General features: G+C 47.8%; 1 protein-coding gene across 4 annotated transcripts; it reads right to left on the bottom strand.

Moving 5' to 3' along the window:
- Positions 1-28,693: 28,693 nt before the first annotated feature.
- Positions 28,694-70,558, bottom strand: ZXDC (ZXD family zinc finger C). 4 transcript variants are annotated; one of them, XM_089664203.1, is made up of 10 exons: positions 69,658-70,558; positions 58,983-59,135; positions 55,405-55,483; positions 55,043-55,173; positions 51,626-51,790; positions 46,870-47,543; positions 38,731-38,812; positions 33,994-34,145; positions 30,503-30,604; positions 28,694-30,412 (listed from the first exon to the last, which is right to left on the bottom strand). In XM_089664203.1, exons 1-10 carry the CDS (start codon positions 70,520-70,522, stop codon positions 30,326-30,328), a joined length of 2,490 nt encoding a protein of 829 aa, XP_089520329.1. In that variant the 5' UTR covers positions 70,523-70,558; the 3' UTR covers positions 28,694-30,325. The 4 variants fall into 4 exon arrangements, with proteins under 4 accessions (XP_089520329.1, XP_089520326.1, XP_089520327.1 ...); XM_089664200.1 differs by having other exon boundaries at positions 38,731-38,815; positions 69,658-70,522; XM_089664201.1 differs by lacking the exon at positions 33,994-34,145 and having other exon boundaries at positions 69,658-70,522.
- Positions 70,559-72,089: the final 1,531 nt, after the last annotated feature.

Genomic DNA, 72,089 nt, shown 5'->3' with positions numbered 1-72,089 from the left:
ATAGGGTGCTGGCAGATTACGGGCCTCCCATAGCTGCTGCCAGGCCCCTAATCTGCCATAGGCCCCTATATACCGCCTCCTCATGCTGCTGCCAGGTCCAGAGTCTGTCATGGGTCCCTGTACGGCCTCCCATTGCTGCTGTCTCCATCGCCACACTCTGCCATGTGCCACTTTCAGGTCTCCTCACACACTGCTGGTGTGTAGAATTTTTTGACATAGGGTGTTGGCAGATTACGGGCCTCCCATTGCTGCTGCCAGGCCCCTAATCTGCCATGGGCCCCTATATACCGCCTCCTCATGCTGCTGCCAGGTCCAGAGTCTCTCATGGGTCCCTGTACGGCCTCCCATTGCTGCTGTCTCCATCGCCACACTCTGCCATGTGCCACTTTCAGGTCTCCTCACACACTGCTGGTGTGTTGAATTTTTTGACATAGGGTGCTGGCAGATTACGGGCCTCCCATAGCTGCTGCCAGGCCCCTAATCTGCCATGGGCCCCTATATACCGCCTCCTCATGCTGCTGCCAGGTCCAGAGTCTGTCATGGGTCCCTGTACGGCCTCCCATTGCTGCTGTCTCCATCGCCACACTCTGCCATGTGCCACTTTCATGTCTCCTCACACACTGCTGGTGTGTAGAATTTTTTGACATAGGGTGCTGGCAGATTACGGGCCTCCCATAGCTGCTGCCAGGCCCCTAATCTGCCATGGGCCCCTATATACCGCCTCCTCATGCTGCTGCCAGGTCCAGAGTCTCTCATGGGTCCCTGTACGGCCTCCCATTGCTGCTGTCTCCATCGCCACACTCTGCCATGTGCCACTTTCAGGTCTCCTCACACACTGCTGGTGTGTAGAATTTTTTGACATAGGGTGCTGGCAGATTACGGGCCTCCCATAGCTGCTGCCAGGCCCCTAATCTGCCATAGGCCCCTATATACCGCCTCCTCATGCTGCTGCCAGGTCCAGAGTCTGTCATGGGTCCCTGTACGGCCTCCCATTGCTGCTGTCTCCATCGCCACACTCTGCCATGTGCCACTTTCATGTCTCCTCACACACTGCTGGTGTGTAGAATTTTTTGACATAGGGTGCTGGCAGATTACGGGCCTCCCATAGCTGCTGCCAGGCCCCTAATCTGCCATGGGCCCCTATATACCGCCTCCTCATGCTGCTGCCAGGTCCAGAGTCTCTCATGGGTCCCTGTACGGCCTCCCATTGCTGCTGTCTCCATCGCCACACTCTGCCATGTGCCACTTTCAGGTCTCCTCACACACTGCTGGTGTGTAGAATTTTTTGACATAGGGTGCTGGCAGATTACGGGCCTCCCATAGCTGCTGCCAGGCCCCTAATCTGCCATAGGCCCCTATATACCGCCTCCTCATGCTGCTGCCAGGTCCAGAGTCTGTCATGGGTCCCTGTACGGCCTCCCATTGCTGCTGTCTCCATCGCCACACTCTGCCATGTGCCACTTTCATGTCTCCTCACACACTGCTGGTGTGTAGAATTTTTTGACATAGGGTGCTGGCAGATTACGGGCCTCCCATAGCTGCTGCCAGGCCCCTAATCTGCCATGGGCCCCTATATACCGCCTCCTCATGCTGCTGCCAGGTCCAGAGTCTCTCATGGGTCCCTGTACGGCCTCCCATTGCTGCTGTCTCCATCGCCACACTCTGCCATGTGCCACTTTCAGGTCTCCTCACACACTGCTGGTGTGTAGAATTTTTTGACATAGGGTGCTGGCAGATTACGGGCCTCCCATAGCTGCTGCCAGGCCCCTAATCTGCCATAGGCCCCTATATACCGCCTCCTCATGCTGCTGCCAGGTCCAGAGTCTCTCATGGGTCCCTGTACGGCCTCCCATTGCTGCTGTCTCCATCGCCACACTCTGCCATGTGCCACTTTCAGGTCTCCTCACACACTGCTGGTGTGTAGAATTTTTGACATAGGGTGCTGGCAGATTACGGGCCTCCCATAGCTGCTGCCAGGCCCCTAATCTGCCATAGGCCCCTATATACCGCCTCCTCATGCTGCTGCCAGGTCCAGAGTCTCTCATGGGTCCCTGTAAGGCCTCCCATTGCTGCTGTCTCCATCGCCACACTCTGCCATGTGCCACTTTCAGGTCTCCTCACACACTGCTGGTGTGTAGAATTTTTTGACATAGGGTGCTGGCAGATTACGGGCCTCCCATAGCTGCTGCTAGGCCCCTAATCTGCCATGGGCCCCTATATACCGCCTCCTCATGCTGCTGCCAGGTCCACAGTGTCTCATGCCATGTGCCACTTTCAGGTCTCCTCACACTGCTGGTGTGTTGAATTTTTTGACATAGGGTGCTGGCAGATTATGGGCCTCCTATAGCTGCTGCCAGGCCCCTAATCTGCCATAGGCCCCTATATACCGCCTCCTCATGCTGCTGCCAGGTCCAGAGTCTCTCATGGGTCCCTGTACGGCCTCCCATTGCTGCTGTCTCCATCGCCACACTCTGCCATGTGCCACTTTCAGGTCTCCTCACACACTGCTGGTGTGTTCAGTTTTTTGACATAGGGTGCTGGCAGATTACGGGCCTCCCATAGCTGCTGCCAGGCCCCTAATCTGCCATAGGCCCCTATATACCGCCTCCTCATGCTGCTGCCAGGTCCAGAGTCTCTCATGGGTTCCTGTACGGCCTCCCATTGCTGCTGTCTCCATCGCCACACTCTGCCATGTGCCACTTTCAGGTCTCCTCACACACTGCTGGTGTGTAGAATTTTTTGACATAGGGTGCTGGCAGATTACGGGCCTCCCATAGCTGCTGCCAGGCCCCTAATCTGCCATAGGCCCCTATATACCGCCTCCTCATGCTGCTGCCAGGTCCAGAGTCTCTCATGGGTCCCTGTACGGCCTCCCATTGCTGCTGTCTCCATCGCCACACTCTGCCATGTGCCACTTTCAGGTCTCCTCACACACTGCTGGTGTGTTCAGTTTTTTGACATAGGGTGCTGGCAGATTACGGGCCTCCCATAGCTGCTGCCAGGCCCCTAATCTGCCATAGGCCCCTATATACCGCCTCCTCATGCTGCTGCCAGGTCCAGAGTCTGTCATGGGTTCCTGTACGGCCTCCCATTGCTGCTGTCTCCATCGCCACACTCTGCCATGTGCCACTTTCAGGTCTCCTCACACACTGCTGGTGTGTAGAATTTTTTGACATAGGGTGCTGGCAGATTACGGGCCTCCCATAGCTGCTGCCAGGCCCCTAATCTGCCATAGGCCCCTATATACCGCCTCCTCATGCTGCTGCCAGGTCCAGAGTCTCTCATGGGTCCCTGTACGGCCTCCCATTGCTGCTGTCTCCATTGCCACACTCTGCCATGTGCCACTTTCAGGTCTCCTCACACACTGCTGGTGTGTTCAGTTTTTTGACATAGGGTGCTGGCAGATTACGGGCCTCCCATAGCTGCTGCCAGGCCCCTAATCTGCCATAGGCCCCTATATACCGCCTCCTCATGCTGCTGCCAAGTCCAGAGTCTGTCATGGGTCCCTGTACGGCCTCCCATTGCTGCTGTCTCCATCGCCACACTCTGCCATGTGCCACTTTCAGGTCTCCTCACACACTGCTGGTGTGTAGAATTTTTTGACATAGGGTGTTGGCAGATTACGGGCCTCCCATTGCTGCTGCCAGGCCCCTAATCTGCCATGGGCCCCTATATACCGCCTCCTCATGCTGCTGCCAGGTCCAGAGTCTCTCATGGGTCCCTGTACGGCCTCCCATTGCTGCTGTCTCCATCGCCACACTCTGCCATGTGCCACTTTCAGGTCTCCTCACACACTGCTGGTGTGTTGAATTTTTTGACATAGGGTGCTGGCAGATTACGGGCCTCCCATAGCTGCTGCCAGGCCCCTAATCTGCCATGGGCCCCTATATACCGCCTCCTCATGCTGCTGCCAGGTCCAGAGTCTCTCATGGGTCCCTGTACGGCCTCCCATTGCTGCTGTCTCCATCGCCACACTCTGCCATGTGCCACTTTCAGGTCTCCTCACACTGCTGGTGTGTTGAATTTTTTGACATAGGGTGCTGGCAGATTACGGGCCTCCCATAGCTGCTGCCAGGCCCCTAATCTGCCATGGGCCCCTATATACCGCCTCCTCATGCTGCTGCCAGGTCCAGAGTCTCTCATGGGTCCCTGTACGGCCTCCCATTGCTGCTGTCTCCATCGCCACACTCTGCCATGTGCCACTTTCAGGTCTCCTCACACACTGCTGGTGTGTAGAATTTTTTGACATAGGGTGCTGGCAGATTACGGGCCTCCCATAGCTGCTGCCAGGCCCCTAATCTGCCATAGGCCCCTATATACCGCCTCCTCATGCTGCTGCCAGGTCCAGAGTCTCTCATGGGTCCCTGTACGGCCTCCCATTGCTGCTGTCTCCATCGCCACACTCTGCCATGTGCCACTTTCAGGTCTCCTCACACACTGCTGGTGTGTAGAATTTTTTGACATAGGGTGCTGGCAGATTACGGGCCTCCCATAGCTGCTGCCAGGCCCCTAATCTGCCATAGGCCCCTATATACCGCCTCCTCATGCTGCTGCCAGGTCCAGAGTCTCTCATGGGTCCCTGTACGGCCTCCCATTGCTGCTGTCTCCATCGCCACACTCTGCCATGTGCCACTTTCAGGTCTCCTCACACACTGCTGGTGTGTAGAATTTTTTGACATAGGGTGCTGGCAGATTACGGGCCTCCCATAGCTGCTGCCAGGCCCCTAATCTGCCATGGGCCCCTATATACCGCCTCCTCATGCTGCTGCCAGGTCCACAGTGTCTCTTGCCATGTGCCACTTTCAGGTCTCCTCACACTGCTGGTGTGTTGAATTTTTTGACATAGGGTGCTGGCAGATTATGGGCCTCCTATAGCTGCTGCCAGGCCCCTAATCTGCCATAGGCCCCTATATACCGCCTCCTCATGCTGCTGCCAGGTCCAGAGTCTGTCATGGGTCCCTGTACGGCCTCCCATTGCTGCTGTCTCCATCGCCACACTCTGCCATGTGCCACTTTCAGGTCTCCTCACACACTGCTGGTGTGTTCAGTTTTTTGACATAGGGTGCTGGCAGATTACGGGCCTCCCATAGCTGCTGCCAGGCCCCTAATCTGCCATAGGCCCCTATATACCGCCTCCTCATGCTGCTGCCAGGTCCAGAGTCTCTCATGGGTCCCTGTACGGCCTCCCATTGCTGCTGTCTCCATCGCCACACTCTGCCATGTGCCACTTTCAGGTCTCCTCACACACTGCTGGTGTGTAGAATTTTTTGACATAGGGTGCTGGCAGATTACGGGCCTCCCATAGCTGCTGCCAGGCCCCTAATGTGCCATAGGCCCCTATATACCGCCTCCTCATGCTGCTGCCAGGTCCAGAGTCTCTCATGGGTCCCTGTACGGCCTCCCATTGCTGCTGTCTCCATCGCCACACTCTGCCATGTGCCACTTTCAGGTCTCCTCACACACTGCTGGTGTGTTCAGTTTTTTGACATAGGGTGCTGGCAGATTACGGGCCTCCCATAGCTGCTGCCAGGCCCCTAATCTGCCATAGGCCCCTATATACCGCCTCCTCATGCTGCTGCCAGGTCCAGAGTCTGTCATGGGTTCCTGTACGGCCTCCCATTGCTGCTGTCTCCATCGCCACACTCTGCCATGTGCCACTTTCAGGTCTCCTCACACACTGCTGGTGTGTTCAGTTTTTTGACATAGGGTGCTGGCAGATTACGGGCCTCCCATAGCTGCTGCCAGGCCCCTAATCTGCCATAGGCCCCTATATACCGCCTCCTCATGCTGCTGCCAAGTCCAGAGTCTGTCATGGGTCCCTGTACGGCCTCCCATTGCTGCTGTCTCCATCGCCACACTCTGCCATGTGCCACTTTCAGGTCTCCTCACACACTGCTGGTGTGTAGAATTTTTTGACATAGGGTGCTGGCAGATTACGGGCCTCCCATAGCTGCTGCCAGGCCCCTAATCTGCCATGGGCCCCTATATACCGCCTCCTCATGCTGCTGCCAGGTCCAGAGTCTCTCATGGGTCCCTGTACGGCCTCCCATTGCTGCTGTCTCCATCGCCACACTCTGCCATGTGCCACTTTCAGGTCTCCTCACACACTGCTGGTGTGTAGAATTTTTTGACATAGGGTGCTGGCAGATTACGGGCCTCCCATAGCTGCTGCCAGGCCCCTAATCTGCCATGGGCCCCTATATACCGCCTCCTCATGCTGCTGCCAGGTCCAGAGTCTCTCATGGGTCCCTGTACGGCCTCCCATTGCTGCTGTCTCCATCGCCACACTCTGCCATGTGCCACTTTCAGGTCTCCTCACACACTGCTGGTGTGTAGAATTTTTTGACATAGGGTGCTGGCAGATTACGGGCCTCCCATAGCTGCTGCCAGGCCCCTAATCTGCCATAGGCCCCTATATACCGCCTCCTCATGCTGCTGCCAGGTCCAGAGTCTCTCATGGGTCCCTGTACGGCCTCCCATTGCTGCTGTCTCCATCGCCACACTCTGCCATGTGCCACTTTCAGGTCTCCTCACACACTGCTGGTGTGTAGAATTTTTTGACATAGGGTGCTGGCAGATTACGGGCCTCCCATAGCTGCTGCCAGGCCCCTAATCTGCCATAGGCCCCTATAAACCGCCTCCTCATGCTGCTGCCAGGTCCAGAGTCTCTCATGGGTCCCTGTACGGCCTCCCATTGCTGCTGTCTCCATCGCCACACTCTGCCATGTGCCACTTTCAGGTCTCCTCACACACTGCTGGTGTGTTCAGTTTTTTGACATAGGGTGCTGGCAGATTACGGGCCTCCCATAGCTGCTGCCAGGCCCCTAATCTGCCATAGGCCCCTATATACCGCCTCCTCATGCTGCTGCCAAGTCCAGAGTCTGTCATGGGTCCCTGTACGGCCTCCCATTGCTGCTGTCTCCATCGCCACACTCTGCCATGTGCCACTTTCAGGTCTCCTCACACACTGCTGGTGTGTAGAATTTTTTGACATAGGGTGCTGGCAGATTACGGGCCTCCCATAGCTGCTGCCAGGCCCCTAATCTGCCATAGGCCCCTATATACCGCCTCCTCATGCTGCTGCCAGGTCCAGAGTCTCTCATGGGTCCCTGTATGGCCTCCCATTGCTGCTGTCTCCATCGCCACACTCTGCCATGTGCCACTTTCAGGTCTCCTCACACACTGCTGGTGTGTTCAGTTTTTTGACATAGGGTGCTGGCAGATTACGGGCCTCCCATAGCTGCTGCCAGGCCCCTAATCTGCCATGGGCCCCTATATACCGCCTCCTCATGCTGCTGCCAGGTCCAGAGTCTCTCATGGGTCCCTGTACGGCCTCCCATTGCTGCTGTCTCCATCGCCACACTCTGCCATGTGCCACTTTCAGGTCTCCTCACACACTGCTGGTGTGTAGAATTTTTTGACATAGGGTGCTGGCAGATTACGGGCCTCCCATAGCTGCTGCCAGGCCCCTAATCTGCCATAGGCCCCTATATACCGCCTCCTCATGCTGCTGCCAGGTCCAGAGTCTCTCATGGGTCCCTGTACGGCCTCCCATTGCTGCTGTCTCCATCGCCACACTCTGCCATGTGCCACTTTCAGGTCTCCTCACACACTGCTGGTGTGTAGAATTTTTTGACATAGGGTGCTGGCAGATTACGGGCCTCCCATAGCTGCTGCCAGGCCCCTAATCTGCCATAGGCCCCTATATACCGCCTCCTCATGCTGCTGCCAGGTCCAGAGTCTCTCATGGGTCCCTGTACGGCCTCCCATTGCTGCTGTCTCCATCGCCACACTCTGCCATGTGCCACTTTCAGGTCTCCTCACACACTGCTGGTGTGTTCAGTTTTTTGACATAGGGTGCTGGCAGATTACGGGCCTCCCATAGCTGCTGCCAGGCCCCTAATCTGCCATAGGCCCTTATATACCGCCTCCTCATGCTGCTGCCAAGTCCAGAGTCTGTCATGTGTCCCTGTACGGCCTCCCATTGCTGCTGTCTCCATCGCCACACTCTGCCATGTGCCACTTTCAGGTCTCCTCACACACTGCTGGTGTGTAGAATTTTTTGACATAGGGTGTTGGCAGATTACGGGCCTCCCATTGCTGCTGCCAGGCCCCTAATCTGCCATGGGCCCCTATATACCGCCTCCTCATGCTGCTGCCAGGTCCAGAGTCTCTCATGGGTCCCTGTACGGCCTCCCATTGCTGCTGTCTCCATCGCCACACTCTGCCATGTGCCACTTTCAGGTCTCCTCACACACTGCTGGTGTGTAGAATTTTTTGACATAGGGTGCTGGCAGATTACGGGCCTCCCATAGCTGCTGCCAGGCCCCTAATCTGCCATAGGCCCCTATATACCGCCTCCTCATGCTGCTGCCAGGTCCAGAGTCTGTCATGGGTCCCTGTACGGCCTCCCATTGCTGCTGTCTCCATCGCCACACTCTGCCATGTGCCACTTTCAGGTCTCCTCACACTGCTGGTGTGTAGAATTTTTTGACATAGGGTGCTGGCAGATTACGGGCCTCCCATTGCTGCTGCCAGGCCCCTAATCTGCCATGGGCCCCTATACCGCCTCCTCATGCTGCTGCCAAGTCCAGAGTGTGTCATGGGTCCCTGTACGGCCTCCCATTGCTGCTGTCTCCATAGCCACACTCTGCCATGTGCCACTTTCAGGTCTCCTCACACTACTGGTGTGTTGAATTTTTTGACATAGGGTGCTGGCAGATTACGGGCCTCCCATTGCTGCTGCCAGGCACGTAATCTGCCATGGGCCCCCGTACCGACTCCTCATGCTGTGACGTTGCAACAAGGTGGAATTCAACCCTACATATGTTAGACCGCCTTTACGAACAGCGAAAGGCCATCACCGATTTCCTGATGTTAAAAGCGGATAAAGGTACTCCCTGTGTAACTTAGATGTCAGCCATTGGCAGCTCATGCGTGACACCTGCGCTTGCTCAGGCCCTTTGAGGAGGCCACGCTATTCGTGAGTCGCCCGGACTATGGGATGAACGACGTCATTCCTCTGTTGCACGTCCTGGAACAAATGCTGTTAACAATGGCTGGTCAGGGTGCGGTAGACGTGGCGCACAGATCTCAACGCCACATGACCCCTGTGGGGGCAGGACAGGAAGAAGAGGAGGAGGTAGAGGAGGACATTGGTGCTCAGGAATTATTGAGTGAAATGGGTGGTTTTTCCACTCAGCGGACAGGAGTGGAGGAGCAGGAGCATCTGGTAGAGGAGGAGGAGGAGGAGACAGAGGACCCAGACGCACCGTGGCAGTATGCTGTGGAGATGGAGGCAGGGAGTCCCTCGCATTCCTTGGCACAAATGGCCCATAGCATGCTCGCTTGCTTGCGTAGCGACAGCCGAATAATAACCATCAGACAGAGGGATGACTTTTGGCTGTCCACCTTGTTGGACCCTCGCTACCGTTCAAAAATGGTGGCCTTTTTCACACCTGCTGAGAGGGAGGCCAAAATAACGTACTATAAAAACCACCTATGTAGTCAGCTGGTCTCTGCCTGTCTGCGCCAACGTCCATCCTCAGACACTGTGGGCCCTGTGCGCTCGCGTTCCGCTGCCATGGCAGCAGGGGAGGGGTGGGGTGGTAGGAGCAGTGGCAGCTCCACCAGCAGCGGCTGCCTCAGTCTGCAGTCGATGATGAGTAGCTTTCTTCACCAGCGCAGTGAGGAAACTACTAACCAGCCGCAGCAGCAGCAGCAGCAGCAGCAGCAGCATCAGGTGGACCTGGAGCAGGACCTCAAACAACAGGCTTAGGCCTACTTGGACAGCACCCTGCCAACCGAGGTAGACAATCCCCTTGACTACTGGGCAACGAAACTTGACCTTTGGCCCCAACTAGCTGAATTTGCCCTTGAAAGGCTGTCATGCCCGGCCAGTAGCGTGGCATCGGAGCGCGTGTTTAGTGCGGCAGGAGGTATTGCAACTCCGCGGAGGACACGACTGTCCACCCAAAGTGTGGAGAGACTGACGTTTGTGAAAATGAATCAGGCGTGGATTAGTCTGGATTTCAAACCACCAGTTCCTGACACAACTGACTAAATCCGCCATGAATCATGCCCCAAACATGTGCCACTTTCAGGTCTCCTCACACTGCTGGTGTGTTCCATTTTTTGTCATAGGGTGCTGGCAGATTACGGGCCTCCCATAGCTGCTGCCAGGCCCCTAATCTGCCATGGGCCCCTATACCGCCTCCTCATGCTGCTGCCAAGTCCAGAGTCTCTCATGGGTCCCTGTACGGCCTCCCATTGCTGCTGTCTCCATCGCCACACTCTGCCATGTGCCACTTTCAGGTCTCCTCACACTGCTGGTGTATTCCATTTTTTGTCATAGGGTGCTGGCAGATTACGGGCCTCCCATAGCTGCTGCCAGGCCCCTAATCTGCCATGGGCCCCTATACCGCCTCCTCATGCTGCTGCCAGGTCCAGAGTCTGTCATGGGTCCCTGTACGGCCTCCCATTGCTGCTGTCTCCATCGCCACACTCTGCCATGTGCCACTTTCAGGTCTCCTCACACTGCTGGTGGGTTCCATTTTTTGTCATAGGGTGCTGGCAGATTACGGGCCTCCCATAGCTGCTGCCAGGCCCCTAATCTGCCATGGGCCCCCGTACCGACTCCTCATGCTGCTGCCAGGCCCGTAATCTGTCATGGGCCCCTGTTGTCGCTTGTTGGCATATTCCGCTCGTTCAGATGCTCCTTCTCCTGCTACTCCTCTTCACGGATTCCGTCAGCAGTCTTTCTTGGAATCCGTTTCCAAGAGACAACAGTTTGCGAGCACGCACCAGACGGTGCAGAAACTGAACGTCCTCCTGTCCAAGTTGCTGCTGCCAGGCTCGTAATCTGTCATGCGCCCCTGTACCGCCTCCTCATGCTGCTGCCAGGTCCAGAGTGTGTCATGGGCCCCCGTACCGACTCCAAATGCTGCTGCCAGGCCCGTAATCTGTCATGGGCCCCTGTACCGCCTCCCCATGCTGCTGCCAGGTCCAGATTGTGTCATGGGTCCCTGTACGGCCTCCCATTGCTGCTGTCAGGCCTGTAATCTGCCATGGGCCCCCGTACCGACTCCTCATGCTGCTGCCAGGCCCGTAATCTGCCATGGGCCCCTGTACCGCCTCCTCATGCTGCTGCCAGGTCCAGAGTGTGTCATGGGTCCCTGTACGGCCTCCCATTGCTGCTGTCTCTATCGCCACACTCTGCCATGTGCCACTTTCAGGTCTCCTCACACTGCTGGTGGTTTCCATTTTTGTCATAGGGTGCTGTATGGCCTCCCATTGCTGCTGCCTCCACCGCCACACTGTGGCTCCACACTCTGGTTTTGGCCCCGTGACTGGCCAAATGAGTGAAGTGTGCGGTGATTCTAAGATCAACGGCACTCATCTGCATGTCATACTGACTGACAGTATTATTTCTCTTCCCCAGCAGACTCCAAGGGCATTTAAATTAAAGGTACAGTGTTCAGCACTAATATTAAGTCTCTCTGAAGCCTAGAAACACCCTTTTTTAAGTTAAATTCACAGCGAATATATTCGACTCGAATCGAAATTTTTCCACGAATTCGCCGAATCAGTCGAATCGAATTTTTGAATACTTCGCTCATCTCTAATAACAATGATACAGCATAAGTCCTCAGATTGATACCAACAATGGGGCACTATTCCTCCCACTGACACCAACAATGGGGCACTATTCCTCCCACTGACACCAATGATGGGGCACTATTCCTCCCACTGACACCAATGATGGGGCACTATTCCTCCCACTGACACCAATGATGGGGCACTATTCCTCCCACTGACACCAATGATGGGGCACTATTCCTCCCACTGACACCAATGATGGGACACTATTCCTCCCACTGACACCAATGATGGGGCACTATTCCTCCCACTGACACCAATGATGGGGCACTATTCCTCCCACTGACACCAATGATGGGACACTATTCCTCCCACTGACACCAATGATGGGGCACTATTCCCCCCACTGATACCAATGATGGGGCACTATTCCTCCCACTGACATCAATGATGGGGCACTATTCCTCCCACTGACACCAAAGATGGGGCACTATTCCTCCCACTGACACCAATGATGGGACACTATTCCTCCCACTGACACCAATGATGGGGCACTACTCCTAGATTGTAAGCTCGAAAGAGCAGGGCCCTCAATCCCCTCATGTTTTGCATTGTATTGGTATTGTTTTGTCACATGTTCTGTCCCCCTCTGTAATGTACAGCGCTGAGCGAACTATTGGCGCTTTATAAATACTGTATAATAATAATAATAATATTCCTCCCACTGATACCAATGATGGGACACTGTTCCTCCCACTGATACCAATGATGGGGCACTATTCCTCCCACTGACACCAATGATGGGGCACTATTCCTCCCACTGATACCAATGATGGGGCACTATTCCTCCCACTGACACCAATGATGGGGCACTATTCCTCCCACTGATACCAATGATGGGGCACTATTCCTCCCACTGACACCAATAATGGGGCACTATTCCTCCCACTGATACAATGATGGGGCACTATTGTTCCCTCTAATACCAATCATGGGGCATTGTTTACTGACACCAGGATATTTTCTACTCCCATTGGCCAAAGTCTGGCCCCCCAAAAGTTTGGAGGAGGGTAATCTGCCCCTTTGTTTAGAAAGTTTGGAGACTCCTGCTACAGTTCTATAGGAAGAGTGTGTCTCCATCTAGTGGACAAATAGAAGAATGCAGGCAGAAAGCTGCCACAGCGGGCTTCTCCATGATTATTTCTTTTCTTTAACTCTCCAGATTTTTTTTTCTCCAATATCTTAAAGTCTGAAACAGAAATCTGCAATGTCACGGTGAAGGGATATCACACTTTGCAATGTTTGCAGCAGCACGGGTTGCCTGCAGCTTCAGCACAACAGAGAATCTTACAGTTTCATGACCACTTCTCCTGCCAAAAGTGCCCCAATTTCTATATGCGCAATTATTCAGAATTTTATCTACCAAATAAATCGATGTGCCACATGAAAATGTGTTCATTGGTGCATGATAATGTACAGGGCCAGGAAAATGAGGGACAGACAGGAGGGGCAGCTCCAACCTTGGCAACCTAAGACCCATCTCCTTACTCCCTCTTGCCTCCAAACTCCTTGAACGTCTTGTCTACAACCAGCTGAGATGCCTCCTACCTTCAGTCTGGATTTCGCCCTCAACACTCCACAGAAACTACTCTCCTCAAACTCACAAACGACTTACTAACTGCTAAAACCATCGGTCACTATTCCATACTCTTGCTCTTGGACCTCTCCGCTGCCTTTGACACAGTTGACCACCCGCTCCTCCTCAAAAAACTCTATTTCCTTGGTCTCCATAACTGGACTCACCATTGGTTCGAATCTTACCCATCTCACCGCACCTTCAGTGTCACTTACAACTCTACTTCCTCCTCTCCTACTCCTCTTACCGTTGGGGTCCCCCAAGGTTCTGTCCTTGGACCTCTCCTATTCGCCATCTACACTAGTATCACCCCCCTCAGCACAGCCCCCCGCCAGTACGACACCCCCCCCCCAGCACAGCTCCCCCCCACACAGTACTGCTCTCCATTGCTAGTAGGGTGTACCCACCTAGTACCGCTCTATTCCCCCAGTACAGCTCTGCTATCTATCCATCCATCTATCTATCTATTATCTATCTATTATCTATCTATCTATCTATCTATCTATCTATCTATCTATCTATCTATCTATCTATTATCTATCTATTATCTATCTATCTATCTATCTATCATCTATCTATCTATCTATCTATCTATCTATCTATTATCTATCTATCTATCTATCTATCTATCTATCTATCTATCTATCTATCTATCTATTATCTATCTATCTATCTATCTATCTATCTATTATCTATCTATCTATCTATCTATCTATCTATCTATCTATCTATCTATCTATCTATCTATCTATCCTCTATACACAAATTTGTAGTCTGTTCTTACATAATACAGTCCCACAGAACTCTCCAGTCTTTATAATATAATAATAATAATAATAATAATAATAACTGTTACATTGATACCATTTTTTTAGTTCATAGTTTTTGTTGATTTAAAATTCTAACCCAACGCTGTGACCATTTCCTATCTTTGTGCTGAGCTGATAACAGACTAGAACGAACAAATCCAGCCAAGATTGACTTGAATGCCTTTGTATTTGCCTTTGTATGAGGTGATCTCAGGCTGTTTTCTTAGCTGAAACCACAAGCATGCCTGCAGGGGGTATCATCAGGTCACCCATCTAGACACAATTCCTGATTGTCCTCATGTCCCCCAAGGCAGAACCCTAAGTGTTTCCCTATCTAGACAGATGGCATTGTTGTCTGTAAACATCACCCTGCCTGCTCATTTTCTGCCTAAATCACCCTTATGCTTTTTTTTTTTTTTGAAATTCCCAGACCAGGGGCGGACTGACCATTTTGAAACTCGGGCACTGCCCGAGGGCCCAGGGTCAGTAGGGGGCCCCATGAGATGCCCCTGGTACCTTTTTTATAGGCTTTTTTGAATTTGGGCAAGGACACAGGGGCCCCATGATCCCCTATTGCCCAGGGGCCCCATGAGTTGTCAGTCCGCCCCTGTCCCAGACACAGCTTTCCCAAGGAATCCAGTGATATGGATAGAAGGAACCAGAGTCCTACCTGCAAGTGAACAGCTTGCATGGAATGTGACTGAATCACGGGGTCAAACCACAAGGGTCGTTCAGGTCAGGCTTCACTTAACTGCCTGTGGCAAAGGGCCCTTTGTCCCCTCAGCCAGGTGGCATGTTAATTGGCCCAACATTCCTCCCAAAATTGTTATTTGATCTTTTGTTAATGTCATGGTTGCAGCTCACTTTTACTTGTTCCCAGGGGCGGACTGACAACTCATGGGGCCCCCGGGCAATAGGGGATCACGGGGCCCCTGTGTCCTTGCCCAAACTCAAAAAAGCCTATGAAAAAGGTACCAGGGGCATCTCATGGGACCCCCTACTGACCCCGGGCCCTCGGCAGTGCCCGATTTTCCAAATGGTCAGTCCACCCCTGCTTGTTCCTCCAAGTCCTCCTCGTTGGCCAGCTGCGGGAGGTCTGTGACGCCATTATGACTAATTCCTTTTCAAAAGGGTTTTGTGTTATCTGTTGTAAAATATATAATTTGTGAACTTTTTCTATTGCAGTAAAAGTGCCTGCAAAGACCTGCTTGCTTTATTGCAGGCAGGACTTTAGTAATGGCCTTGGGGCAGTGCAAAGCTGACCTAGATATTGATCTGAAGGCTCTTGAAGGATGTTGTAATGCTTGCCTCAATGCCTAGGTCAGCGACTAAATCTGGTGAGTGTTTCTTCTGATTATAGTAACCCCCATTCCGTTCAGGTAAGCAGGCCTACCGGTACTTGGTTGCCCCCAGTTTTTAGCAAAGCATGCCATAGTTCGTGGCCTGATGGCACTAAGAGTTAGCAAATGTAACAGAAGAAGATACCTGTAGTCTTGAAGCAGATCAGGCTTGTGTTGGGTAGAAGCAACGTGGTGTGGCAGGCAGTAAACACAGAGTCCTGTTTTGCAAGAAAATATGTATTAAAAAAGTAGTTAAGCAGTATAAATAGACCCAGGGGTGAGGCTCACCCGTCTACCAACATTTACAACAGTACAGTAGAGACAGCGGTTTGAAGACTCAAGGATGCCAACAGTGTCTACCACGAGGAGCGCAGTGCAGCCTGTCCAGTCCAAACCCAAAGGGGAAGCTTCCTGAGAAGGTAGACATAGTCCCTGTTCTCTCTCTCCTCAGCTGGAACTTTTCCCTATTGCTAGCACTGTACCAGACAGACTAGGAACCTGTACCTACACTAGCCGCTCGCATAATGTGAGCACAAATCCTGGGGTCAGAGTCCTAAATAGACTTTGCCTGACCCAAGATGGCCACCACGGTCACATGGGACCAGGGCATCCAATCCCTGTCCCATGTGACCGAGGAAACCATAAAGAAACATAGTTTCTCTCAACTTCCTCCCCCCTCTGCACTGGAACTAAAGTCAAGCGCCACCTGCAGAGGAGACTACAGACTGCACCTGCCTACACATGAGCTATAGGGTTGCAAGAGAGCATCCGTATGAACATCCAGAAGCTGGTAGTAGTCTGAAACCCAAAGGGGAAGCTTCCTGAAAAGGTAGACGTAGTCCTTGTTCTCTCCCTCCTCAACTGGAACCTTTCCCTGTCACTAGCACTGTCCGACATACTGGGAACCTGTACATACACTAGCCGCTCACATAACGTGAGGAAAAATCCTGGGGTCAGAGTCTCTAACTGACTCAGGCTCTGCCTGACCTAAGATGGCCACCAGGGCCATATGGGACCAGAGCACCTGGAACGCACTGGAACTGCAAGCACTGATGTGAACTATGACATTGTCAACCATGTAACCTACTTTCTGTGCGTTTTGGATGCAGGAAAACAGCAACTGAAACGCATGTAGTGTGGACTGGCCCTTACCCTAGCTAAACGTTTTCTGCAGCGTTTTGAAGAAACGCAGTACAGTCCATTTAACATGATTTCCTATGGGACACATTCACATCTCAGCGTTTTCACCCTTTGCATTTTTTGAAAAGGGTCCAGGACTTTTTTGAACGCAAAACGTTGCGTTTTTGGTTCTATAGACTTCAATGGTAAAGCTGTAGAAAAGCATGTATTGTGTTTTTGCTTCGTTTGTGATGCGGTTTGTGTTTAGAATTTGCCTAGCAACAAGAACATTTTTTAAAAATAAAAAAAAAAAACCCTCAAAACACGGCAAAAATGCGAGTGCAAAAACGCAGAATGCACCAGAAAAAGCACTGCAGAAACGGATCAAATCCATCCTGCATAGGTGTGAACCGAGCCTCAGTCTAAACCACCAAAACTCCCAACCGAGTATATATATATATCTCTCATTGAATAAATTTTGGCATACATTGTATTTTGTAAAGATGAGTTAAATTGTGTAAATAAAAAAATTGACCATTACAGATTTGATTTTGTATTCTGATGAATGAGAGAGAACAGATTTCATCCCCAAGTGACTGTCCGTATAACAAAGAGCGGAAGTATTGCGCCACCAAGTGGACAGTTTATGGCGCACACTGTCAGAGAGTCTCTTGACTATTTAAAGCAGACCTTGCACTAAGATGCTCATAAGATCAAGTCCCCTCCCCCCACCTAAATCACTGAAGAATAATAATGCGATAATTAACCTGTAGAGGAAAAAAGTTATATATACACTTACCTTACCACCGGCTTCCATCATTTTGCAAGTTTTGGGGAAGGATAGGGTCTTCACCCCCCAAAAGCGAGGAAGGTAGTGGCTAGGTAAGCATTCATTCTGACTCTTTTATCTACAGGTATGTTTTTGTACTATATACACTATATTGCCCCCAGTATTGGTCGGCCGGCCTTTCCACGCACATGAACTTTAATGGCCCCCCAGTCTTAGTCCGTAGGGTTCAATATTGGATTGGCCCCGCCCTTTGCAGCTATAACAGCTTCAACTCTTCTGGGAAGGTTTAGGAGGGTGTCTATGGGAAGGTTGGACCATTCTCCCAGAAGCACATTTGTCAGGTCAGGCACTGATGTCGGGGGGGGGGGGGTAGGTCTGGCTCGCAGTCTCCGCTCTAATTCATCCCAAAGGTGTTCTATGGGGTTGAGGTCAGGACTCTGTGCAGGACAGTCAAGTTCCTCCACCCCAAACTGGCTCCTCCATGTCTTTATGGACCTTGCTTTGTGCACTGGTGCGCAGTCATGTTGGAACAGGAAGGGGCCATCCCCAAACTCTTCCGATAAAGTTGGGAGCATGAAATTGTTCAAAATGTCTTGGTATGCTGACGCCTTAAGAGTTCCCTTCACTAGAACTAGGGGGCCAAGGTCAACCCCTGAAAAGCAACCCCACACCATAATCCCCCCTCCACCAAACTTTGCACATGGCACAATGCAGTCAGGCAAGTACCGTTCTCCTAGCAACTGCCAAACCCAGACACGCCCATCGGATTGCCAGACAGAGAAGTGTGATTGGTCACTCCTGAGAACACGTCTCCACTGCTCTAGAGTCCAGTGGCGGAGTGCTTTACACCACGGCATCCGACGCTTTGCATTGCACTTGGTGATGGAAGGCTTGGATGCAGCTGCTCGGCCATGGAAACCCATTCCATGAAGCTCTCTATGCACTGTTGTTGGGCTCATCTGAAGGCCACACCAAGTTTGGAGGTCTTTAGCTATTGACTCTGCAGACAGTTGGCGACTTCTGCGCACTGTGCGCTTCAGCATGCGCTGACCCCGCCCTGTCATGTGACGTGGCCTACCACTTGGTGGCTGAGTGGCTGTTGTTCCCGGTTGCTTCCACTTTGTTATAATCCCACTAACAGTTGAGCGTGGAATATTTAGTAGCCGGGAAATGTCCCGGATGGACTTATTGCCCAGGTGGCCACCTATCACGGGACCACGCTTGGAGTCACTGAGCTCCTGAGAGCGACCCATTCTTTCACCAATGTTTGTAGAAGCAGTCTGCATGCCTAGGGGCTTGATTGTATACACCTGTGTCCATGGAGGGGATTGGAACACCTGAATCACATGATTGGGAGGGGATTGGAACACCTGAATCACATGATTTGGAGGGCGGGCTCAATACATTTGGCAATATAGTGTATATATATATATATGATACGCACTGCTCCATACCTGCAATTTTTGGCAAGAGCAGATAATGAGTTCACAAGAACTCATCTCTGTCATGTCTTCCGATTATTTAGTTGTTTCATGATTTTTCTCTACAAGTATTGTAAAAATGCTAATAAAATGCTAACACTCCTAAACGCATCTGAACACTACTAAAAACCGCTAGTGTAAATGGAGGGAAAGCCTATGGGGGCAGGGGAGTGCATTATGTGCTATTTTATCTTTGCTTAATAAAAGATGTTTATTGCACTAGGGTAGGCTCTAAACAGATCTGGTGTTTTTTTAACATTTTTTATTAATTAACATATTAGGCTTAAGGTTGTGGGCCTCATCAGACAGCTCCGTGGATTGAGCAGGCCTGGTGTAGGGAGACACAACTCTAGTCCCTGCATGCAACGGTGGCTCCATAGGATATTAACCTCCTTGGCGGTATTCCCGAGTGTAGCTCGGGGTAACATTTCAGTACCAAGAGCGGTAACCCCGAGCTACACTCGGGAATACCATGCGGCACTGCTCCGCCATTTGTTCTTCACTTACCTTACTCTGCGCTCCCGCGATGTGTCCCCTGCAGCGTCCCCGGCCATCTCCTTCGGCCGATGCTGGCATCCGGCTTCTGTGTCCTGTCCCTGTGACGTCGGGACGTACGGGCGCCGCCGCCGGCGGGAAATTTAAAAATTTTAAATAATGTCATTTTTTTTTTTTTTACATTTTACATAGTAAAACATTGCTGCCTCAACCAATTTCACATACATTTTGTCCCGAGTGCTTCGTCCGGCACCCTGCCTGCATTTTGTCTGTTCTTTCTGCCTGGAAACTGAGAAACGTCCATGGCGTCCAAAAAGCGTCCCTTTAGGTCAAAAGCGGTTTAGATCAGCTAGAGAACAGCGATAGTAAATTAGAACCACTTGCAGAATTGAGTGATAATGATTGGTGGGGGAAATTCCTCATCAGACACTGAAAACGATTCTGCGACTTTGCTCAGCGATGTGCGAACTTGGCGCTCTATTTCACATTTCAGTGTTTTTGGTTTGATTATATTATTGAATTAAATGTATTAATATTATATTATTATTTTTTTATGATTATTTATTAAATTATAATTTATGATTTTGTGTTTAAAATTTTATCATCCCCGGGATGTTTAATAGACTCTTGTTCAGACAGATTTCAGTGAGTTATTCCTAAATATTACAGCCTACAATAAAAAAAACGACATATTTCCATGCAAAATAATGGTACCGCTTTCAGCACCAAAAATCGGAAATAATCAGACCGCCAGGGAGGTTAAAAGAGAAAGGAGCCACCCTGAATCAGGATATCTAGGGCAGCGGTCATGGCACCAACTTAAACTGGAACATAGGTAAGGATGTAAAGATAAAAAAGTTGCATACTGCATGGTGGAGAGTGAAATATTTTCAGCAATAATCAGAAAGTTCAGTCCACTAGATACACCAAGGCCCAGGTGACTAAAAAACTTCAGTGATGTGTTTATAACACCATTGTTTTTTTCCAAGTGCTCTTCCTTTATGCTTGTGGCTGTGATTGGTATGATGGCTTTATTGACCTTGCTGGCCCTGGCGATGCAGAAGCGGTTTTTAAAAAGTCGGGACTATACTCTGTTGCAGTGCATGAAAGACTGAGGCACTCATGGGGACCTATATGTGAAAAGGGAGGTGCAGCGCTGTATGACTAAACAAATAATGAATGGTTACACAATAGTAAACAGTGACTGTAAGTTAATAATGCCACTAGATGGTGGCTATAAGGTGAAGAGAGTGAAAACAGTCCAATGAAGGGGTGCTCTTAAGATCCAGGGTGATCTTCAGACGTCCAATGTACAGGACCATCAGGTGATTAAATATAAAGACTGCGCACTCACCAGATACGCAATCTTTATGCGCATTTGTATGAAAATATCACTAGACCTCCTGTGTCATCATCCTGGTCTGGTCAGATCTGGTCAGCATATCCCTCATGGCCTGGTACCTGGATGGATGCAGCTGTTCTGTAGATTTGGCCGGTTCCCACCAGAACTCAAATAAATAGAAAGGGCCACATAGTGTAATATCCTCAGGTATCTTTATTGGAGGCACAGGATAGCAGAAAATCCAACATACAAAAAAATACTGACCCAGGTATGCCCCTCGTGGCGCCGGCGGTGAAGCGTCCAACCTGCTGTAGCTACCCCTTCACCGCTGGCGCCACGAGGGGCCCCGGCGGCCATCTTTGATTCATACCTGGGTCAGTATTTTTTTGTATGTTGGATTTTCTGCTATCCTGTGCCTCCAATAAAGATACCTGAGGATATTACACTATGTGGCCCTTTCTATTTATTTGAGTTCTGGTGGGAACCGGCCAAATCTACAGAACAGCTGCATCCATCCAGGTACCAGGCCATGAGGGATATGCTGACCAGATCTGACCAGACCAGGATGATGACACAGGAGGTCTAGTGATATTTTCATACAAATGCGCATAAAGATTGCGTATCTGGTGAGTGCGCAGTCTTTATATTTTATCACCTGATGGTCCTGTACATTGGACGTCTGAAGATCACCCTGGATCTTAAGAGCACCCCTTCATTGGACTGTTTTCACTCTCTTCACCTTATAGCCACCATCTAGTGGCATTATTAACTTACAGTCACTGTTTACTATTGTGTAACCATTCATTATTTGTTTAGTTATACAGCGCTGCACCTCCCTTTTCACATATATGCTATTGAAGGTTTGATACGGTGCCTTTTCTGGTGTACAGCCGCTGCTTATTATACAGTATCACATAAGCGCTCACTTATCTTTTGTTTTTCCTGACTCATGGGGACCTGTCATCAATCACATGAGATGTGCCAGGTAAATGTTTTTTGTTTTGTTTTTTTCGAATAATCCTGAGTCATTAAAAATGTGCTTATTTAATGAGAAAGGGCAACACCGAACAAGTGCGGGTTTAGGGCCCTGAGGTTTCAAGGTTTTTCATTTTTTGTATTTTTGCTGAACACAAAAGACAGGTTGCTAACCTAATTATGTAAATGCTGTAATTCCTAACCATGGCCAACAATGGACATCTGTAGGGAAACAACCTTAGGTGCCAAAAGCAGTCCCTTCTTGTAGGATCATCGCTTTCACACAGAACATGTCCTTTACCCTACCTGGCTTAGAAAATCACAACATTGTGTACATACACTGATAGCACTGTTCAACAGGTAAAAAGTTTTGGGCATAAAATGAGCTAATCTTACATAATTTTGGGGTGCTGAAAACGAAAATGACCCTAAAAAAATGTTGATTGGCTCTAGTTTCCATGATATATTCACCCATCTAATGACGTAAGCCATTCAAAATTATGATGCAACTTCAGCTGCATATTGCGCAATTGATACTGGTGACCAATAGAACATGTCATGTATACTGAGATGATGCAATATTAGCCTTTAATTGCATCACTTCACTGCATAAAAGCTGCAGTATCTGTAGCTGATTGGAGTTGGACAGCGTCTTTACATTTCGTTTTATGCTTATATAGGCTACTCAGTAATGCCTCGAACTTGTGTGAATAAAGCAGATAATTTCTGCTATATCTGCGGTGAAATAACTTTTATCTCACGAAAAAGGAGGATAACAGGAATGATTAAGAAAGCCTACAACTTGTATTTTGGCTGCAAGATAGGAGACCAGGACAAGAGCTGGGCACCACATATATGCTGCAATTCTTGTGGGACGGCACTGGAGCAATGGTTGAATGGAAAAAAAGGCATCTATGCCTTTCGCTGTGCCAATGATTTGGAGAGAGCCAACAGATCATGTTAGTAATTGTTACTTTTGTATGGTGCCTCCAATTGTAAAAGGGCTAAATAAGAAGAAAAAGTTATCTGTGCACTATCCAAATATTCCATCGGCAATACGTCCAGTTCCTCATGGAGAGGGGCTACCAATTCCTAAAGCACCAGAATCCTTCGTGGTTGAGTCAAGTGAGGAAGAAGCTGAAGCGTGTAGTCACGTGCAGTTGTAAGAGATAGCCCTTTCCTCGAATACAAGAGAAAAGCCAAGAGAAGCAAAACCGACACAAACTGAAGACAAAACTAGTGAGAATCCGAAGTATTAAAATGATTCAACTTGGCTTATGGCTATAATGTTTCTTGGTAATCCTATGCAATATATTATGCCATTTAGGCTTTGTTATGTAGTCAATATCACTTGCTGTATATTTGTGGAAAGACATCTATCTATATAATTATTGTGCATTATGTAGTCATTACGCCTATAGTAGAAAACCTTCCGTTTACAGAAAAACTAGAGCCAATTGACAAATTTCATTGTTATATTTGAACTCAGAATGTGAAATTCATTAAGAAATGGATCCTTTTGTTTCCAAAACTGGCAAAAAATAAAAATTTGTTGAACAGTGTTATCCATAACTTTATGACCACCCACCTCCCACTTTTGCAAGGAAAACATCATTGACTTGTCAAGGCACAGACTCCACTAGACCTCTGAAAGTAGACCTTCTGACATGAAGCTGTAAGTAGCAGTTCTGGTAAGTTGAAAGGTGGGGCCTCCATGGATATAAATAGTTTTTCCAGCAGATGCTCAATGGATTGAGAGCTGGGTAATTTAGAGGCCAAGTCAACACCTCAAACTTGTTATGTTCCTCAAACCATTCTTGCACCATTTTTGCAGTGTGGCAGGGCACATTATCCTGCTGAAAGATGCCACTGATAACAAGGAATACCGTTTCCATGAAGGGGTGTACTTGGTCAACAACAATGTTTACGTAGGTGGTTATGTGTCAAAGAAACTTCAACATGAATGGCAGGAGCCAAGGTTTCCCAGCAGAACATTGCCCAAAGCATCACACGCCGGCTTTTCTTCTCCCCATACTGCATCTTGGTGCCATCTCTTCCCCAGGTAAGTGACGCACACACCACCTGCCATCCACACAATGTAAAAGAAAAAGTGATCCATCAGGCCAGACCACCTTCTTCCATTGTTACGTGGTCCAGTTCTTATACTCACGTGCCCATTGTAGGTGCTTTTGGCCTGGACATGGGTCAGCATGGACACCCTGACCCGTCTGCCGCTACGTAGCCCTATACACAACACACCATGATGCCCATTTTCTCAGCTTTCAACACATCAACTTCAGATACCATTGTAACAAGATAATCAATATTATTCACTTATAGCACTATTAGCCCCTTGGCACCGGCACCTCCCAGCTCCTTAGGGAGTTTCAAATGCCGGGAGGTGGGGTGGGGTTTCTGACTATGTGACCGCTGTGAATTGCTGTCACATGATCGGAAAGCTCTTGATCACAAGTAGAGATCGGGATCTTTCTGTTTGCCACCAGTAAGTCTGCCGGGTGCATGCACAGCAAGCGCTCTTGGCAAAGATCTGTTTATCTTTAGGTACGAATATATGTAGACTCTTGGTGTTAAGGCCCGCCCGCCAAGAGACCACATATACGGCCGGCGCCAAGGAGTTAAACAAAAAAGCAAACATTTATTATATTGCAGATGACCAATTCTTGGATGTGATGGCTGCATTAGTTTTCAATTCAATGAATGTGTCTGGGTTTGGCGGTTCTCAGAACGGTACTTGCCTGACTGCATTCTGCCAAGTGTAAAGTTTGGTGGAGGGGGATTATGATGTGGGGTTGCTTTTCAGGGGTTGAGCTTGGCCCCCTAGTTCCAGTGAAGGGAGCTCTTAAGGCGTCAGCATACCAAGACATTTTGGACAATTTCATGCTCCCAACTTTGTGGGAGGAGTTTGGGGATGGCCCCTTCCTGTTCCAACATGACTGCCCACCAGTGCACAAAGCAAGGTCCATAAAGACATGGAGGAGCCAGTTTGGGGTGGAGGAACTTGACTGACCTGCACAGAGTCCTGACCTCAACCCCATAGAACACCTTTGGGATGAATTAGAGCGGAGACTGCGAGCCAGGCCTCCTCCCCCGACATCAGTGCCTAACCGGACAAATGTGCTTCTGGAAGAATGGTCCAACCTTCCCATAGACACCCTCCTAAACCTTGTGGACGGCCTTCCCAGAAGAGTTGAAGCTGTTATAGCTGCAAAGGGCGGGGTCAACTCAATATTGAACCCTACGGACTAAGACTGGGGGGCCATTAAAGGTCATGTGTGTGGAAAGGGCAGGGCCAACTCAATATTGAACCCTACGGACTAAGACTGGGGGGCCATTAAAGGTCATGTGTGTGGAAAGGGCGGGGCCAACTCAATATTGAACCCTACGGACTAAGACTGGGGGGCCATTAAAGGTCATGTGTGTGGAAAGGGCGGGGCCAACTCAATATTGAACCCTACGGACTAAGACTGGCCATACGCCATACAATTTTCTGTCCAATTTCCTTTAGATTTACCTTCAACTGTGCAGTGCAAGGGCCTGCCTAATTGGATACAACTGAAATGCTGTTTGGGTTTGACCTCATATTATATGGTTTTTGGTAAATCTAAAGCGAAAATCTTGATAAAATTGTATAATGTATGGCCAGCCTTAGACTGGGATGCCATTAAAGTTTATGTGCGTGGAAAGGCAGGCCGTCCAATACCTTTGGCAATATAGTGTAGATACAGTATCTGCCAGAAGTGAGTCCATCCCTCACAGTTTTATAAATATTTGATTCTATCTTTTCATGTGACAACACTGAAGAAATTATTTTTTTCAGATCCTCAGAGAGTTCTTTGCCATGAGGTGCCATGTTGAACTTCCAGTGGCCAGTAAGAGCGAGTGAGAGCGATAACACCAAATGTAACCCACCCGCTCCCCATTCACACCTGAGACCTTGTAACACTAACTAGTCACATGACACCGGGGAGGGAACATGGCTAATTTGGACCTTGTCACTTAGGGGTGGACTCACTTTTGTTGCCAGCGGTTTAGACATTAATGGCGGTGTGTTGAGTTATTTTGAGGGGACAGCAAATTTCCATGTTATACAAGCTGTACACTGACTACGCCACATTGTAGCAAAGTGTCATTTCTACAGTGTTGTCACATGAAAAGATAGAATCAAATATTGACAAAAACGTGAGGGGGGGTGGACTCACTTCTGGGAAATACCGTATATATAGTTTTTCTTCATTTTTTTTTTTTTTTGCTTTGTTTTTTGTTTTAATAGCACTTTAAGCTCTGTGTGCATGAAACCTAATGCACATTGTGAGAAGCTCACAGTGTGCAGAGTATTCAATTTCAGTCCAGCAGACGAACCAGCACAACTGTGCAAGACTGAAGGGAAGGCCAAATTTTCTCAGAACACAAAACAAAATCACTAAAGAAAAAAAATTTTTAATACCTTCCGAATCCACCAAACTAAACCCATTAAAAAAAAAAAAAAATATATACAGAATGGGGGGGGGGGGGGGGGGGAACAAAAAATAGCACATACCCACTGCAGTCTACCAGGAGTACAGTATATAAATATTCATTTATACAACTTTGTACATAAAAAAGCATCACAGTTCTGCAATATACACAAATAAAATCCAATATAATTTACGGTATAGAGCAGCAGCTGCTCAGTCAGAAAAGTCCAAAGTCCACTAGAAAAGGATCCGACCGTTATGTGGGATGGGGTGCCCAACTCATCCGATTCACAGCTGACTGCTTGTTTCCAGAGGTAGGTTCACCATCAATGAAGAGATTTCCAATGTAAGAAAGGGCTGAATGAATGCTACAATCATGACGGAAATCCTGTCAACGGAAGCCACGCATGTAGCCAGTCAACATACAATCAGCAGACCAAAAGAGGACAAGTCAGATGAAATCTATGAATATGCATTCCTTGTCAGTCAGTGTAAGGCTCTATTCATACCATGCCGGTGCGATGGTGTACGCCTTCCACGCACCTTGTGTAGGGCAGCCCATTCATTTCATGTGCTGCTCCACATAAGTGAGAAGTCCCTGACCCTTTTGCAATGTTGTGCTGCATCGAACCACAAGATGCCATTTTGGCACATGCATTAGCACATGCTTGGTGGGCGCCGTTAGGGAATAACTGCCTTGCGTCTGTTAACCCCTTGGCGCCGGCGCCTTCCCGCAGCTTTAAGGGTTTCAGGGTCATGTGACCACCGTGATTCGCAGTCACATGATCGGGAAAGGTCCCGATCAAAAGAGATCGGAACCTTTCCATGAGTACCAAAACGTGCGCTAGGAACGTACAGGACATATTTTTTTTATTTTTTTAATTGCCCGCGAATGTGCGGCCGCTCGGCCTCATGGCCCAGATACCGAGAAGCCCCACATTTGTGCGCACTCGGCGTGAAGAGGTTAAAAGGGCAGCGCATTTCTGTGCTCATCAGGAAAAGCGTGCGATTTTGCATGAGATCCCGGACATACAAAAAGGGGGTAGATTTACTAAAACTGGAGCGCTCAGAATCTGGTGCAGCTGAGCATGGCAGCCAATCAGTTTCAAACTTCAGCGTGTTCAGTTAAGCTTTGACAATAAAACCTGTAAGCTGATTGGTTTCTATGTGGAGCTGCACCAGATTTTGCACCCTCCGGTTTTAGTAAATCAAGTCGAGCCTAAGACAGGAAAATGCAGTGTTTGGCTGTTTGCCTGGAAAAGCAGCATGGAGCCAAAGACACAGAGCAGGTAAATTAATGTCCATCCAGTCCTGAGATTTACACAGAACTGCCAGAATGGTAACCAGACTTTTTACTTAAAGCTGAGCTTCAGACAAAATGTAAAAAAAAAAAAAAATGAAAAAAAAAAAATGAAAAAAAAGAAAATGTAAAAAAAAGGAAAGAAAAAAAAGTCTGTTTCTACAAAAACCGTAGGCGCTGACTTAAAAAAAAAAATAAAAAAAAAAAAATGAAAAAAAAAAGAAAATGTAAAAAAAGGAAAGAAAAAAAAGTCTGTTTCTACAAAAACCGTAGGCACTGACTTAAAAAAACAAAAAAAACAAAAAAAAAACAAAAAAATAAAAACACACACTTATCGGTCCATCAGTGTCCTCATCACAGCCAGACTAACCGGCCATTCTCTCTCTGGCACCGACATTTTAAGCATGGGCACCTAACTGTGACAGCTTGCAGCCGGGTACCCACTGCGCCTTGTGAATGGTCCCGTAGTCTTCTGGGACCTGTCCTGGGACACATGACAGGTCCCAGAAGACTACGGGGGAGGGAGAACAACTTGTGCTTCCGATAGCCTAGGCGATTGCAGCGGGAGGGGGAGCAGGTACCTGTCAAAATCGGCTACCCGCTCCCCAAAGGTGCCAACCTTTAAACAGGGAGCAGGGGACAAGGCCTTAAAGCTGAACCTGCCCTTGTGGGGGGAGCTCCGCTTTAAAGGTTAAGTTCACCTTTCTCAACACCTATATTTAGGGTGTAACACATTCAGCCTGATTGGAAGGTTCTTTCATTCCTATGGACCGGCGGGTATAAACAAACTGCTGTTTGCCTACCTCTGGGCAAAGAAAAAAAAAAAAAAAAATGGGGAGGACGATTGTGTCCTTTTCCGTTTCGGTTTCCTATTCGGCAGAACGGATCGGAGGCAGCCAGGCGTAAAAAGGACAGCAGAGGTGTTTCTTCCCAGACCCCATAGAACAAAGCGGGATCTGCCCATGTCTGTTCTGTGTAAACTAAGTAGACACAGACCTGTCATCTGCCGCTGCTCCGATCAGAACATGCCTCCCTATGCAGATAACGGGAACAAATAAATAATGAAAAAAAAAAAAACCCAACAAACTGTGCAGCTGTTGAACAACACCCTTGCTACAGGTCATGTACATGCCTCCCAAAGCCGGACTAAAAAGCCCATCCTGGCTTGTTGCCAAGACACTCCCAGTCAATTCAAACCCCCTCACATGTGCTCTCTCTTCTGTCACAATAGCTTCCAACCTCAGCAATACTGCAAAAGGAGATGGTGAACCGTGCATGTGAGGGATCCAGTGAGAGTGTGGGTGAGCAGTAATGGCTGGGAGTGTTTTAGCAACAAGGCAGGAAGGGACGAGAAAGAGCATGTGGAGGGGGGGTTTAAATTGGAGAAAATGTTTACGCCTGTGATGGTGAGCAGTAACAAGTGGGCTTCACTTGCCAACATCCTTCGTTTTTCAATCCGGCTTTAGAAGGCATGTAAATGGCCTACAGCTATAGCAACGCATTATTAATCTTTGGTCAAAGCTGCACTGTTTGTTTTTTTATCTACAGGCACATCTTACCTGCACAGGCAGTTTTTTTTTGGTAAAGTTGAACTTAACCTTTAAACTGTACAGTGGTGGGGCTCTCTAGATGGTGGGGCTCTCTAGATGGTGGGGCTCTCTAGATGGTGGGGCTCTCTAGATGGTGGGGCTCTCTAGATGGTGGGGCTCTCTAGATGGTGGGGCTCTCTAGATGGTGGGGCTCTCTAGATTCAAGCCTATCAGTCTGCCCAGCAAGGAATGCACACATTCATATCATTCATATTGCCATTTCAGGAGAGTCGTCCTTTGTGCCGCCTGCAGAACACTTCACTCCAGAAGAAGCTTCTCCAGTTTTCTGGGAAAGAATACAAAGATAATCCTATACTGATATACCAAATCCCCGGGGGATTCAGCGGACACTATAGCGGAAAGCAGCTTTTTGTGCACTACCGTGTAAAAGTAAAAAGCAAAATACACAGTGCAAAGTGAACACTTTCCATAGACAGATGGGGGGGTTGCAGTTCTCTCTGCTCCAGAATACTCCTATGGCTGGGGGGCGGGGAGGGAATGAACAGAGGAGGAAGCTGTGACTGCAGCACTGCATTAACACTTCCTTGTATCCTAAGGGGCGGGGAGAGAATGAACAGAGGAGGAAGCTGTGACTGCAGCACTGCATTAACACTTCCTTGTATCCTAAGGGGCGGGGAGAGAATGAACAGAGGAGGAAGCTGTGACTGCAGCACTGCATTAACACTTCCTTATATCCTATGGGGCGGGGAGAGAATGAACAGAGGAGGAAGCTGTGACTGCAGCAGTGCATTAACTCTTCCTTGTATCCTATGGGGGCGGGGAGGGAATGAACAGAGGAGGAAGCTGTGACTGCAGCCCTGCATTAACACTTCTTTGTATCCTATGGGGCGGGGAGGGAATGAACAGAGGAGGAAGCTGTGACTGCAGCACTGCATTAACACTTCCTTATATCCTATGGGGCGGGGAGAGAATGAACAGAGGAGGAAGCTGTGACTGCAGCACTGCATTAACACTTCCTTATATCCTATGGGGCGGGGAGGGAATGAACAGAGGAGGAAGCTGTGACTGCAGTACTGCATTAACTCTTCCTTGTATCCTATGGATGGGGGGGAGGGAATGAACGGAGGAGGAAGCTGTGACTGCAGTACTGCATTAACACTTCCTTGTATCCTATGGATGGGGGGGAGGGAATGAACGGAGGAGGAAGCTGTGACTGCAGCACTGCATTAACTCTTCCTTGTATCCTATGGATGGGGGGGAGGGAATGAACGGAGGAGGAAGCTGTGACTGCAGTACTGCATTAACACTTCCTTGTATCCTATGGATGGGGGGGAGGGAATGAACGGAGGAGGAAGCTGTGACTGCAGCACTGCATTAACACTTCCTGGTATCCTACCGATGGTGGAGTCCATTGTTTACTCCAGGTCCTGCAGGTTTATTGTGCTTCCTGTAAACTGTGAATTGTCTGAGGTGGCGTCATCCTCTGTGGAGGCATGGGGCTCCTAGGACAAGAACAAGACATAAAAACATTTTAAAAATGGCTGCTGAATGTTTACAGAACCAAAATGCTTTGGTGACAGAAATGGCGATACCTGCAAGATGTGCACCGGTAGATCGACTGTGAGCGGAGTATGTGCTGCCGGAGACTGAGCGCTCAGCTGGAAAGGCAGATCGCCATCCCCAGAAGGATCGTCCTACAGACAAGGAAGACATTGTACATTATGGCTTCAGTACCCACTTGTTTACATATGCAGTAGAAAAAGGAAAACGCACTTCCGCATAGTAAGAGGCAGTGGCGTCCCTTCCCTATTGGACTCCTCCATCCCTTCTCTATAATTTGTTGGTTGACCTGCAAGTTCCGTTATTACATTTGCCTTCGCAGAAGTTGGAGGTCAACCAGTATTGTGTGTTAATATTTGTCTCCTCACTTGCCCTCCTAGTGCCATCTTGTATTATCATTAGAGGTTTATGGAAACATTGTAGATATTTTTTTTTTTATTATACAGGATTTATGGCGCCAACAGTTTGCTCAGCGCTTTACAATAGAACGGGAGACAATACAGCAACAATACAGTTCAATACAAGAGGGATAGGAGGGCCTGATCCTGGGAGCTTACAATCTAGGAGGGATAGGAGGGCCCTGATCCCCGGAGCTTACAATCTAAGAGGGATAGGAGGGCCCTGATCCTGGGAGCTTACAATCTAGGAGGGATAGGAGGGCCTGATCCCCGGAGCTTACAATCTAAGATGGATAGGAGGGCTGTGATCCTGGGAGCTTACAATCTAAGATGGATAGGAGGGCCCTGATCCTGGGAGCTTACAATCTAAGAGGGATAGGAGGGCCTGATCCTGGGAGCTTACAATCTAGGAGGGATAGGAGGGCCTGATCCCCGGAGCTTACAATCTAAGATGGATAGGAGGGCTGTGATCCTGGGAGCTTACAATCTAAGATGGATAGGAGGGCCCTGATCCTTGGAGCTTACAATCTAAGAGGGATAGGAGGGCCTGATCCTGGGAGCTTACAATCTAAGATAGATAGGAGGGCCTGATCCTGGGAGCTTACAATCTAGGAGGGATAGGAGGGCCCTGATCCTGGGAGCTTACAATCTAGGAGGGATAGGAGGGCTGTGATCCTGGGAGCTTACAATCTAAGAGGGATAGGAGGGCCCTGATCCTGGGAGCTTACAATCTAAGATGGATAGGAGGGCCCTGATCCTGGGAGCTTACAATCTAGGAGGGATAGGAGGGCCCTGATCCCCGGAGCTTACAATCTAAGAGGGATAGGAGGGCCCTGATCCTGGGAGCTTACAATCTAAGATGGATAGGAGGGCCCTGATCCTGGGAGCTTACAATCTAAGAGGGATAGGAGGGCCTGATCCTGGGAGCTTACAATCTAGGAGGGATAGGAGGGCCTGATCCCCGGAGCTTACAATCTAGGAGGGATAGGAGGGCCCTGATCCTGGGAGCTTACAATCTAGGAGGGATAGGAGGGCCTGATCCTGGGAGCTTACAATCTAAGAGGGATAGGAGGGCCTGATCCCGGGAGCTTACAATCTAAGATGGATAGGAGGGCCCTGATCCTGGGAGCTGACAATCTAAGAGGGATAGGAGGGCCCTGATCCCGGGAGCTTACAATCTAAGATGGATAGGAGGGCCTGATCCCGGGAGCTTACAATCTAAGATGGATAGGAGGGCCCTGATCCCGGGAGCTTACAATCTAAGATGGATAGGAGGGCCCTGATCCTGGGAGCTTACAATCTAGGAGGGATAGGAGGGCCTGATCCTGGGAGCTTACAATCTAAGAGGGATAGGAGGGCCTGATCCCGGGAGCTTACAATCTAAGATGGATAGGAGGGCCCTGATCCTGGGAGCTGACAATCTAAGAGGGATAGGAGGGCCCTGATCCCGGGAGCTTACAATCTAAGATGGATAGGAGGGCCTGATCCCGGGAGCTTACAATCTAAGATGGATAGGAGGGCCCTGATCCCGGGAGCTTACAATCTAAGATGGATAGGAGGGCCCTGATCCTGGGAGCTTACAATCTAAGATGGATAGGAGGGCCCTGATCCTGGGAGCTTACAATCTAAGATGGATAGGAGGGCCTGATCCTGGGAGCTTACAATCTAAGAGGGATAGGAGGGCCTGATCCTGGGAGCTTACAATCTAAGAGGGATAGGAGGGCCCTGATCCTGGGAGCTTACAATCTAGGAGGATATACTGTGTTGAGTACTTTTGTTCTAGCTATAAAAAGTTGTGCTACCTGGGTGTATCTAACTGTCAATGCACATGTTGCTGTCTATGCACTGCTATGTTGTGTATTGCTGTTATTCTGCATGTTCTATGTTATTATTACTACAGGTACTTATATAACGCCGTCAATTTACGCAGCACTTTACATATCTATTGTACATTCACATCAGTCCCTAACCCTCAAGGGGCGTACAATCTAAGGTCCCTAACCCTCAAGGGGCGTACAATCTAAGGTCCCTAACCCTCAAGGGGCGTACAATCTAAGGTCCCTAACCCTCAAGGGGCGTACAATCTAAGGTCCCTAACCCTCAAGGGGCGTACAATCTAAGGGCCCTAACCCTCAAGGGGCGTACAATCTAAGGGCCCTAACCCTCAAGGGGCGTACAATCTAAGGGCCCTAACCCTCAAGGGGCGTACAATCTAAGGTCCCTAACCCTCAAGGGGCGTACAATCTAAGGGCCCTAACCCTCAAGGGGCGTACAATCTAAGGGCCCTAACCCTCAAGGGGCGTACAATCTAAGGTCCCTAACTCTCAAGGGGGGTACAATCTAAGGTCTCTGACCCTCAAGGGGCGTACAATCTAAGGTCCCTAACCCTCAAGGGGGGTACAATCTAAGGTCCCTAACCCTCAAGGGGGGTACAATCTAAGGTCCCTAACCCTCAAGGGGGGTACAATCTAAGGTCCCTAACCCTCAAGGGGGGTGCAATCTAAGGTCCCTGACCCTCAAGGGGCGTACAATCTAAGGTCCCTAACTCTCAAGGGGGGTACAATCTAAGGTCCCTAACACTCAAGGGGAGTACAATCTACGGTCCCTAACCCTCAAGGGGCGTACAATCTAAGGTCCCTAACCCTCAAGGGGCGTACAATCTAAGGTCCCTAATCCTCAAGGGGCGTACAATCTAAGGTCCCTAACCCTCAAGGGGCGTACAATCTAAGGTCCCTAACCCTCAAGGGGCGTACAATCTAAGGTCCCTAACTCACATTCATACATACACATATTAGGGACAATTTAGACAGGAGCCAATTAACCTACCAGCATGTCTTTGGAGTGTGGGAGGAAACTGGAGTACCCGGAGGAAACCCACACAGACACAGGGAGAACATGCAAACTCCAGGCAGGTGGTGCCATGGCTGGGATTCAAACAGACAACCCTAGTACTGCCAGGCGGAATTGCTAACCATTTAGCCACTGTGCTGCTATTTTTTTTTTTTTTTTTTTTTTTTAAAAAACAAGGAACTCCTGTAAAAAATGGTTGTAAGAGGTTGCCATGACACTAAGCATGCAGAGCTGCTGCACTGTATTGGTAAAAAATTCCCGTAGGGTGGTCTCACCTGAAGCAGCTGGATCTGTACATACTGTGCCCCTGTGGCTGGGTCCCGTAACGTCAGTCCACCATTTGGCATAACAACACTGTTACCTATCCGGTTACCAGCTGGAGACACTTGTTTTGCGGTTTTATTTTTCTTCTGAGTAGGTGAAGTGCCTAAAATTTACAGACAAAAAAAAAAAAATTGACAACATTAGATGCTAAATCTGTTGAGACAGAGAGGGTGCATCTGTGATCTGGTTTCTGTGGAGGCCGATTGGTTTCTATGCAGAGCTGAACCAGGTTTTGCACCCACTAGTGTTAGTAAGGAATGACATTTTCAGGTACTTATATAGCGCCATCAATTTACGCAGCACTGTACACACACCGTGTTCCAAATTATTATGTAAATGATATTTTTCTCATTTCCCTCAATAATTGATGTAAATAACAGTCGGCAGAATTCTCAGGTGACAACTAGAAGAGGACAATTCACATTTTATTGAACAAACCTCCTAATGATAACAGGATTTGTGTTCCGGATTATTCCGCACAGGAAGTTTCAAAACACTTTCTAGGTTGTAAAAAACTGAAAATTGTCATTTGTTGTGTTTGCAGCAGATTTACTGAAATCAAAAGCTATTTCAATCAAACTTTTCCCAACATTGTAACTTTGTAAACATTTGAAGCGGTCACGTTACATTGTAACATAGGAGCCCTTATCTGATAGCAGATCACAAGTCTGGCATCCATTGAACTTGGCAGTTTTTGGACAGTTTCTGCTGGAATTTGTTGGCAAGATGTCAGAATAGCCTCCCAGAGCTGCTGTTTGGATGTAAGCTGCCTCCCACCCTCATAGATCTTTTGCTTGAGGATGCTCCAAAGGTTCTCAATAGGATTGAGGTCAGGGGAGGATGGAGGCCACACCATGACTCTCTCTCCTTTTATCCCCATAGCAGCCATTGATGCGGAGGTATTCTTTGCAGCATGAGATGGTGCATTGTCACGCATGAAGATGATTTTATTACGGAAAGCATAGTTCTTCCTTCTGTACCAGGGAAGAAAGTGGTCAGTCATAAACTCTACATACTTTGCAGAGGTCATCTTTACACCTTCGGGGACCCTAAAGGAACCGACCAGCTCTGTTCCCATGATTCCGGCCCAAAACATGACTCCACCACCGCCTTGCTGACGTCGCAGCCTTGTTGGAACAGGGTGGCCGTCCACCAACCATCCACTACTCCATCCATCTGGACCATCCAGAGTTGCACGGCACTCATCAGTGAACAGAACTATTTAAAAATTAGTCTTCATGTATTTTTCTGCCCAATGCAGCCGTTTCTGCTTGTGAGCATTGGTTAGTGGTGGTCGAATAGAAGGTTTTTGCACAGTTGCAAGACTTTGGAGGACTCTACACCTTGATGTCCGTGGGACTCCAGAGGTACCGGCAGCTTCAAATATCGGTTTGCTGCTATGTAATGGTATTTTAGCAGCTGCTCTCTTGATCCGATGCCTGGATCTGGCAGAAATCTTCCTCAATGTGCCTTTATCTGCACCAACCCGTCTGTGCTCTGAATCAGCCACAAATCTCTTCATAGTGCGATGATCACGCTTAAGTTTTCATGAAATATCGAATGTTTTCATCCCTCGTCCAAGGCATCGAACTATTTCACTCTTTTCGGCAGCAGAGAGATAATTTTTCTTCCCCATATTGCTTGAAAATGGTGCTCTGCCTAATAATGTGGAACATCCTCCTTTAGTAGTTTTTCCTTAACCACATGCCGCCCAGCCACTGTATAAATATGGCGGCAGGGTGTCACGGGCAGGCAAAACCACATTTTAAAACGTGTGTTTTGTAAACAGGTAGGGGGCGCGCCGCCGCCCTACCTGTCCCGCCGATCGCCGGGTCACAGATGGTCCTTACCGGCTATCTCCCGGCGATCGGCGGCAATCAGTGACAGAGAGCACAGCTGCAGTAGCTGTGCTTTCTGTCACTTCCCTGACAGCTCCTGGACAAGCTGATCGGGACAGAAGAGTTTCACTACTCTCCCGATCAACGTGTTCCCTGCAGCACACACCCCCGCCCCCTAGTAAAACACCCCCCCTCACACAGATAACCCTTCCCTGAAAAATAAACTTAACCCCTTCCTCCCCAGTGCCATTAGTACAGTGTCTGTTTTTTTTTGCACTGATCACTGTATTGGTGTCACTGGAGTTGTCAGTGACCCCAAGTCAGTACCCTCCCAGTGTCAGAATGTCCGCCGCAGTCCCGCCATAAGTCGCTGATCGCCGGCATAAGTCGCTGATCGCCGCCATTATTATTATAAAAAAAAACTAAAAATCCCAGTATCTTTCCCGCCATTTGTAAACGCTATTACTTTCACGTAAATCAATTTACACATATTGGGTTTTTTGTTTTTTTATAGCAAAGACACGTCGCAGAATGCATTTTGGCAGAAATTTATGACTAAATTTGATTTTTGCATTTTTTTTTTACTGGACGTTTTATAGCAAAAAGTCCAAGATATTGTTTTTTTTCCTCATAATTGTCAGGCTTTTTTTTTTATAGCGCAAAAAATAAAAACCGCACAGGCGATCAAATACCACCAAAAGAAAGCTCAATTTGTGGGAAAAAAAAAGGATGTAAATTTAATTTATGTACCGTATTGCATGACCGCGCAATTGTCCGTTAAACTAGCGCAGCGCTGTATAGCAGAAAAATGGCGTAAGTTGCAGTATTTATACCATAGTTTGTAGACGCTATAACTTCACACAAAGCAATCAATATACACTTACTGGGATTTTTCACCAAAAACATGGAGCAGAATACATTTTGGCCTAAATTTATAACCAACTTTGAGTTTACTATATATTTTTTATAGCTGAAAGTAAAAAATACTGTTTTTCTTCAAAATTTTTGGCCTTTTTTTGTTTATAGCGTGAAAAATAAAAAGCGCACAGGTGATCAAATTACACCGAAAGAAAGCTCTATTTGTGTGAAAAAAAGACGTAAATTTTGTTTGGGTGCAGCATTGCATGACCGCGCAATTATCAGTTGAATTAGTGCAGCGCCGAGTAGCAAAAAGAGGCGTGGTCATTAAGGGGGGTAAATCCTCTGGAGCTCAAGTGGTTAAATTGGGCTCACCGGCCAATCTAATTATCACAGGTGTCCGAGATTGTTTTCAGCGATCAAAAGAGCCCTGACACACAATGCCATCCATGAGTTAAACTGAAAAACAAAATATTTAATCTTTGTGACACTTAAATAGAATTTGCATAATAATTTGGAACAGGGTGTGTATATTGTACATTCACATCAGTCCCTAACCCTCAAGGGGCGTACAATCTAAGGTCTCTAACCCTCAAGGGGCGTACAATCTAAGGTCCCTAACCCTCAAGGGGCGTACAATCTAAGGTCCCTGACCCTCAAGGGGGGTACAATCTAAGGTCCCTAACCCTCAAGGGGGCTACAATCTAAGGTCCCTAACCCTCAAGGGGTGTACAATCTAAGGTCCCTAACCCTCAAGGGGTGTACAGTCTAAGGTCCCTAACTCTCAAGGGGCGTACAATCTAAGGTCCCTAACCCTCAAGGGGTGTACAATCTAAGGTCCCTAACCCTCAAGGGGTGTACAATCTAAGGTCCCTAACCCTCAAGGGGCGTACAATCTAAGGTCCCTAACCCTCAAGAGGTGTACAATCTAAGGTCCCTAACTCTCAAGGGGCCTACAATCTAAGGTCCCTAACCCTCAAGGGGCGTACAATCTAAGGTCCCTAACCCTCAAGGAGAGTACAATCTAAGGTCCCTAACCCTCAAGGGGCGTACAATCTAAGGTCCCTAACCCTCAAGGAGAGTACAATCTAAGATCCCTAACCCTCAAGGGGTGTACAATCTAAGGTCCCTAACCCTCAAGGGGCGTACAATCTAAGGTCCCTAACCCTCAAGGGGCGTACAACCTAAGGTCCCCAACCCTCAAGGGGCGTACAACCCAAGGTCCCTAACCCTCAAGGGGCGTACAATCTAAGGTCCCTAACCCTCAAGGGGCGTACAATCTAAGGTCCCTAACCCTCAAGGGGCGTACAACCTAAGGTCCCCAACCCTCAAGGGGCGTACAACCCAAGGTCCCTAACCCTCAAGGGGCGTACAATCTAAGGTCCCTAACCCTCAAGGGGCGTACAATCTAAGGTCCCTAACCCTCAAGGGGCGTACAATCTAAGGTCCCTAACCCTCAAGGGGCGTACAATCTAAGGTCCCTAACCCTCAAGGGGCGTACAATCTAAGGTTCCTAACTCACATTCATACATACACATACTAGGGCCAATTTAGACAGGAGCCAATTCACCTACCAGCATGTCTTTGGAGTGTGGGAGGAAACTGGAGTACCCAGAGGAAACCCATGCAAGCACAGGGAGAACATGCAAACTCCAGGCAGTTGGCACCGAGGTTGGGATTTCAACCAGCGACCCCTAGTACTGCCAGGTGGGAGGGCTAACCATTTATCAGATCTTTCGATAGGCAGGCCACCAATGAATGAATCTCAGTCCCCTAGGTGTCTATGGCAGAGACCACATGACCAAAACCTCAGCACTTGTCACCTGACCAACAGTAAGACTTTCCTTCATATAAAAAAAAAAAAAAAAAAAAAAAAAAAAAAAAAAAAAAAAAAAAAAAAAATCGAAGCTTTTCCTTTTTTCTGATTTAACAACAAAATGTAACTGACGTATATGCAATACTTTCTCAGAGAATTCCCAGAGTTTTGCTTACCTGAGCTACTGCTGCCGCCCTTCTTTTTGCTCTTTACCAGCTGAATGGCTCTGTAGTCTGTCCTGGCTGATCCGCCACTCTCCTGCTAAGAGAGGGACAAAGTGCTTTAGTGGTGGTCCACAACCTGCCACTTCTCCTTTACAACTCCAAAGTCTCAAAAATAAAAAATGATGCACATTTTGTAGATGAACCGGTTTCTCCAGGCTGTAATACACACCAACACTGACAGTAGGGATGCACCGATATCACGGTGGCCGAAACGTTTCGGCTGAAAAACGCCCCTTTTGGCTGTCGGCCGGGAAAAAAAAAAAAAAAAAAAAAAGCACCAATACAGGTGCCGAAAAAAAGGCCGCACCTCAAAGCCGCCTGTCCGCCGTCGCCCACCGCTGGGTAGTTCAATCTTACCTGAGAAACCATCGATCCCGGCGTTGGGCATAGAGATGAGAGAAGGAAAGATGGCCGCCACACATCTCTATGCCCTTGGAGGACCGGAGCGATGTCACTTCCGGTACCGACCAATTTTTTTTTTTTTTTTTTTTTACAGCACTAGAGCAATGCTTTTTTTGATCTAATGCTTTACATTGCAGAGGAGAGATGTGGGGTCTTACTGACCCCTTAGCCCTCCATAAAGAGGACCTGTCACTAATTATTTCTATCACAAGTGATGCATGCATTTCTTGTGATAAGAATAAAAGGGATTACAATTTATTTAAAAGAAACCATGCAAAAAAAAAAAAAAAAAATTAAATACATTTTTTTTTTTTTAACTTTAAAGTGCCCCCGTCCCACCCCCGCGCTCGCACATAGTGGTGAACGCATATGTAAGCCATGCCCATATATATATAAATGGTGTTCAAACCGCACACGTGAGAATCGCCACGAGCATCAGAGCAATAATTCTCGCACTAGACCTCCTCTGTAACTTTACTCTGCTAACCTGTAGAAATGTTTAAAGCATCACCCATGCAGATTTTTAAGTACCGCAGTTTCACGCCATTCCACGATTGTGCGCAATTTTAAAGCGTGGAATGTTGGGTATCTATTTACTCGCCGTAACATTCTCTTACGTATTTTACAAAACAATTGGGGTATATATTGTTTTTTTTTAATCAAAGTGTATTTTTTTCCAAAAAATATATATTCATTTTTAAAAACTGCGCATTTCAGTTTCGGTTTTCGGCCAAATGCATTTTGAATTTTCGGTTTCGGCATTAGAATTTTCATTTCGGTGCACCACTACTGACCAGCTATTAACGTGGATCTATACCTAGAGCTGAAGATTAAACCACTCATTTTCCCTTCCCTGGGAAAGTAGTACAGTGTCACTATGGTGACACTACTGCTAGGGTGATGGTATGTAAAAAAAAAAAAAAAAATTTATATAAAAAAATAAAATAAAAATGTAAAACATTATTTTAAATGATAATTTTTGGTTATAAACTACCGTATATACTCGAGTATAAGCCGAGTTTTTCAGCACATTTTTTGTGCTGAAAAACAGCCCCCTCGGCTTTTACTCGAGTCAACATCTGCAGATAGTGGGGCGCGCCCCCCCCTCAAGGGGGGCGCGCACAGGGGTGGGCAGAGGGCTGCTGTCTCTTACCTGGCTCCCATGATGATCCATCCAGGAAGCGCTGCTCCTTCTGTCACTCCGGCCACTCCCTCACTCCTGCCGCTCGGCTCCGCCTCCTCACCGGTGATTGGCCGCCAGAACTGTAGCTCAGGAAAGGTACACAGGCAGCCAATCACGGGCGAGGAGGCGGAGCCGAGCGGACCCGCGAAAATCGAGTGAGGGAAAAGCCGGTAAGTGTGCAGTGCAGAGGTGCTGCTGCAACCACATATGCTGGCTGCAGCAGCACCATACTGCAACAGGGGTCAGCAAGTGTCATTGGTGTCAGTGGGAGGAATAGTGCCGCATCATTGGTGTCACTGATACTAATGATGGGGCACTATTCCTCCCACTGATACCAATGATGGGGCACTATTCCTCCCACTGATACCAATGATGGGGCACTATTCCTCCCACTGATACCAATGATGGGGCACTATTCCTCCCACTGATACTAATGATGGGGCACTATTCCTCCCACTGACACCAATGATGGGGCACTATTCCTCCCACTGACACCAATGATGGGGCACTATTCCTCCCACTGATACCAATGATGGGGCACTATTCCTCCCACTGATACCAATGATGGGGCACTATTCCTCCCACTGACACCAATGATGGGGCACTATTCCTCCCCCCACTGACACCAATGATGGGGCACTATTCCTCCCCCCACTGACACCAATGATGGGGCACTATTCCTCCCACTGATACCAATGATGAGGCACTATTCCTCCCACTGACACCAACGATGGGGCACTATTCCTCCCACTGACACCAACGATGGGGCACTATTCCTCCCAGTGATACCAATGATGGGGCACTATTCCTCCCACTGACACCAATGATGGGGCACTATTCCTCCCACTGATACCAATGATGGGGCACTATTCCTCCCACTGACACCAATGATGGGGCACTATTCCTCCCACTGACACCAATGATGGGGCACTATTCCTCCCACTGATACCAATGATGAGGCACTATTCCTCCCACTGACACCAACGATGGGGCACTATTCCTCCCACTGACACCAACGATGGGGCACTATTCCTCCCAGTGATACCAATGATGGGGCACTATTCCTCCCACTGACACCAATGATGGGGCACTATTCCTCCCACTGATACCAATGATGGGGCACTATTCCTCCCACTGACACCAATGATGGGGCACTATTCCTCCCACTGATACCAATGATGGGGCACTATTCCTCCCACTGACACCAATGATGGGGCACTATTCCTCCCACTGACACCAATTTTTTACATTGACTAGTAGGTGCCTCATTTCCCACCCTCGGCTTATACTCGAGTCAATAGTTTTTCCCAGTTTTTTGTGGTAAAATTAGGTACCTCGGCTTATATTCGGGTCGGCTTATACTCGAATATATACGGTAATTTGTTTTTTTTTACTAAAAAAATAACTGAATACATTTTGGTGAAGATTTATGAAGAAAGATTATTTGCAAAAGTTTATAAGAAAAACACTTTTCTAAATTTTTGGACTTTCATTTATATAGCAAAAAAAAATAAAAATAAAAATAAAAATCCCAGTGGTTTTTACAAAACAATTGGGGTATATATTGTTTTTTTTTTTAATCAAGATGTATTTTTTCCAAAAAATATATATTCATTTTTAAAAACTGCGCATTTCGGTTTTCGGCCAAATGCATTTTGAATTTTCGGTTTCGGCACCAGAATTTTAATTTCGGTGCACCACTACTGACCAGATATTAACGTGGATCTATACCTAGAGCTGAAGATCAAACCGCTCATTTTCCCTGGGAAAGTAGTACAGTGTCACTATGGTGACATTGTACTGCTAGGGTGATGGTATGTAAAAAAAAAATTTATATAAAAAAAAATAAAAAAAAAAATGTAAAAAAAATTTTTAAATTATAATTTTTGGTTATAAACTAATTTGTTTTTTTTACTAAAAAAATAACTGAATACATTTTGGTGAAGATTTATGAAGAAAGATTATTTGCAAAAGTTTATAAGAAAAACACTTTTCTAAATTTTTGGACTTTCATTTACATAGCAAAAAAAAAAATAAAAATAAAAATCCCAGTGGTTTTTACAAAACAATTGGGGTATATATTTGTTTTTTTTAATCAAGGTGTATTTTTTCCAAAAAATATATATTCATTTTTAAAAACTGCGCATTTCGGTTTTCGGCCAAATGCATTTTGAATTTTCGGTACCAGAATTTTCATTTCGGTGCACCACTACTGACCAGATATTAACGTGGATCTATACCTAAAAGCTGAAGATCAAACCGCTCATTTTCCCTTCCCTGGTGTATCTCCCCCATGAACATTCTAATTAAACATTTAAAAAGGATAAGTTCACCTTTGAGAACATGTTACATGTGCCACCTGTTTTTAGGGTAGAACACGCAACATGGTCCCAATGCTGCAGCCACTGCCCCCGCCCATGGTCGTTTATTGATTCTTCCTGTCAGTATGTCTGCTTGCCCATACATCCCATACAGGCCAGAAGGTATACTGACAGGTCTGCAGGAGACCTGCATAGCACCAGCGATCTTCTGAGCTTTACAGGCTCCTGCAACCAAAAATAATAAATGCACATTTTTTTTTCCTGCAAAAAAGTGCATTTATTATTTTTGATCACAAGGTGAACTTATCCTTTAAATAAAGCAATTCCATTTTTATTAAATGCCTCAGTATGAGCATCACTGGGTCTATTTACTTCTCTATGCATTGCAGGCAGATCACGGCTTGTCGGAGAGGCTGGCACGGTGCTGTACACAGCTCCTGAAAACAGCACAGCACCCCGCCTCTGCACTCCTCTCAACAGCTCTCAGTCCTGATGCAATCAGTGGGCTGGCTCTTGGAGGAGTTATGCAAATATCAGAATGCCTTGATGGGCAGGTGTCAGTCTGGAGGAGCGAGTGTTCCTAGGGAGGCTGTGTTTGCATGCAAAATGGTAACATATGATGCTGAATTCCTATGATTGAACAAAAATCCAATAAATAAAAGGGCCAGACAGGGCTAGACGATGCTGGATATCCCCCAGCCAAGCTCCATCTGATTTGCTGCAGCTTCTAATTGACATTGAGAGAAGCTCACAGTGTGCGGTGAAATCAGAGTAAGTAATTTCAGTAAAGAAGAGGAGCCGCAACAACTGTGCAAGACTGAAGGGACCCACATGGAAGAAAAATATATTTGAAATATATTTTAAAAAATATTCTTCCCAAATATATTGACATATGTTGAAATGCGTTTTTTTATATGTTGCAAAATATATGAAAAATATTTTTAAAAATTATAACAGAGATCACATGGTACAGGGCTATTCACAACAGCCTTGTACCATGTGACAAGCTGTGACCAATCACAGCTCACACAGTATTTCTCAATGGCTGCAGGAATGCAGCCAGAGAGGAGGAGAAATGATTGCTTTTACAGCCTTTATGGGTGTAAAAGCAATCAATGTAAAAAAAAAAAAAATCATCACCCCCCACAAGTAGTACTAGGGTGACGGTATGTAAAAAAACAAAAATAAAATATATAAAAAAATAAAATAAAAATGTAAAAAAAAAATAATTTTTCAAATTATTTTTGGTTATAAACTAATTTGGGTTATTTTTTTTTTTTACTAAAAAGACAACTGAATACATTTTGGACAAGATTTATGAAGAAAGATTATTTATTTGCAAAATTTTATAAGAAAAACACTTTTCAAAATTTGTGGACTTTTTCATTTATATAGCAAAAAATAAATAAATAAAAATCCCAGTAGTGAATAAATACCACCAAAATAAAGTTTTATCTGTCTCAAAAAAATGCTAACAAATTCATATGGGTACAGTGTTGTATGACCGCGCAATTGTCATTCAAAGTGTGATTGCGCTGAAAGCTGAAAATTGGCCTGGGCAAAAAGGGGGGGGAAAGTGTCCGGACTGGAAGGGGGGGGAAGTGTCCGGACTGGAAGGGGGGGGAAAGTGTCCGGACTGGAAGGGGGGGGAAAGTGTCCGGACTGGAAGGGGGGGGAAAGTGTCCGGACTGGAAGGGGGGGGAAAGTGTCCGGACTGGAAGGGGGGGGAAGCGTCCGGACTGGAAGGGGGGGGAAGCGTCCGGACTGGAAGGGGGGGGAAGCGTCCGGACTGGAAGGGGGGGGAAGCGTCCGGACTGGAAGGGGGGGGAAGCGTCCGGACTGGAAGGGGGGGGAAGCGTCCGGACTGGAAGGGGGGGGAAGCGTCCGGACTGGAAGGGGTTAACAATTTTACATAGATTTGTAAATGCATTCCAAAAATGTAGATTTGTATTTTTAAAGATATACCGTATATTTGGAATGTAGTCTTAAAAATATTTTTCTTATATTTTGTAATAAAAATGCATTTCAACATACAATATGTGTGTGTGTGTATATATACAGTGGGGATGGAAAGTTTGGGCACCCCAGCTAAAAATGTGTATTAATGTGCATAAAGAAGCCAAGGAAAGATGGAAAAATCTCCAAAAGGCATCAAATTACAGATTAGACATTCTTATAATATGTCAACAAAAGTTAGATTTTATTTCCATCATTTACACTTTCAAATAACAGAAAACAAAAAAATGGCGTCTGCAAAAGTTTGGGCCCCCTGCAGAGTTCATATCTTGTACTGCCCCCTTTGGCAAGTATCACAGCTTGTAAACGCTTTTTGTAGCCAGCCAAGAGTCTTTCAGTTCTTGTTTGAGGTATCTTTGCCCATTCTTCCTTACAAAAGTCTTCCAGTTCTTTGAGATTTCTGGGCTGTCTGTCACGCACGGCTCTTTTAAGGTCTATCCATAGATTTTCAATGATGTTGAGGTCAGGAGATTGTGAAGGCCATGGCAAAACCTTCAGTTTACGCCTCTTGATGTAATCCCCCGTGGATTTTGAGGTGTGTTTAGGATCATTATCCATTTGTAGAAGCCATCCTCTCTTTAACTTCAGCTTTTTCACAGATGGCATCAAGTTACCATCCAAAATTTGCTGAAATTATATTGAATCCATTTTTCCTTCTACTCGTGAGATGTTCCCTGTGCCACTGGCTGCAACACAACCCCAAAGCATGATTGATCCAACCCCATGCTTCACAGTTGGACAGAGGTTCTTTTCATTAAATTCTGTGCCCCTTCTTCTCCAAACGTACCTTTGCTCATTCCGGCCAAAAAGTTCAATTTTAACCTCATCGGTCCACAGAACTTGTTTCCAAAATGCATCAGGCTTGTCTATATGTTCATTTGCAAAGTTCAAACGATGATTTTTGTGGTGAGGACGTAGAAGAGGTTTTCTTCTGATGACTCTTCCATGAAGACCATATTTGTACAAGTATCTCTTTATAGTGGAATAGTGACCACAACTCCAGTGTCTGCCAGATCTTTCTGGAGGGATCGTGCAGTCAAACGTGGGTTTTGAATTGTTTTTCTCACAATCCTGCGAGCTGTTCTGTCTGATATTTTTCTTGCTCTTCCAGATCTTGCTTTAACTTCCACTGTTCCTGATGACTGCCATTTCTTAATTACATTCCGAACAGAGGATATTGACATCTGAAAACGCTTTGCTATCTTCTTATAGCCTTCTCCAGCTTTGTGAGCGTCAACTATTTTCAGTTTCAGTTTTCTAGACAACTGCTTAGAAGAACCCATGGTGCTGATTGTTGGGGCAAGGTCAGATGAGTCTGGGCATTTAAAACCTTTGAGATTGACATCACCTGGTCTTCCCAGACGATGATTGAGAACAATCCATGACACTGGCAGGTCTCAGCTTGGCAAAGGGGGCAGTGCATGCTATAAATTCTGCAGGGGGCCCAAACTTTTGCAGACGCCATTTTTTTGTTTTCTGTTATTTTGAAAGTGTAAATGATGGAAATAAAATCTAACTTTTGTTGACATATTATAAGAATGTCTAATCTGTAATTTGATGCCTTTTGGAGATTTTTCCATCTTTCCTGGGCTTCTTTATGCACATTAATACAAATTTTTAGCTGGGGTGCCCAAACTTTCCATCCCCACTGTATATATATATATATATATATATATATATATATATATATATATATATATATATATATATATATATATATATATATACACACACACACACACACACACACACACATATATATACACACACACACACATATACACACATATATATATACACACATAGATACACACACACACTCCTAGATTGTAAGCTCCAAGGATCAGGCCCTCCTATCCCTCTTGTATTGAACTGTATTGCCATAAATCCTGTATTATAGTAATAATAAAATATAAATCCTGTATAATAGTAATAATAAATATAAATCCTGTATAATAATAATCTATATATCTATATCTCTATCTATATCTCTCTATCTCTATATATTAAAATATATTTTGAAATATATTGAATATGGCCAAAAAATTATAGTATTTCAAATATATGTCAATATATTTGGGAATAATATTTTTCAAATAGATTTTTCTTCCATATGGGGAAAGCCGGAGTTCAGCTATAAGCAGCACAAGGATGTGAAGAAACTCTTACCAATACTGAATTTCCAGCCACACTGAAATCCACCTCCTTCTGTGCGCTGTAGCCGCCCGCAGGGTTGGGGAACACAAACTGCGTCACTACTTTACTGCCTTCCTGCTGGTCTACAACCTCGGAGCTGTGAAGAAGGCCTCTCTCGGCTTTGGTCTGTGTCAACAATTCTGGCATTGAGCCGCTGACCCCCAGGCTAACGGAAGGCGTCAGGCTAGCAGAATCTATAGTCAGGCTATTAGTGGAGGTCAGTGCGTGCAAATCCTGGTTGGAACTTCTCATAGATAAGGAAGCCAGGGAGCCCAGTGCCTCTGCATTCACAGTCTGTACATCATCCAAGTTCAAATTTCCCTGCTGGAGGATAGAGGCTGCTGCGCCTAGCAGGAGGGAACTGTCCAGGCTGCTGTGGTTCTCGTTGTTGGACACCAGCACCAAGGGGTCCACGGGATGTACCAAAGAGTTACCGTTGGCTGAAAGGCCGCCCCCCAGGGTCGATCTCACAGAAGATACGTCAATGGTCAGTATTCCAGAGTTGACAAGGGTCAGGTCAGCTGAGATTCCAGAACCGTTTGAGGACACGTTGGTGAAGAGAGACGAGATGTCCAGATTACTGAGGTCACTTTGCCCTGAGCTTGTGAGTTCGCTGCTGGGGGTGAGGGAGCTGGAGGCTTCCAGGTCTGCAAAGCAAGACAACACGGGTGAGCAACGCAGGACACTTTAAAGTGTTACTATGCAGTTACATCAGTCTGTACATGCAGTGAAGCATGCTGGTTATACTCACTGTGGAACCCAAGGAATTAAACCTCCGCATTGTGTAAAAATGCTGTTTGATCCTGTCTTCTCTGATTCTCCCCTTCTTCCAGTGCCCCCTCTTATCTTCTGATAAGACATATCATGTAGAGACACTCTGCACATGTTCGGTTTGGTGTGTATTGCTAGAAAGTTTTTTTTTTTTCCTTTCTTGGGAGAGTGCATGTGATCAACACAGGGCCAATCAGCACTGTCCAGACTGAGGGTCAGGGATTCTGCATCCTTCTAAAGCAGAAAAAAAACTCCTCCTACAAGCGGATATAGTGAATGCGGGGTCCGGGGAGAGCGGATACAGTAAATGCGGGGTCCGGGGAGAGCGGATACAGTGAATGCGGGGTCCGGGGAGAGCGGATACAGTGAATGCGGGGTCCGGGGAGAGCGGATACAGTGAATGCGGGGTCCGGGGAGAGCGGATACAGTGAATGCGGGGTCCGGGGAGAGCGGATACAGTGAATGCGGGGTCCGGGGAGAGCGGATACAGTGAATGCGGGGTCCGGGGAGAGCGGATACAGTGAATGCGGGGTCCGGGGAGAGCGGATACAGTGAATGCGGGGTCCGGGGAGAGCGGATACAGTGAATGCGGGGTCCGGGGAGAGCGGATACAGTGAATGCGGGGTCCGGGGAGAGCGGATACAGTGAATGCGGGGTCCGGGGAGAGCGGATACAGTGAATGCGGGGTCCGGGGAGAGCGGATACAGTGAATGCGGGGTCCGGGGAGAGCGGATACAGTGAATGCGGGGTCCGGGGAGAGCGGATACAGTGAATGCGGGGTCCGGGGAGAGCGGATACAGTGAATGCGGGGTCCGGGGAGAGCGGATACAGTGAATGCGGGGTCCGGGGAGAGCGGATACAGTGAATGCGGGGTCCGGGGAGAGCGGATACAGTGAATGCGGGGTCCGGGGAGAGCGGATACAGTGAATGCGGGGTCCGGGGAGAGCGGATACAGTGAATGCGGGGTCCGGGGAGAGCGGATACAGTGAATGCGGGGTCCGGGGAGAGCGGATACAGTGAATGCGGGGTCCGGGGAGAGCGGATACAGTGAATGCGGGGTCCGGGGAGAGCGGATACAGTGAATGCGGGGTCCGGGGAGAGCGGATACAGTGAATGCGGGGTCCGGGGAGAGCGGATATAGTGAATGCGGGGTCCGGGGAGAGCGGATATAGTGAATGCGGGGTCCGGGGAGAGCGGATATAGTGAATGCGGGGTCCGGGGAGAGCGGATATAGTGAATGCGGGGTCCGGGGAGAGCGGATATAGTGAATGCGGGGTCCGGGGAGAGCGGATATAGTGAATGCGGGGTCCGGGGAGAGCGGATATAGTGAATGCGGGGTCCGGGGAGAGCGGATATAGTGAATGCGGGGTCCGGGGAGAGCGGATATAGTGAATGCGGGGTCCGGAGAGAGCGGATATAGTGAATGCGGGGTCCGGGGAGAGCGGATATAGTGAATGCGGGGTCCGGGGAGAGCGGATATAGTGAATGCGGGGTCCGGGGAGAGCGGATATAGTGAATGCGGGGTCCGGGGAGAGCGGATATAGTGAATGCGGGGTCCGGGGAGAGCGGATATAGTGAATGCGGGGTCCGGAGAGAGCGGATATAGTGAATGCGGGGTCCGGGGAGAGCGGATATAGTGAATGCGGGGTCCGGGGAGAGCGGATATAGTGAATGCGGGGTCCGGGGAGAGCGGATATAGTGAATGCAGGGTCCTGGGTTTAGGAACACTTAAAATGCATGAAGGTAAAAAAACCCATGAGCATCCACAACCACTTTAAAGCGGTACTAAAAGTTCAGATTTCTTTTTTTTTTTACAAAAAAAAAAAAACACATGTCATACTTGCATGCTCTGTGTAATGGTTTTCCACAGAGCAGCCCCGATCCTCCTCTTCTTGGGTCCCCCGCTGGCGCTCCATGCTTTTCCCCCTTGACCAGTACCTTGCTATGGTGGCACTGGTGCATGCTCGCTACCAAGTCCTGCTCTATGCATCCATAAGACACAGAGCTGTGGCTCGTTTCTGGCCCCTGCTGTCTCCCCACTGACTCACTGGCTGTGATTGACAGCAGTGGGAGCCAATGGGGAGAGGGAGTCCTGGGACAGCTGAGGCTCTCGTGCACATTGCTGAATCAAGAAAGAGCTCGGGTGAATACTGCACACAGAAAGTATTAAGTATGAAGGTAAAAAAACCTTGAGCCTTTACAACCATTTTAAGTAAATATGGGTCAAACTTCTGCGCCGTGTCATTGGCATCAATTTGAAAAAAAGTCCCATGCAGAGCAGCACTGAGCCTTACGGTGCTTTGACCAAGTTTACAACTTCAGAGGAACTTATAATGACCACAGATAGCCGTGAATAAACACAAAGAGTTAGAAGTCATCAGCACTTCAAAAACTCACTTCCATAATTTAGTGTAAACCCATAATCTCACAAAAGTCAAGTTCATGGACACGTGCGCATGATCTGCATTTCACTCTTGATCTGCACCATGCAGGCTTTGCATTCCCATTTGAGTGCGCAAAACTTGTTTGAAGCGAACAAAAGCCCACCAATGGAAGACAATTATTGTCAATCTACAGCATCCCTGGAGTGAAACTGTGCTCCAGGGGAACTGAGTGCGAGAGCGAACATACATACCGACATAAACCAACAAGAAGTCTGCAACTGAAATGTGATGCATGTAGAATACTGTACACCAGGGCTTCACATTTCAAGTCCGGAGCTACTAGCCGGGCCTTAAGAGTTACTCGCCACCAACAAAACACACACAGACACCCCTGTACACACACACAGACATGTACATATACACACAGGAACGTACAGACACACACAGACATGTACATATACACACACAGACACCTGTACACACACACACACACACGTACATACACACACACATACAGACACATGTATACACACACAGGAACGTACAGACACGCATACACACAGAAACATGTACACACAGAAATACACATGCACAGACACGTACATACACATGTACATACATACACACACACACGTACATACACACACACACACACACGTACATACACACACACACACACACACACACGTACATACACACACACACACACGTACATACACACACACACACGTACATACACACACACACACAGACACGTACATACACACAGACACGTACATACACACACACACACACACACACGTACATACACACACACACACACACGTACATACACACACACACACGTACATACACACACACACACACACACACATGTACATACACACACACACAGACACATACACACACACACACACACAGACACACACACACAAGCTAAGTGCTCTTTCCTCTCCCCTGAAGCCACCACTGGCTGACAGAGGATCATGTGACCAGAAATTAGACACACACGCACAGACACGTGTACATGCATACACAGACACACACATGCAGTTAAGTGCTCTCTCCTCTCCCCTGAAGCCACCACTGGCTCACATAGAGGATCATGTGACCAGAGTGAGCTGAAATTAGACACACACACACACCTATAAACAAGTTGCAGTACTTTGTTGTTCACTCACAGAGCCGGGTACTGCACTCTAGGGGGAGGCAGAGAGCACAGCACACACTCCTTCCTTTGCTTTCACTGCGCTCAGCTATTGAGCAGTCTGACGGCTCCTAGTGCCAATGACAGATCAAGCCTGAGCTCTGAGCCTGCTCAGCAAGACGGCCCTCGGGGGACACACTCGCCCCCACCATAATATCCACTCTCCATTGGCAAGCAGGCAAGTGGAAATTTCAAGGCCTGCTGTACACTGTGTGTTAGGTATATGTGGAATTTTAATATTTTCCTAATTTAGATGAAGTGCCCCTTGTTATAGGATTGCAGGTGAAAACCAAAAAAAGTTTAATTTACAATTTGGCCACGTCAGAATCCACCAGCCTAGCTGAGCGCCACGGATGACCATTCTCACCTCGGCCGTGCTGTTTAACCATGTGGGACTTCAGGCTCTGCTTGGATGTGAATATCTTGCTGCAGTTGGACACAGAACATCGAGCCTTTGAGGCATCCACATCTTGAAGGTGCTTCTTTGAATGGATATACAGACTGCTACGGGCAGAGAACTTGGCTCCGCAGCCTGAGGGAGAAGCAAAAATAGACACATTCAGAGTCTGTGCATGTATGAGCATCACTAAATGTTGAACATTGTGCTGTATATTCATCTAAACTGGTAACATGAATAAAATACAACACCATTTCAGAATACCAACCATGTACAGTGCCAATATTGAGGCAAATATTAAAGATAACAGGGTGATATCAACTATAGTCAGTCCCCAGCTGCTATAGGAGAGTGTGGGTTATAACATTAGAAAAACATCTTGGGTTCTATTAATAGAGGTTTTTTAAAAAAGATACACAGAAATTTTACCCAGGTTTTACACTTTATCTGGATACAGTTAGAAGAATGTGTAAAACCTATGTGAAAGCTGTGTAAAGGCATTGAAAAACAGACCCCCTAATGGCCGGAGGGTACCCATAGATCAAAAAAATAAACAAAACAGCATTCAGCTCTTTAGATGACCATTCTCCTCCTCAGTATGCCATAGTGGTCAGTGGTGAGAGTACAGAATGGTGGGTGAAGCCCGCATATGGATCATTTGGAATTTAAAATATTTAATTAACCCCTTCCTGCTGACACCTCCTGGCCCTTTAACAGCTTTTAAATGCTGGGAGGCCGAGGCAGGACTTGGGACATATGACCGCTGTGATTGGCTGTCATATAATTGGAAAGCTCCCGATTGCTAGTACGCATTGGGAGCTTTTCTGTCCCCACCCGTGTCCGTGCTGGGAGTGAGCAGGGCACGCACTCTCAGCACAGACAAGTGTTTACATAGGGCCACATATATGAAGCCTCTTGGCGGTAAAGCCCAGCCGCACATGTGCGGCCTCTCGGGGTTAAAAGCCCGGCCGCATATATTATTATTATTATTATACAGGATTTAAATATTATTATTATTATTATACAGGATTTATATATTATTATTATTATACAGGATTTATATTATTATTATTATACAGGATTTATATATTATTATACAGGATTTATATTATTATTATTATACAGGATTTATATTATTATTATTATACAGGATTTAAATATTATTATTATTATACAGGATTTATATATATTATTATTATACAGCATTTATATATATTATTATTATACAGGATTTATATTATTATTATACAGGATTTATATATATTATTATTATACAGGATTTATGGCACCAACAGTTTGCTCAGGGCTTTACAATATAACGGGAGACAATACAGCAACAATACAGTTCAATACAAGAGGGATAGGAGGGCCCTGATCCTGGGAGCTTACATATATGCGGCCTCTCAACGTTCAAGCCCACCCATCGAGGGGCCACATATATGCTCCACATCACCAGGAAGAAGTTAAAAGTGTTAGTTTGCCACTGTTTTCTGAAAAGGTGAACCAACATCAAACACATCCCCCACATTCCTTGCCGTACCTACCTCCAGGATTGCAAAGCCGTCAACCACTCCAGCAGTCCAGGCATTTCAAATCCCTACTCTTCTCTGTGCGCCATTAAAGGGAATCACTTCTGTCCCGGGAGTGCTGCATGAAGAGGGAGAAGAGTGGGGATATCAAATCCCCAGCCCGCTGGACTGGCTGCAAGAGTGCCGGCAGCTCAGCAACCCCAGAGGCAGATTAAATTGTTGACCAGGAGCGGTGTTGCAAGAGGTGTTCAGTATTAGTTCACAATTACATTTTTTCAAGGTGTGGGATGTGAATACTTGTGTTCATTAACCACTTGCCGCCCTGCCACTGTAGAAATACGGCGGCAGGGCGGCACTGGCAGGCAAAACCACGTTTTAAAAGGCGTGTTTTGTAAAACACGCCTTTTATAGGAGGCACGCCGCCGCCCTGTCCCGCCGATCACCGCCGCGGATGTCAGTCGCCGGGTCACAGCCGGTCTTTACCGGCTGTTTCCCGGCGATCGGCGGCAAACAGCACAGCTGCAGTAGCTGTGCTGTCTGTCACTTCCCTGACAGCTCGAGGACGAGCTGATCGAGAAAGAAGAGTTTCTCTCTCTCTCCATCAGCCTTGTCCCGCCCAGTACACACCCCTCCCCCTAGTAAAACACTCCTCCCCTCACTCAGATAACCCTTCCCTGCAAAATAAAGTTAAACCCCTTCCTCCCCAGTGCCATTAGTACAGTGTCAGTGTTTTTTTTTTCCACTGATCACTGTATTAGTGTTTTTGGGGATGTCAGTGACCCTAAGTCAGTACCCCCCAATGTCAGAATAACCGCCGAAGTCCCGCCATAAGTCACTGATCGCCGCCATTATTAGTATAAAAAAAAAACAAAAAAACTAAAAATTCCAGTATCTTTCCCGCCATTTGTAAACGCTATAACTTTCACGTAAACCAATTAATTTACACGTATTGGGTTTTTTTTTTTTTAGCAAAGACACGTCGCAGAATGCATTTTGGCAGAAATTTATGACTAAATTTGATTTTTGCTTTTTTTTTACTGGACATGTTTTATAGCAAAAAGTCCAAAATATTGGTTTTTTTTTTCCTCAAAATTGTCAGCCTTTTTTTTTTATAGCGCAAAAAATAAAAACCGAACAGGCGATCAAATACCACCAAAAGAAAGCTCAATTTGTGGGGAAAAAAAAGGATGTAAATTTCATTTATGTACCGTATTGCATGACCGCGCAATTGTCCGTTAAACTAGCGCAGCGTTGTATAGCAGAAAAATGGCGTAAATTGCAGTATCTATCCCATAGTTTGTAGACGCTATAACTTCACACAAAGCAATCAATATACACTTATTGGGGTTTTTTTTTTACCAAAAACATGGAGCAGAATACATTTTGACCTAAATTTATAACCAACTTTGAGTTTACTATATATTTTTTATAGCTGAAAGTAAAAAATATTGTTTTTCTTCAAAATTTTTGCCTTTTTTTTGTTTATAGCGTGAAAAATAAAAAGCGCACAGGTGATCAAATACCACCGAACGAAAGCTCTATTTGTGTAAAAAAAAAGGACGTAAATTTTGTTTGGGTGCAGCATTGCATGACCGCGCAATTATCAGTTGAATTAGTGCAGCGCCGAGTAGCAAAAAGAGGCGTGGTCATTAAGGGGGGGTAAATCCTCTGGAGGTCAAGTGGTTCAAATCTATCACAAAATTGAATTTCCCTTTCACCACTGCTACACTACTTTATTTCGGACTGATTGTTTATTTAGAAGTGTGGCAGCAATGACTTAACAGAGATTGGCGTTTGTTAGCGCGGAATATTTATTGCTCGATCTATTCTCGTCTATGAATGCAATGTAATGGCTTACCCTCCACAGGGCATTCAAAGGGTTTAGTGCCCAGGTGAGTAATCTTGTGGCCTTTCAAGTGCTCGGCTCTAGTGAACGACTTCCCGCAGCCTTCTACAGGACACGGGTATCGCCGGTCATCTTCATGTTTCCTTGTATACAAACAAAAAAAAAAAAAAGTGACAGCACGTCACCTACAGAAAACATCCATCATGTTTTTATACTGTGACATTATCCCACTACTATAACTACAGAATTCAGCACTTGCTTGTTATTCTGGAAAAAAACAAAAAAAACAAAAAAACCAAAAAAAAAACCAACACTGATGTATCGCTCATAGTTGAACACACAGCCAAATACTGACAATATTACAGAATCCATACCTTTTATGCCTTAGCAGCTTTGACATGCTTGTGAAAGAGACACCGCAGCTTTCAAAGTCACAAATGAAAGGTCTCTCACCTATAAAAAGGTAAGTAGTGACATCAGATTACATAGGAAACAAAGATTCCTCCCCATAAGAAACCCATTTTATATCTCTAATAAACAGTAATGGATAAATCAATGCAGATTTTTATATACAGAAGAACTACAACTGTAAAAGATTAGCTGGCCTTCTGTCTGTTGCCCCAAGGGCGTGCGGTATGTAAACCAAACCTGCAAGGGGTTGGATTGCTCCAGCAGATGACTGGACAGAAGGAGGCGGCCAAGTCGCCATTTAAAGTGGAACTGCATTGTATCTGAGCACCACAAACCAAAAAGGCTGTTTAATTCATTTTTATTATTCAAAGCCAACTTCCGCCCTCCCTGTCTCCATGCTTTCTTTTGCGGAGAAATCATTTTGAAAAACACTCCCTGGCATTTCTGGAATTGGCCATCTTGACTAAAAGCAGAGGATTCATGTATCATTTATTTCCTGGAATCCGTCTGCCCTTAGCCCAGGCACAGACTGAGCTCCGAACCCTGCTTCCCCTCCTGAAGACTGCTTGGATATATGACATCATTTGCCTAGGCATAGAAACCAGGAAGTAACGGATGAAATGTAAAGTTTAAAACAAGTAAATATGATATACTTTCCGATCTATTTACGAATGCTAGCAGCATAAGGATTAAAAACAATTCATGTTGACTGAGAAAATGAAGTCCCCCTTCCCTTTAAGATGACCAGAAGAGGTCCTGTGGGCAGCCAAAGAAGTGCCATGTAAAAGAGGGGGACAAGGAGCGCCGTACCCAGCCAAATGGGACAGGAGGTGGGAGAGTAACAGGAGCTAAGGTAGGATCTAGGTGGTGACCTTACATGCCAGGGTTAGACAAAAATGGAAACACAACATGATTTGCAGGTGTGAATGTGACATGTTTCGCATTGAAAGTGGCAGTGATGTAACATTCTTTTGCTTCCGCTGTGTGATGAGACACCTAGCGGACAGGTGGGAAGCTTCACTTTCGTCATTTACTGCTAGTAATACGGAATCATGTCAGAGCTTAACCCCTTGACGCCGACGTAACACAAATATGCGGCCTCACGGACCTGGGCTTTTTTCCGTGGGGCCGCATATTTGCGTACCTGTCTGTGTGCTGGGAGCGTGCCGCTCGGCGCGCTCCCAGCACCAAGACCGCGGTGTCACTGAGAGCCACGGGTCCCGTTCTAACGATCGGGACCCGGGACTCCCGATTCCGGGTCACGTGATCACTGTGATAGCCTCTGATTGGCTATCACAGTGATCAATCACTGTGCAGCCCGGCCCCCTTGTTTTCTCTCTCTCTATGAATGGAGAAGAGAGATACATTGTATCTCTCGAACTCCTGACAGAGAGATAAAAAAAAGTTTGTAAAAAAAAAAAAAAAAAAGATAAATAAATATTAAAAAATAAAATAAAAAATAAAGAAAAATACCTAGATCAAGGTTTGATCTAGTTCAGTGCCAGGGTTAGTGTTTGGGTCAAGGTCAAAGGTCAGGGTCAAGGGCAAAGGTCAGGGTCAAAGGTCAGGGTTTAAAAAAAAAATTGGTATCAGTGTCAGTTAGTGTCAATGTCAGTGTGTTTTATGTAAAAAAAAAAAATTTAAAAAAAGACAAAAACAAAATGCGCACTATTGTTTCTGGACTGTACTACGGGTACAAACAACAAATAACATACACATATATGGTATCGCTGCGATCGTCAAGAACTGGAGAATGTATTTTGGGCTGTTCTTTGATGGTAGGTTATGGTCGTAACAAGAAACACACAGTTAAATTAAAAAAAAAAATATTTTTTTTACTATTTTGGCCCAGTTTTCCTTTAATAATAAAAAAAAAATTAGGAGCTATCCATTACCATTTACCACGAAATGAAAGCCCAATTTGTCCTGAAAAACACAAGGTATAATCCACCTGGATGTACAAAGTAGTTGTGACGATATGTACGGTTTTACTATCATATGTCAACGTTGCAGAATTGTGCTTAGGCATTTAGATTTGTTTTACCCTCAGGCGTGAAGGGGTTAAGGAGCTTCAAAGACGGCACATTGTTGGTGTAATTTAGCCAGCGCCTCTGTGACTGAAGTCACCAGTTTATTTGCTGCGTCGTGACATACAGTATCAAAGGTTTTGACAGCATATACAGTTTCCTGGAAAATGTCGTCTGACAAGCATAGCCACGGTTGACATGGTCAACTGACTTTATAGTGTACAGTGCTGAGCTAACTGTTGGCGCTACATAAATCCTGTATAATAATAATTTAAAAAAAAGACAAAAGGACATTGCGCAGGATTGTGTCCCGAAATAGGAAAGCAACTGCTGCAAAAGTTTTCATGGGACTGAGATTGAGCTCTGCAGTCACTTTTGCAATAATCGCATGCTAGAAATCCAACATGCTGATTGTACTCAAGTTGATCAATGGATCGGTAATAACAAAGTGCTAGAATAATAAATACTGATAAAAGAGCAAATAAATAATGTGACAGTTTGTGGTAAAAAGTGCTTGGTACAAAGGTTGATAAGTGACTTCAAACTTCGGTGGCGTGTCAGAAGTGTGGTAAAAATACGCACTCACCAGATGCGTATTTTAAATACGCATGTAAATAATATAGCCAGAGGTCCCCCTCTCAGGATGGGATGGATGGGAAATGCCGTTTATGGATTCTCCCCCCTCTGGGTGGTATAGAACTTTAAAGGTGTCTTCCTTGGTGGGTGCAGATAGGGTCCAGCCAGAGGCCTCCTTAATGGATGGATGCTTGTCAACCAATATTAACGGAAACAGATCCCTCCTCTGGTTTAATGGAATGTTGCCACTCGAACCACTGCGTCATCCGGAATGGGCTCTCTAGATGAATGTTGTAGCACAGTCTAGTTGCAGGAGCCCATGAAGATGATCACGCTGTGGCACTTGTCTTTGTGTCAGAGACCTGAAGACAAGATCAGCAATCATGGGGAGATTCTCCCAACAGTTGTCCAACCAGCCTAAGTAAGTTATCGTCAGACCATTACAGCCAAGTCTTTGCAGTGTATCAAAGAATGTACGGAGTCCCTGCTCGATCCTTACCCGATCAACTTGAGTACAATCAGCCTGCCCATAGATGGATCGAATCTCGGCCAGCCCCTGCTAAACTGGCTCAGATTCGAACCCTCTATAGCCAGCTTAACCCCTAGACGCCGACACACACAAATATGCGGCCTCTCGGCGTCTGGGCCTTGAAGCCGAGCGGCCGCATATTTGTGTACCATTTGAAAATACATATGTGCTGAGAGCGCGCCCTGCGTGCTCCCAGCACACATGTCCGTGACTCACGGAAAGGTCCCCGATCTCCCCTTGCGATCGGGACCTTTTCCGATCATGTGACAGCAAATCATGGCGGTCACATGACCCTAAAATCCCGGCTTCTGAAACCTCTTAAAGGGCCAGGAGGCACCAGCGCAAAGGGGTCAACTCTTGTCACCTCTTACTGAGCACGCTGCAGAACTGCAGCTACGGGAACACCGACCTGTGTGGCTGCGTAGGTGTATCTTCAGGCGGCAGGCTTTATCATACTGCTTGTTGCAGCCAGGAAAAGAGCAAACAAACTGTTCCTGTTCCCGGACATGAGCTCTGTGATGGGAGAACAAGGCAGTCACTGTAATAAACGTCTTGTCACAACCTATAGGAAACAAAAAAGGTTTTATTTATTTTACTGCATTTATTCTATTGTAAAAATAGTAAATGACAAAAAAGGCCGGCATTGCAGTCTCTGCAAATACCATCTGGTTGTAAAAGCAACATTCTGGCTTTAACCACTTCCAGTCCGGACACTTTCCCCCCCTTCCTGTCCGGACACTTCCCCCCCTTCCAGTCCGGACACTTTCCCCCCCTTCCAGTCCGGACACTTTCCCCCCCTTCCTGTCCGGACACTTCCCCCCCTTCCAGTCCGGACACTTTCCCCCCCTTCCTGTCCGGACACTTCCCCCCCTTCCAGTCCGGACACTTTCCCCCCCTTCCAGTCCGGACACTTTCCCCCCCTTCCAGTCCGGACACTTTCCCCCCCTTCCAGTCCGGACACTTTCCCCCCCTTCCAGTCCGGACACTTTCCCCCCCTTCCAGTCCGGACACTTTCCCCCCCTTCCATTCCGGACACTTTCACCTCCTTCCAGTCCGGACACTTTCCCCCCCTTCCATTCCGGACACTTTCACCCCCCTTCCATTCCGGACACTTTCCCCCCCTTCCAGTCCGGACACTTTCCCCCCTTCCAGTCCGGACACTTTCCCCCCCTTCCAGTCCGGACACTTTCCCCCCCCTCCAGTCCGGACACTTTCCCCCCCCTCCAGTCCGGACACTTTCCCCCCCCTCCAGTCCGGACACTTTCCCCCCCTTCCAGTCCGGACACTTTCCCCCCCTTCCAGTCCGGACACTTTCCCCCCCTTCCAGTCCGGACACTTTCCCCCCCTTCCAGTCCGGACACTTTCCCCCACTTCCAGTCCGGACACTTTCCCCCCCCTTCCAGTCCGGACACTTTCCCCCCCTTCCAGTCCGGACACTTTCCCCCCCTTCCTGTCCAGGGCAATTTTCAGCTTTTAGCGCTATCACACTTTGAATGACAATTGCGCGGTCATGCAACACTGTATCCAAATGAATTTTTTCATCATTTTTTTTAGATAGATAAAGCTTTATTTTGGTGGTATTTATTCACCACTGGGATTTGTATTTTTTTTTGCTATGTAAATGAAATGTCCAAAAAATTTTTTAAAAAGTGTTTTTTTTATAAAATTTTGCAAATAAATAATATTTCATCATAAATCTTAGCCAAAATGTATTCCGTTATCTTTTTAGTAAAAAAAAAATCCAAATTAGTTTATAAGCAAAAATTATAATTTTTAAACATTTTTTTTTACATTTTTATTTTATTTTTTATTTTTTCTTACATACTGTCACCCTAGCAGTACAGTGTCACCATGGTGACACTGTACTACTTGTGAGAGGTGATAAAGATTTTTTTTTTTTTTTTTTTTACACCGATTGTTTTTACACCCATAGAGGATGTAAAAGCAATAATTTCTCTTTCTCTCTGTCTGCATTCCTGCACTCATTGAGAAATACAGAGTGAGCTGTGATTGGTCACAGCTTGTCACATGGTACAAGGCTTTTGTGATTGGCCCTGTACCATGTGACCTCTGTGATCATTCACAGATTTCACACATAGTAAGCAATGATGTCACAAGTGACATCTTGCTTACTACTTTGCATGTGATCACTGATTGGCCAATCAGTGATCACATGATCGGGACCTCGTACAGGAGGTCCCGTCCGACGATCGGTGTTTCACTGTGTCCGGAGGACACAGCGGGCACCGGATCGCGGTGCTGCGCGCTCCCAGGGAGCGCGCACAAGCAGGGTGCGGGGAGGCCGTTTATAGACGGCCACCCGACCCTGCAGTGCCACCGTCCGGCCGTTTATATACAACGGCCGGACGGGAGGTGGTTAATACCCTGAGGATACTTTAATGCTTTCAAGAAACAAGCACGTAGATGATTTGGAACTTTGCTTGTATTTCCTAGATACTTGTTGTGGGTTAGTGACTAAGGCCGGCCATACATGGGTCGAAATTCGACCAATTTTTCATCTGAAAAAATCGAACCTAAGAATTTCGCTCTGTTAGTGAGTCAATGGCACTGGTTGATTTTCGTGGCTCCTCCCCTTTTCGGTCATCAGGCGTGTTGAAAAATTTGTGAAAAAACTACCGATTTTCAACTCGATGGTCAAATCGTACCATCGTTTTCCCGAAAAGAATATGCGCATGAGCCGTGACCTGGAAGGCACAGAAGTTTCGCCTGTTATATGGGGTGAACTTGATGACTTGGTTGGCCGATTTTCGAAATCTTTGATGGCGCCATCGGATTACCGAGCGAAAGTTTTCGATTTTCAGACGAAAAATCATTCGGAATTCGAACCATGTATGGCCCGATTAAGGGCCCATTCGCACCGCTGTGGTGTGTTGACACAAATTATGCCACGAGTCCTCGTGTGAAGGCACCCCGTTCATAATGAATGAGCAGTCAATGTACCAAAAAATGGTGGAATTTCTGGCAATACACCACAAATTATTTGCACTGAAAAGCACATCGGTCAGCTAGATGTGTTGGTCTGCCATTCAGAATGAATAGAATCACATCACACAAATCCGCGTATCGCGTGTTAGTGCAATAGTGTGATTGGGCCCTAAATGTAATGAGCACAAGACATATTGGCCAATATTTGAAACAAAAGACGATCCGCTCGATACATGGACTGTATTCTCATTACTCCACTGTTTTTACAGTTTGTTTTATATGCTACAATCATACTGTTTATGGTGAGGTTGGCTAAAGGGACTCAAACACCCCCCCCCCCCAGCCTTCCCCTACTCTACACCCCCCCCCCCCAGCCTTCCCCTACTCTACACCCCCCCCTTAGCCTTCCCCTACTCTACACCCCCCCCCCCCCGCCTTCCCCTACTCTACACCCCCCCCCCCCCCGCCTTCCCTACTCTACACCCCCCCCCCCCCCCCGCCTTCCCCTACTCTACACCCCCCCCCCCCCGCCTTCCCCTACTCTACACACCCCCCCCCCCCCCCCAGCCTTCCCCTACTCTACACCCCCCCCCCCAGCCTTCCCCTACTCTACACCCCCCCCCCTAGCCTTCCCCTACTCTACACCCCCCCCTAGCCTTCCCCTACTCTACACCCCCCCCCCCCTAGCCTTCCCCTACTCTACACCCCCCCCCCCTAGCCTTCCCCTACTCTACACCCCCCCCCCCCCCTAGCCTTCCCCTACTCTACACCCCCCCCCCCTAGCCTTCCCCTACTCTACACCCCCCCCCCCTAGCCTTCCCCTACTCTACACCCCCCCCCCCTAGCCTTCCCCTACTCTACACCCCCCCCCCATAGCCTTCCCCTACTCTACACCCCCTTCCCCCTAGCTGCGTTTGCATACCGCGCGTTTTTTAAAGATGACTCAGGAGACCTTCCTAAATGCCCAGAATGCACTGAAAAATAGTACAAAATTAACTATTTCGGACATTTTGAGAAAAATAGAGAGAGCAGAAGCAGAGAGAGCAGTATGTGTGGAGATTAGTGGTCTTTTTTTTGTTTTGTGGTGTTTGGAGGTGTTTCAGCTCATTTCTGTGCATAAATTATTGCAGCAGTGTACAAAAGTTTTCTGCGTTAAAAAAAAAACACGACTGTAAACTCAAATGTCTACAAATGACTGTAAAAGACGATGTGTACATGGATAGATAGGAAGACATTGGGGAGAGTTCAGGGGCTGCTGAAAAAAATGCTGAACATCTCCTAAACGTGAGTTTATCAGCTGCAGTGTACATGAGCCCTTACTGTTGCAAAGTTCCCTAACTTCTTATTAAAATACTGTCGGCATCTTCCGTGCATTGACTGGTCAGTTCATGTGGTCCGCCCGGCCTTGTTCCATACACTGTACTCCACTGAGAATGTAAACAATGCTCCGGCCTTGCTCCAGAGCATACACTCTACTCCACTGAGAATGTAAACACTGCTCCGGCCTTGTTCCAGAGCATACTCTACTCCACTGAGAATGTAAACAATGCTCCGGCCTTGTTCCAGAGCATACTCTACTCCACTGAGAATGTAAACAATGCTCCGGCCTTGTTCCAGAGCATACTCTACTCCACTGAGAATGTAAACACTGCTCCGGCCTTGTTCCAGAGCATACACTCTACTCCACTGAGAATGTAAACAATGCTCCGGCCTTGTTCCAGAGCATACTCTACTCCACTGAGAATGTAAACAATGCTCCGGCCTTGTTCCAGAGCATACTCTACTCCACTGAGAATGTAAACACTGCTCCGGCCTTGTTCCAGAGCATACACTCTACTCCACTGAGAATGTAAACAATGCTCCGGCCTTGTTCCAGAGCATACTCTACTCCACTGAGAATGTAAACACTGCTCCGGCCTTGTTCCAGAGCATACACTCTACTCCACTGAGAATGTAAACAATGCTCCAGCCTTGTTCCAGAGCATACTCTACTCCACTGAGAATGTAAACAATGCTCCGGCCTTGTTCCAGAGCATACTCTACTCCACTGAGAATGTAAACACTGCTCCGGCCTTGTTCCAGAGCATACACTCTACTCCACTGAGAATGTAAACAATGCTCCGGCCTTGTTCCAGAGCATACTCTACTCCACTGAGAATGTAAACAATGCTCCGGCCTTGTTCCAGAGCATACTCTACTCCACTGAGAATGTAAACACTGCTCCGGCCTTGTTCCAGAGCATACACTCTACTCCACTGAGAATGTAAACAATGCTCCGGCCTTGTTCCAGAGCATACTCTACTCCACTGAGAATGTAAACAATGCTCCGGCCTTGTTCCAGAGCATACTCTACTCCACTGAGAATGTAAACAATGCTCCGGCCTTGTTCCAGAGCATACTCTACTCCACTGAGAATGCAAACACTGCTCCTTTGATTATAAGGCAGGTCATAGATTATGCGATTTCCTTTCCTTCAAAAGAAAATCATTCAATTCCTCCATCAACACTGACTGAATCTCTCCAGTCGAGACATTGTGTTCTTCCGGCAGCAGGGGGCGTGGGGCACCGTGCCTGCCAGGGGAGTGCAATGGTTATTGCTAGCGGCTTTAATTGCTGGCAATAATCGCCTGCTAAAATCTGTCGCGCTGGTTGTACCAAACTTGGGTACAATCAGCCAGCCTATACATGGATCGGATCTTGGATAGTCCCTGCAGAACCAGCTGAGATCCGATCTGTCTTCGGCCGGATCAAGCTCAGCTGAACAGGATCAATCTGATCTGCTTTATTTAGTTCATTTAGAACACCAGCATGCATAGAACAGAACTCCAGTCAACATTTTTCTTTTCCCATGCAGTGGAGCTGTGCCCGCACGGTATGGGTTAACTGTTCATTTTGTCCAGGGGCTCAAGGAAAAGCTATACTTACCCCATCCTCCGTTTCTCCAGAAAGCTGCACTCCCCCACATCCAAGATGGACTGTTCCTGCCATCCTCACATCAAGAGTTAGTCACAATATGGCTATCGTGTGTGTTTGGGGGGGGGGGGGGGGGTTGGGATAGGAATGGCAGGGACTAGTCTTGTGCTCAGAGGATCTGAGGTAAGTATATCTCTGCTTTCTGAAGCCAAGAAAAAAAAAAAAAAAAGGTTTTAACCCACGCAGTGCTGGTACAGCCCTACTGCATGGGAAAAAACAATTTTTGTCTGGAATTCTGTAACCATGAAGATGCCCCCATGGTGGCCATGGATTCTGCATGACCTTCTGACAAGGCCACCACACCCCTGGGCAACCAGGCAATATTTGTGGCAGGGTTCCTACAGTCCAAGAAGCCAGGCAAAGTTAATGATGGGGTACACCCACATAGAATGCAGGCAAATGTTATTGTGTGGTGTGATTCCTACACCCTCAAAGCCAAGGAATGCCTATGGCAGAGTTCCTACAACTTCAAGGAAGCCTGGCAACGTTTATGGCAGAGTTCCTACAACTTCAAGGAAGCCTGGCAACGTTTATGGCGGGGTTCCCACACCTTCAAGGAAGCCTGGCAACGTTTATGGCGGGGTTCCCACACCTTCAAGGAAGCCTGGCAACGTTTATGGCGGGGTTCCCACACCTTCAAGGAAGCCTGGCAACGTTTATGGCGGGGTTCCCACACCTTCAAGGAAGCCTGGCAACGTTTATGGCAGAGTTCCTACAACTTCAAGGAAGCCTGGCAACGTTTATGGCGGGGTTCCCACACCTTCAAGGAAGCCTGGCAACGTTTATGGCAGAGTTCCTACAACTTCAAGGAAGCCTGGCAACGTTTATGGCGGGGTTCCCACAACTTCAAGGAAGCCTGGCAACGTATATGGCGGGGTTCCCACACCTTCAAGGAAGCCTGGCAACGTTTATGGCGGGGTTCCCACACCTTCAAGGAAGCCTGGCAACGTTTATGGCAGAGTTCCTACAACTTCAAGGAAGCCTGGCAACGTTTATGGCGGGGTTCCCACACCTTCAAGGAAGCCTGGCAACGTTTATGGCGGGGTTCCCACACCTTCAAGGAAGCCTGGCAACGTTTATGGCGGGGTTCCCACACCTTAGGCTTCATTCACATCTGAGCAGAACATTTTTGTGCATGTTTTTATGCGTGTTTGCAAACGTTTGTAAGCGATTTGTTCAGGCGTTTTCAGGCTTTTTGAGTTCTGGCATTTCTGTAGTAGCCAAGAGAAAAATTTCATCTGTGACATCACTTGTTGCCATGCCAGAAAAACACGCACTTTGCACATTGGTGTTTTTTTCCCTCATAGAAATACATGGAAATCTTTCTGAATGGAGCTACAAAAGTAGCTCTAAAACTTTTTGGAGCTTCAGACATTCTGCTTCAGGGGACTTGGGAGTGGAGATGTGAACCATCTCCATAGAGTAATACTGATTTTTCTTCTCCCCGAGCGTTTTTGGAGCTTCGAACTTCGTGCTACAAACCGCTCAGGTGTGAATGGGACCTTAATGGAAGCCAGGCAACATTTATGGCAGGGTTCCTACAGCTCAGCAGAAGTAAGGCAACATTTATGGCAGGGTTCCTACAGCTCAGCAGAAGTAAGGCAACATTTATGGCAGGGTTCCTACAGTTCAGCAGAAGTAAGGCAACATTTATGGCAGGGTTCCTACAGCTCAGCAGAAGTAAGGCAACATTTATGGCAGGGTTCCTACAGTTCAGCAGAAGTAAGGCAACATTTATGGCAGGGTTCCTACAGCTCAGCAGAAGTAAGGCAACATATATGGCAGGGTTCCTACAGCTCAGCAGAAGTAAGGCAACATATATGGCAGGGTTCTTACACTTAAATGGAAGCCAGGTAAACCTTAGGGTGGGCTTCCTAAACCCCCAGAAGCCAGGCAATAATTATGGCGAAGTTCCTACTCTCCCATGGAAGCCAGGAAAACCTTAAGGTGGGGTTCCTACACCTCCATGGAAGCCAGACATTTATGACAGGGTTGCTTCACTTCCATGGAAGCCAAGCAATCCTTAGCACAGGGTTCCTTCCCTTTCAGAAGGCAGGCAATCTTTATGTCAGGGTTCCCACACTCACCTGCTCCCCCTCCTTCCCAGGCAACCTACACCCTGGAAGCCAGGTAACATTTATCGCAGGGCTCCTACACCTCCAATGGAAGCCAGGCAAAGTTCACAGTGTGGTACTTACACCCCTGGAAGTCAAACAACATTGATGGTGGGGTTCCTACATCCCTGGAAGCCAGGCAATGTCTATGACAGTATACCCTACACCCTCGGAAGCAAAGCAGCATCTATGTTGGGGATGCTATACCCCCAGAAGTCTGGCAAAGTCTACGGCTGGGTTCCTATACGCCTTGGAAACGAGGCAGAATCTTTGGCGGGGCTCTTACTGCCTGGGAAGCCAGGCAACATCTAAAGCGGGGGTGGTATACCCCCAGAAGCCAGGCAATGTCTACGGCTGGTTTCCTACACCTTGTGAAGCCAGGCAGTCTTTACAGGGGGGTTCCTACACCCTGTGAAGCTAGGAAACCTTTATAGAGAAGTGCCTACACTCTCAGAAGTCAGACAATCTTTACAGCGGATTCCTACACCCCGGGAAACCAGAAAATGTATATGGCAGGGTTCCTAAACCCTCTGAAGTCAGGTAACATTTATGGTGGAAATGGTATACCCACAGAAATCATGAAGTGTCTATGGCAGGATTCCTACAACCCCCTGGAAGACAGGCAGCATCTTTGACAGGGTTCCTACGCCCTGGGAAGCCAGGCAACATCTAGGGCGAGGTTCCTACACCCCGGAAAGCCATAAGTGTCTACGGCAAGGTTCCAATAACGCCATGGAAGCCAACAACATTTATGGCAGCATATATGGCAGGAATGCTACAACCACAGAATCCAGGCAAAATCCATGGTGGGGATGCTACACCCCTAGAAGCCATACAGTGTCTAGGGCAAGTTCCTACATCCCAAGAAGCCAGGCAATCCTTATGGCAGGATTCCTACAGCCTCAAAAGACAGGGTCTATGGCAGGGTCCCTATGCCCCCAGAAACCAAGCAACATCTATGGTGGGGATGCTATAATCCCAGAAGCCATGCAGTGTCTATAGCAGGGTTCTTACAGCTCAGGAAGCCAAGTGATCTTTATGGAGGGGTTCCTACACCCTCTGAAGTCAGAAAATCTTTATAGTGGGGTTCCTACACCCCCATGGAAGCCAGGCACTGTTTAGTGCGGGGTCCCTACACCCCTGGAACATATACAACATTTATGATTGGATTTCTAAACCCTAAGAAGCCACACTGTCCTCACAGCGGGGTTCCTACACTCTCTGATGCCAGGAAACATTTATGTTGGGGTTCCTACACCTTGGGAAACCAGGAAAGCTTTATATTGGGGTTCCTACACCCCAGGAAGTGAGGAAAGCTTTATGTTAGGGTTCCTACATTCTCTGAAGCCAGGAGAACTTTATGTTGGGGTTCCTACAGCCTGACAAGTCAGAAAACATGCTGGGGTTCCTACACCCTCTGAAGCCAAACCATGGTCAGTGGGGTTCCTGCACCCTTTGATGCCAGAACACTATTATGTTGGGGTTCCCACACCAGGGGAAGCCAGGAAAACCTTATGAAGGGGTTCCTACACACCAGGAAGTCAGGTCACCTTTAAGTGTGGGTTCCTACACCCCTAGAAAGCAGGCCATGCTCACAGCTGGGTTCTTACACCCTCTGAAGCCATGGAAAGCTTTACAGTGGGGTTTCTACACCTTGGAAAGTAAAGAAACCTTTATGTTGGGGGTTGCTACACCCTGGAAAGCCAGAAAACCTTTATGTTGGAGTTTCTAGACCCTGGAAATGCAGGAAACCTTAACAGTGGGGTTGCTACACCCCAGAAAGCCTTTATGTTGGGGTTCCTACACCCTCTAAAGTCAGATCATTGTCACAGCGTGGCTCCTACACACTGATGCCAGGAAACCTTTATGTTGGGGTTCCTACACTTCCATAAGTCATACAATCCTCACAAAGGGGTTTCTACACCCTGGGAAGCCAAGCAATCTGGTGCTGTAACAGGGTTAATAACGGTGGGGTTCCTATGCCCTGGGAATGCAGGAAACCTTAACATTGAGATTCCTACACCCCAGGAAGCCAGACCGTCCTCACAGTAGGGTTCCTACACCCTCTGATGCCAGGAAATCTTAATGTTGGGGTTCCTACACCTCGGGAAGCCAGGAAATTTTTATGGTGGGGTTCCTACACCTCAGAAGGCCAGGAAATCTTTATGGTGGGTTTTCTACTTCATGGGAAGCCAGGAAACTTATGTTGGGGTTCCTACACCCTGGGAAGCCAGACTGTCCTCACAGCAGGGTTCCTACACCCTTTGATGCCAGGAAACATTTATGTAGGGGTTACTACACACCAGGAAGTCAGGAAAGCTTTATGTTGGTGTTCCTACACCTTGGGAACATGGGAAACCTTCAAAGTGGGGTCCCTACACCCCAGAAAGCTTTTATGTTGGTGATGCTAAATCCTCTAAAGTCAGACCATCCTCACAGCGAGGTTCCTACACCCTCCGATGACAGGAAACCTTTATCTTGGTGTTCCTACACTTCCATAAGTCATACAATCCTCACAGCAGGGTTCCTACACCCTGGGAGGCCAAGCAATCCTTTCAGTAGGGTTCCTACACCCTGGAAATGCAGGAAACCTTAACTGAGGTTTCTATATCCCAGAAAGCCTTTATGTTGGGGTTCCTACACCCTCAAAAGCCAGACCATCCTCACAGCAAGGTTCCTACACCCTCTGATGCCAAGAAACATTTATGTTGGAGTTCCAACAACTTCTGAAGCCAGACTTTCCTCACAGCTGGGTTCTTACACCCTCTGATGCCAGGAAACCTTTACAGCGGATTTTCTACACCCCAGGAAACCAGAAACCCTTTACGGCAGAGTTCCTTCACCCTGAAAAGCAGGACAACCCTTACAGCGGGGTTCCTACACCCCGGGAAGCCAGGAAACCTTTATGGTGGAGTTCCTACAACCTGGGAGGCCAGGAAATCTTTATGGCGGAGTTCCTACATTTCCACAAGTCCTACAATCCTCACAGCGATGTTCCTCCACCATGGAAGGCCACGCAATCCTTGCAGTAGGGTTCCTACAACCACGTACCCTCGAATTCACACTTGTAAGGCCTCTCAGGCTCGAAGTGAGTCCTGCGGTGAGCTCCCAGCTTGGTGGCGGTGGGGAAGGCCTCCCCGCAGGCCTCGCAGCGGAAGAGGTTCTCCTGTTCGTGGGCCTTGAGGTGGGCTTTGAGGTTGTAGACGGTGGTGAAGCTCTTGCTGCAGCCGGGGGCCTGGCAGGGGAAGGGGCGCTGCTTGTCGTGGGACTGGAGGTGCCGCTTCAGCTTGTAGAGGGTGGTGAAGGACCAGCCGCACTCCTCCACCTGGCACTTGTAGGGTCTTCGCTCCTCGGTGTGGCTCAGCAGGTGGACCTTCAGCTGCTGCTTGCGGTCGAAGGCCTTGGCACAGCCGGGCTCGGGGCAGCGGAAGACCAGGAGGACCCCCTTCCTGGCCAGGTCCAGGGCCTCCCCCAGATTCACCTGCAGCTCCCCGATATCCTCCACCAGGAAGCCCGCCACCTGCTCGTCCTTCAGCACCATGTCCACGTCCTCCAGGGGGTCGGGGAAGCCGCCTTGGGCCCCCGGGCCGCTCCCGCACGGCTCCTCCTCCCCGGCCCAGCTCTGGTGGGGGGTGGCCGGCGCGCTGCTACTGCCAGCCCGGGGCTGCGGCCTAGTCCCGGGGGCCTCGCAGTTCTCCAGGCTCAGCACGCCGTTCTCCAACCGGACGGTGACGAAGCCCGGCAGCCCCTGCTCCGGGGTCGGGCTGGGCCGGGGGGGCTCCCCCAGGCTGACCACCATGTAGACGGGGTGCGGGGGAGGGGCGGCCCCAGGGGCCTCCTCACCGTCTTCCGCCCCGAGGAGCCCCGGGCCGCCATCTTGGTGCCGCTGCCCCGCCGACGGCCCCTGGATTTCCATCTTGGTGTCCCTGTAGCATCAAGTGCGGGCGGAGGGAGACGGGGAGGGGGAAGCGGTCAGTCACTTGCCTACTCACGCTCCTCCGCCGTTGCTTGGCGACGGGCCGCCGGGACTATTTCTCTGAGGGCTGAGAGGTTTCCCATGGCAACCAATCAGCGAGGAGAGGGAGGGACGGAAAGAACGTGGAGCGATAGTTAATTGGTTGTTGTGGACAGCGCAGGATGGCCGCTGAGTAGTGGGGCTGTTGCTAATGGCAACCAAGCAGCCGTGAGGGAGAAAGAAAGGTGGAAGCTGATTGGTTGTTATGGGCAGCCCTGACTGGCCACTCAGGAGCGAGGATCTTACTCTTGGCAACCAATGAGCTGTGTGGGAGAAAAAAGGGCGAAAGCTAATTGGTTGTTATGGGCAGCCCCGACTGGCCACTCAGGAGTGAGGCTGTTACTCTTGGCAACCAATGAGCTGTGTGGGAGAAAAAAGGGCGAAAGCTAATTGGTTGTTATGGGCAGCCCCGACTGGCCACTCAGGAGCGAGGATGTTACTCTTGGCAACCAATGAGCTGTGTGGGAGAAAGAAGGGTGACCAATTAGCGGTGTGTGTAGGGGGGGTCATTAGGGTTGACACCAGTCCTTTATAAATTGGCTCTGATCTGCGGTGTGAGAGGGTGGGATTGTGTCCCAGGTAAAGGTTGCTATGGGCAACACAGGACTGGAAAGGGGAGCCGTCGCCCATGGCAACCCATCTGTAGTGACTGTTAAAGTTCAATACCTTTTTTGTTTATTCAAAACTCCGCTGGTTGGAATGTTGTCCACGTTCAGCGGCTTTCAACTGAAAACCCGATTCCATGGCAGTGACCAGTCACAGCGATCTGCCAACCACGGCTCCATTCCTTCCACACTGGGAGCGATCAGACAAGGAAAAGGGCAGTTTTTGCACAGCATCCCAGCTTTTTTTTGGAATTGGTTGTATATCTCTCAACCAATGAGGAGGGAGAGACCCAGGAGAGCCTCTGCTCTCATGCACATTGCTGGTCCTGGAACTATAGGCAATAAGGGGGGCGGGGGGGAGTTCTCTGCACAGAATGCATGAAAGTATAAAAGCTCCAGGCTTCAAAGAAAACGATTCAGCCGCTGCGGTCATTTTACACATTTTTATGGAGGGGGGGGGGAATTCCCCTAATGCGTTTTTACCTTAGGCCAGGGGTAGGCAACCTGCGGCTCTCTAGCTGTTGTGGAACTACATTACCCACGAGGCATTGCAAAGATTACTAAACTGACAGTTAAAGCTATGACTTGCAGAGGCATGATGGAACTTGTAGTCCTGCGGCTCTCAGGTTGCCTACCCCTGAAGGATCGCATCTGTGCGGGTGGTGCCGCTGCAGATCCGCACGAAAATCCGTGCAGCCGCACCACCCACACAGAGAAATGCGGACCTGCGGGCGGGAGCCATTAGTTCTCATGGCACGCCGCCCGCACTGGGAGACGCAACCGTACTCGGAACCTCAGCTGCATTTTCCAAAGAAGTGCAGGGACTTCTTCCCTGCGTGTCCCGGGACATGGGAGCCCATTCA

The sequence above is a fragment of the Staurois parvus genome, unplaced genomic scaffold (assembly GCF_062004578.1).
Source record: "Staurois parvus isolate SC_StPar_1 unplaced genomic scaffold, SC_StPar_1.0 ptg001855l, whole genome shotgun sequence".
NCBI classification, from domain to species: Eukaryota; Metazoa; Chordata; class Amphibia; order Anura; family Ranidae; genus Staurois; species Staurois parvus.
The sequence above is the reverse complement of the archived record's forward strand: the minus strand, read 5'-3'. Positions and strand labels throughout refer to the sequence as shown.

Excerpts from the sequence above, each read along its gene's own strand:
- ZXDC (XM_089664200.1), bottom strand. The coding sequence starts at position 70,522 with ATGGAAATCCAGGGGCCGTCGGCGGGGCAGCGGCACCAAGATGGCGGC. Across the intron at positions 59,136-69,657 it reads TTACAAGTGTGAATTCGAGG|GTTGTGACAAGACGTTTATT; the intron begins GTACGTGGTTGT and ends TGTTTCCTATAG. Across the intron at positions 38,816-46,869 it reads TGGCTGGAAATTCAGTATTG|CAGGAGAGTGGCGGATCAGC; the intron begins GTAAGAGTTTCT and ends TCCCTCTCTTAG.